The sequence below is a fragment of the Plecotus auritus genome, assembly GCF_963455305.1.
Source record: "Plecotus auritus genome assembly, chromosome: 11".
Lineage (NCBI taxonomy): Eukaryota > Metazoa > Chordata > Mammalia > Chiroptera > Vespertilionidae > Plecotus > Plecotus auritus.
The window spans coordinates 2,929,913-3,002,001 of NC_137777.1; positions in this window are offsets into that span (position 1 = coordinate 2,929,913).

Genomic DNA, 72,089 nt, shown 5'->3' on the forward strand with positions numbered 1-72,089 from the left:
CTTGTGTGTTGGAGTGATGGTCAATTTGCATATTACTCTTTTATTAGATAGGATTTTCCACACAAACAACTGCAAATGCATATGAAACTTCCACACACAGTGTGCTCTAGGCGGCCCAAGCACTCCAATTCAGGAAACAATGCTGCCCTGCGCAGAGGACACACAGTTGGCCTCTGAGACTTATTTTTGGCCCCGCTGCAATTCTAGCTCAGTAAGTGCAAGCGATGGGCTCCCCGCTGGCGGCACGTTCTCATGTGTATATGTGCACGCGTGTATTTGTGCCTCACGGAAAAGCCTTCGCATCGAACCTCTCTCCTTTGAACCATTGCCATTCCAGAAAACAAACTGCAGGAACAAGCAGTGTGTCCCAGGCTTTCAAGATTCAATGCAGACTCCACCTTCAGTACCTCACGTGTCCCAGGTGTGCCAGACATTTATTGGAGCTCAATCACTTCCTCTCTTCCGTGACATTAATTTTCTGATACATTTACAACGTAAGTGAGGCCGTGGGAGGGAAGCGGCCGTCCTCCCGTCAGAAAGGAAGAGGGTTGCAGAGATGCACGGCCGCAGCCGAGTCGGAGCCAGGCGTTTGCTACCATAAACAGGTTATTTCAGCCGCTATTTATCGTAAGAGACAGATAAACACAGGTCAACTTTAACAACTATATTTAAAGTCTACCTTTCCTAGTTCCTGTGCTTGACATTGGAGACTCTAAGGCACATAAAAAAACAGGCCTGCTTTTCAAAATAGTGATGGTAGGAATAATAGCTATTTAACAATAAATATTAATAACAATCTTACTTTTAAAATAGTGATAAGTAAGGTTTTGAGTTATTATCACTGTCTTTCTTTAACATATTTTTATTGATTTCAAAGAGGAACGGAGAGGGGGGGAGAGAGAGAGAAACATCAATGATGAGAGAAAATCATTGATCGGCTGCCTTCTGCACGGCCCCTACTGGGGATCAAACCCGCAACCCAGGCATGTGCCCTTGACCGAAATCGAACCGAGGACCCTTCAGTCTGCAGGCCAACGTTCTATCCACTGAGCCAAACCAGCTAGGGCTCACTGTTTTTCTTTTTTTTTTTTATATTTTATTGATATTTTACAGAGAGGAAGGGAGAGGGATAGAGAGCTAGAAACATCGATGAGAGAGAAACATCGATCAGCTGCCTCCTGCACACCCCCTACTGGGGATGTGCCCGCAACCAAGGTACATGCCCTTGACCGGGATCGAACCCGGGACCCTTCAGTCCGCAGACCGACGCTCTATCCACTGAGCCAAACCGGTTTTGGCAACACTGTTTTTCTTTTAAAGCATTGGCAGATAAAGGAAAGGACTGAGGGCTCGCATTCTGAAGATACTATAGTCATAAAAAAGAAATCAAAGGACTATGTAAACTCTTTATATCCCAGACAGATACTAAAATTGCATTTCTCATACCCCCTGTGGTGGAGAATGGGGGAGCTGATCTTAAATATGTTCCTTTATAAGTCCTCCTTCCAGACGTCCATCCCCTTATTTTAAAACCTATCAGCATCTGCCATGATCCCCAGTAGGAGGCAGACTATGGATGTTTCTCTCTCATCTGTTTCTCTCTCTGTCTGTTTCTAAAATCAGTAACAACATATTTAAAAATATTTAACACTATCAGCGTCTTTCCATGTAGATGACCCATATGAGCACGCCGCCTTCTCTAAAGGTTGCCTGAGGCTGATGGCATTCTCCCAACACCACAGCCTCGTGGGAGGAGTTAGACCACTTCGATGCTGAAGGGCAACTGACGTGCTACCAGTAAATGCCGTAACGGAATTACATAATCCCATACGAGTTGGGGAGAGGAGTGATTCTAGAGTTGGCATACCTTTGTGTGGGGTGGTCTAGATAGATCATAATGTAAATATCTGTGTTTTCCGATGGTCGCGACCCACAGGTTGAGAACCGCTAGCAGGGTCGCCTAAGACCATCGGAAAACACAGATATGTACATTATGATTCATAACAGTAGCAAAATTACAGTTATGAAGTAGCAACAAAAATAATTTTATGGTTGGGGGTCACCACAGCATGAGGAGCTGTATTAAAGGGTGGCGGCATTAGAAAGGTTGAGAACCACTGCTCTAGAGCCATTCAGCCACCGATCTGTACCTCCAGGGCACACCCCTCTCTGTCAGCCAGGTTCTAAACCCGACTGCCTAAGCGACTCTCTTATTCTAAGTTATACTGGAATCAAGTCACACTGGATGCAAAGTTAAACTTTTGGATCAAGTTAAAATCAACAATATGGCCACATTTTTCAGGGGCCTCATGTCTGTGCCTAAACCTCCAGCCCATTTTGCAGCACTGCTGCCCCCACTGTCCCCCTTGCCCCCAATCACAGTGACCAGCTATGGTTGACCGGATGTTTGCTTGTTTTTCCTTAAACAAATCAACTGGGATGCACTCAGCTAACAACCTTCTTCTGTTCTGTATGCCGTTAAACCACACGTGAGATCCTGGAAAATATGAGAGCACTTCAGCTCCTCTTTCATCTCATTCTCTCCTAAATAATCTTTGAGCATTTGGTTCCATAAAGTTTTATGGAGCCCTGGATTAATTGCCTAAACTTGGTTAGCTAACCCCTTCACTAATATCCTCAGAGTACATTAGTTTTAGCCTTTGTCAAATTTTAATCGTGTGTGTGTGTGTTAAATTGTAAGCTCCATAAAAGCAGAGACAATGTATGTTTTTGAGTTCCCAAGTTTTAGCAAAATAACTAATACTTAATATGTATTGAATAAATATTTGTTGAATGATAAAGAGCCCATAAATTTTATGATCTTAGATCTAAAAAATTGATATTATCAAATCGTATCTAGCAGTAGAGTAAAAGAATTATTCACCATAACAAAAAACATATAAATATTAATGCACACCCTAAGTTGAAAAGCCTTTATAAATTATATAAGCAGGAAGAAGAAATGTATTTATGTGTGATAGTTATGTACAAAAAGTAACAGAACACAGAATTAAGTAGTAAAATAATAAAGCCTTTGATTACTGGGGGGAAAATGTCAAGAAAATGTGTACTATCACGACTTAATTCAACATTGTCTGGGAGGCTCTAGCTAGTACTAGGAGATAAGAAAATAAAGTTTGCAATATAAATAATGTAAAAGAAGAGACAAACATAACCTTTGTTTGCAGTTGATATGATTGTATCTGTAGAAAGTTCAGAAACCTTAATGAAAATAACTTAAAGCAAAGGAGAATTTGGTAAAGCAAATAAAACATGTAAAAACAATCTAAATTGTAAATATATTAACCTCACATCCTATCCTAGTGTGTTAGGAGGTCCACCCTGTGTGACCTGAATTTAGGATGCATTTTCAGGGCTGTAGGAGATGAGCTTAAATAAAGCATTGTTACGAATGGCACTTTTTGGGTGCTGATCATGAGACATGAATATTGCTAATGGTTTTATCACTATTAGCTCAGCTTGCTCAATCAACACTACACTTTCCGACAGGAATTAGCTATCTTTCCAAATAAAGACACCATGCCCTGAAACGTTTAAACTATCCCACCGAGATCACAAACTGTCTGAGAGCAGGAACGCAGGGGCGTCGTCTTGAATGCACTGCTTGTCGTGAAATGAGATCCCGTAGGCAGGGGCAGAGCAGGAGGGAAATATTGGCTTTGAGGGTTGTCGGGTTCCCAGCTTGGAGGCGGGCCCACGGGGTTCCGATCACTTCCACTGGAAATGAATCTCACCCAACTGGCTTCCCCTGAAGCCCCATCAATGCTTGGCAGGGAAACCCCAGGGCAGTGGTGAAAAGACAGTGTCTTGCAGAGGCGTGTTATTAAGCAAACGAATGTGCTGGCTGGGATTTCAGCCCGTGAAATAGACACTCACCATCAGCCCGCTGGCGAGGGACGGGCATAAAGAGCAGCAACACGGTTTTCTTGTCTTAGTGTCTCGTATTCTTCTTTTCTCCGAAGCCCCTTTTGGTCACAGAAGTGTCCTGGACTTAGCCATGTGTCATCACTGACAGTTAGTGGATCTGCTGCTCTCGGATGGGCTGGGCTTTGAGTCAGGTCACATCAGCACCACAGAGCTGCATCACTCTGGGGACATCAGGGACTTGGTTCAGGTTCTTCTCGTGGTAGAAAGGCTAATGTGCCAGGAGCCCAAGCCAAACCACATTGGTAAACACGCCATTAGCAGAAGCAAGTCACTTGGAAAAGCTCCAAATCATTGAGAGGAGGTCATGTACCCCACGTGGAGGCATTATGAGGCCACGAGGCAGAGGAAGGGACTGAAGAACCAAGAACAGCAATCCAACCTGCCCCTCCTGATTCAGATCAATGCTATGGACGTGCAAAGCTGCCCTACAGCCGAAACCGGTGTGGCTCAGTGGATAGAGCGTCGGCCTGCAGACTGAAAGGTCCCAGGTTCGATTCCGGTCAAGGGCACGTACCTTCGTTGCGGGCACATCCCCAGTAGGAGGTGTGCAGGAGGCAGCTGATTGATGTTTCTTTCTCATCGATGTTTCTAACTCTCTATCCCTCTCCTTTCCTCTCTGTAAAAAATCAATAAAATATTAAAAAAATAAAATAAAAAAAAAAAAAGCTGCCCTACAGGGGGTCCTTCCGAAAATTCAGCCACGTCCACTTTACCCACAAGGTATTTCCCATACCCCTATACCACCCGCATGATTACGTGCATTCTGCTTTTCTTTTCATTGATTGTTTTGCAAATTTAGACGTCTATACTAAAAAGGGACTTGAACCATCTTAAATAAAAAGAAAAACCTTTTACTCATCACTAAGGCAAGATCATTATAAAAATAAATAATTTTAAATTACAGCAAGACACAGTGGTTCCCAGAGGTGCTGAACTTCTCTGTGTTAAGTATGTAATTAGCAAGTGGGCAGAGAAGCATGCGTGATCAATCTTTCTCCATGAAGTGACCAGAATGGAAAAGAAATGCACAGTGGTGATCTTGTCATGGTTTATCTAATAGTGTCTTAGCAGCACCTACACCAACCCCTCCACTGGTGAGTTATCTTAGGCCAGTGGTCGGCAAACTCATTAGTCAACAGAGCGGCAAACCGCGGCTCACGAGCCGCATGTGGCTCACGAGCAGCAGTTTGCCGACCACTGTCTTAGGCGTTACCCAGGGGGAGGCACGTCCCTAGCACAGCCCCTTCTCTCCCGTTCCATACATGGAGAAAACGGCTCAAACACTTGGATGGACAAGGCCAAGTTCCCGCAAACAGTGTCGCACCGACTAAAGCAAAATCCTGTCCCAATGACCAGGGCCCCTTGTGGCAGATTGGCTCATAGTACTTGCGGGCTGAGATAACACTACTTGGTGAGCCGAGGTTTAGAAAGAAAAGGAGAAACAAGAGCAGAGCTGATGTGGGGGAAGTCCATGAGCCCAGGCTTTGCGTATGGTGCTGGCACCGATTCACTGTTCATCCGTGAGACGCTGTTGTGTGTCCAGGACCTTAAGAAAAGCCAAAAAGGGAATACCGGTGAAATCAACTCCAGGAGGAAACGCAAGGAAGACATATTGCCAGGCACGAGGAAATCACTTTCCTTTCTTCCGACTGTAACGCAGACTCCTCACCACCATGCAGGGAAAACAGTGCCTTTTGAACCCTAGAGAAAACCAGTCTTTGTCAATCCGCGGTCAGAAAAAACCTCTCATTCAAACAAGGCGGGCAGATTTATTAGTGCCTCTCTCTCCGCCCCTCTTCATCTTTTCTTTCCCTTCTTATATGAAAACTAGAGGCCTGGTGCACGAAATTCGTGCTCTGGGGAGGGTCCCTCAGTCCGGCCTGTGCCCTCTCACAGTAAGACGTCCTTAGCGCTGCTGCGGAGGCAGGAGAGGCTCCCGCCATTGCCGCTGCACTTGCCAGCCGTGAGCCGGGCTTCTGGCTGAGCAGTGCTCCCCGTGAGGGAGCGCACTGACCACTGGAGGCAGCTCCTGCATTGAGCGTCTGACCCCTGGTGTTCAGTGCGAGTCATAGCAACTGGTCATTCTGCCATTCGGTCAATTTGCATATTAGGCTTATTATATAGGATTGGATTTTTTACCTTTCTGAAATGGATGTATTTTTAATGAAGATATTTTAATAGCACCAGAAACCAGTGCATTAGGAACCTATGGAAATCAAAAGGGAAGAAAAGAGAGAGGAGGAAAGAACTCAGTTGTTGCTCGTAAAGATGACGCTCTCTTTGTGGAATGGAACGGCATGTTTGGCCTTGGTTCAAAGCAGATCCTCTCAAAGAGTTCACTGACACAGATGTTACCATTCAGTTTCCAGGGCTGGCCCTCTTCTTCCTATTCACCCATAAAGTTTGCATCGTTGTTTTTTTTTTTGTTTTTTTTTTAATAACTGCTTTGGGCTTTTAATGGGCAGTTATACAAAACGGTGCAAGCTTTATGGGTGGATCTTCCTTCTTCACTACAGACAGTTCACAGTTCTGGAGACAAGGTCCCTTTGTACCGGGTACTGACTCGCCCCCACATCAGGTGCACATCTGGAGCTCTCCCTGTGGTGCAGCCCTGCCCTGAGCTCAGGCCTCCTGGGAAGTAGGACTCTCCCTCCTACCTACTGACAGGTGACACCTGTTACCTGGTGCTGGCGTTCACATCCTGCCAGCCCCTCAGCGAACACTAGCCTTCAACTTCCGCTGCCCTCCTCAACTGCCCTCCTCAGCTGCCCTCCTCAGCTGCGTGTGGCCACCACTGGGGCACCTGGGCTATCAATTTCTCAATCCTCACCCCAATCCCAGCTACTTGCTGTGATTATACACTGTCTATCTTTCTATACTTTAGTATTGTGGGTTTTTCCCTGCCAAACAGCCTAAAGACCCCGGAGAAATTGTGGGTCATGAAGGTATGCAGCTTGGACAGCCCTTCAAGAGCGAACAAGTCCTTCAACAGTGGGGGTGCACGTAGCTGATAGCCTCCAGCAGCAAAGATGTGTGGGTTACCCTACAACATTGGAGCTGAGGCTAGAATATCAGAAGGGAGAGGGGAGGGTTCCTGGACTTGGGGACACTCCCGTAGGCTATCTCCCTTGACCCACTGGCAAGGCCCATGGTGAGTGCACTTGAAATCCCTGAATTTCCAAAGGAGATGGTCCAGGAAAAGAGTAAATGGCTGAGGAAACTGGCCGTTCTCAAGTGGCCATTGTGTGATCAGTGACACATCGCCCGCTTCCCTTCCAGGAGGAAGCCCAGAGGACTGACCCAGCATCACTGGTGAGAGGCCCTGAGTCGCTGAGAATGGCGGGGGTGGCCACCTCTGCAGGCAGAGCTGACAGGCGGGCAGTCACAGAGCTGGGTTCACTGATAGCAGAAAGAATGATGAGACCAGGAGCTACAGCGGTCAGGTGAGAGCAGTCAACCACAGCCTTACAGGAAGGTGATTACTCTAAGAACCAGGACATGGGGCAGCCCATGGGCTTGGCCTGCCCAGTGTGTAGAGATCATTAATAACGGTGGTATCCTTCTACAGGTGGACACCAACACAGCCCATGGAACTATCTAGAAACGCGCAGTGGCCCATGCCAACACCCCTCTAGGGGACATGAGACCAGCCTCTAAAGATAGGCTTTTGGCGGCCCACCTCGGCTCTGCTGGCCCAGACCTCCAGGGTTCTGATAAACCGAGTGGCACCTGCGGGACCAATGCCTGGCGCCCTGAGCAGGCCCTGGAGCAAGGCATGCGCTCTGGCTCTGAAATCCTGCAAGGCGCTCCCAGGATGGCCTCCAAGGCGGGAGGGAGGGGCACAGCCCACGGGGTCCCTGCTGCTGGGCGGCGCCCCTGTGGACCTCCCTGGGGCCCAGGGACCCTCCAGGTCCGGGAACCCGTGGCGCCCTGAGTCAGCAGAGGGAGCAGACATGGCCAAGGGTGGCTGGGCAGGCTGCACTGCAAGCTGGGATGGGGCTCCTCTGACCTGCCGCCCCCGCCAAGGGCTGCAGGAGAGGCCTGGCTTCAACCTCCTCAAGGAGCCCCAGGCGGGAGCCCCAGCCTCACACACTGCAGGACCCAACCTTCCACCCCAGGGGTGCAGGGAGCGCGCCCACAGCGCCTGCACTAGACTCACCTGGGAGCCCACATGGCGCTTCCGGTCCAGGGCCTAGCTGCAGCGTGTGGGGGGAACGCGGGGGACGCTGGGAACGCGGGGGACGCTGGGAACGCGGGGGACGCTGGGAACGCGGTCAGCTGGAGTGGTTCTCAGATGCTCCAGCTCCACCGGAAGTCCGGGCCTCCTGCTGCAGCTCCAGGCTTCTGGCCTCGCGCTCCCGCCTCGCCCTGCACCCCAGCAGCCCAGCCCTGAGCTGGGGGCGTTTGCAGGCCACGCTGAGAACCCCGGCCCACGGAGGGGATCCCCTGTGCAGTGCAGGGTCCTGCTGGAGTCGCAGTGAGGAAGCCCGCCAGGACACTTTCTGCCCCTGGGACCGGAAGGACTCCGCTCCCAGCACTTGGAACCCCAGGGACCTGGTGCACGTGATCACATGATCCTTGGAGCTTTGCTAGCAGCACAGCGGCGTGTGTGCTCGGTGCAGCCACAGGACCAGGGTCGGGGGCGCCACTGTGGGGGCCGGTACCCTCGCTGCGCGGTGTGCCAGCCATTGCAGGGTCCCGGGAGAAAGAGCAGCTGAGAAACAGCTGGATGCCCACTGAGCATCCAGGACAAAACTGAAAGGCTGGTCAAAGCCGCGTGTGAAAGCCACAGGGTCCCCACCTTGTGGAAGACAATAGGCTCCTAGCTTCCGCGTTGAAAATTTAGAGAGAGCCCAAGACGAGGGCGGACAGCCAGGTGCCCAGGAATGGGGTGTTGCGGATCCAGGCGTCTCTGCTGTGCCCAGGTCAGGACCCTGCGAGAGAGCAAGGGACTCTGACATTGGAGGCGGGGCATAGAGATGTGAGGTCTTGAGGATCTGGAACCCTGAGACTCGCCAGAAGCCTTGACCCCTCCGAAGTGGCCCGCCAGGTCTATGGAGGGAGCACCCCACTCCTCCATAAAGCTGAGGCGTTTGCAGATGCAGCCCTCTGCTCAGGAGCCACGGTCACTACAGGATACTGAGTCACTGAGGTACCCAGCTGGAACGTCCAGGCTTTGTTCCAAGAATGAATGGACCGTACATACCCCCTCGGAGCTGCAGCGCGTGAGCGGCATGAACTAACAGCCAGTGGAAGGCATGTGCGTGATTCTGGATTCAGAGGGTACTTAGGACAGGGGGCGGGAATATTGGATAACAGAGTTTTTTATTTTTATTTTGGAGCATTCTTCCAAAATGGTATTTTCATGCCCTGGCAAGGACCCTAGGAAACGGTTCTGTTCACACTTAAGAGGATACTTCCTAGAGCAGTGGTCGGCAAACTCATGAGTCAATAGAGCCACATATCAACAGGACAACGATGGAATTTTCTTTTGAGAGCCAAATTTTTTAAACTTAAACTTCTTCTAACGCCACTTCTTCAAAATAGACTCGCCCGGGCCGTGATATTTTGTGGAAGAGCCACACTCAAGGGGCCAAAGAGCCGCGTGTGGCTCACAAGCCGCAGTTTGCCGACCACGGTCCTAGAGCATTTGTGAAACCATGGTCTGTGCTGTGTGCAGTTTAAGTATCTGATTGCCCTAGGAGAGAGTAGAGAAAGGATGTGTGAGTCCCAGGGAGGTGGTCGTACCCTACCCGTGGTGCCCGGCCCGGCATCTTGGGATGGATGCATGGAAATTTTCAGCCTTGTTGGCTCAATCTGGGAGCCATCTGGTTTAGTGATTTTATTCTAGAGCTCCTCGTTGTTAGCCAGTGCTGTTATGGAACCTAATGCAAGCTAAAGTTTTCCCTTTGTCTATCCTAATTCCTTCCTTTCCTTCCCATAGGGATTCAACCCAATTGTGCTTCGTCATAAACCTCCCACCTGCTCATCTCCACCTCACTGTATGCTCCCGAAGAAGCCAATTTGTGACGATGATTACAAGCATCTGGAGTCAAATTTATGGGTGAGTTGCTGAGCACCAACTGCTCGCCGATCACCATACCAACACGCATTCCATGGAATTATCATCCTCCCCATCTCACAAATGAAAAGATTGGGTTTCAGATTACATGGCTTGTTCAAGATTAGCTAATAAATTACACGGTTAAGTCTCAGGTTTCCATTACAGGAGCTTTTTTTTTCTGCCACACTGTTCGCTGTGTGATGGTTTCTCCCAAGGAGATCTTCAGAAACCTAGCAGTTACACAAATTTATTGGATTCCTATCGTATTTTGCCACTCCGTACATGTTTTTACAGATTTATTTCTTGCCTCCATTTATTCATTTGAAAACTTGATTGCTTTCAATATTAATGGCCCTGTGTATGATTCCGAGGATACAAAAAAAAAAGAGTGGCCAGATGTCTTATCCCTTATGCTTCTGTTCCTGCAGTTCTTTCTGTGGGAACCATTTCACTTCTCTCAGATAAGCGAACACCCACTTTTCTTTCAGGACTCAAATATCACTATGGGATTGTGGGATTGGATATTTCTTATGTACTCTAAGTACATCAGGGCAGTATCCTTGTGTGATTTATTTTCTATTCCCACCACTAAGAAAATGATCTGAAACCAAATGATTATAAAGAAAAATTACTTGAATGATGTATTTTGAAAAATGCATGGCAAGAGTGGTAGATGCTGTTGAGGTGGTTAATTGCTTAGCATAGAAGGAACTGAATCCATCATAGTGTGATGTGGGCTCAGATTCATAAGAAAGAATAAACAGATAAGCACAAATCAGTATGCTGAAAGGGGCAGTTGCTTCAAGTAGAGAGGTTAGGAAAACTCAGAGGAGCTTATTTTGGCCGTGTGATGTGATGGATAATTAGGAGTTTACTGGAGATATAAGGAGAAAGGGATAATTTAGCAGAAAAATAGCCTTTAAGGGTTTTTTTGCTAACATATTTGGGACTCCAGGACTTCTGTGACCATAAGTCTGCTTTTCCATGCTGTTCCTCTGCTGCGCCTCCCTCACTTCCAAGCCTGGATTACACAGAATAGCTACACTTATTGAGAGCTTCAATTATATGCCAGATAGGCCGACGTACGTATATAGAGGTTATACAGGCAAGGAACGGACAGATGATAGATGATTAGATACATACGTGGATTCTAGATACATGGACAATCTGTTTTAGTCCATATGCCAGTTTTACATTTAGGGGCCATAGCTTTCAGTGTGCCTGTATCCATCCTTTCGTTTGTTGTTTTATCTATCTACTAGAGCACTGGTTCTCAACCTTTCTAACGCCACGACCCTTTAATACAGTTCCTCATGTTGTGGTGACCCCCAACCATAAAATTATTTTTGTTGCTACTTCATAACTGCAATTTTGCTACTGTTATGAATCGTAATGTAAATATCTGTGTTTTCTGATGGTCTTAGGTGACCCTGCTAGCGGTTCTTGACCTGTGGGTCGTGACCCACAGGTTGAGAACTGCTGCTCTAGAGGCCCAGTGCACAAATTCGTGCACCAGTGGGGTCCCTTGGCCTGGTCTGCGGGATCAGGCCAAAACCGGCTCTCTGACATCCTCTGAGGGGTCCTGGATTGAAAGAGGGTGCAGGCCAGGCCGAGGGACCACACCGGTGCATGATCAAGGCCAGGGAGGGATGTGGGAGGTTGGCCAGCCAGGGAGGGACCATGGGAGAGCTCCAGGGCATACCCAGCCTACCTTGCTCAGTCCCAATTGGCCGGACCCCAGCAGCAAGCTAACATACTGGTTGGAGTGTCTTCCCCCTGGTGATCAGTGCATGTCATAGAGACTGGTCGACTGGTCGAGTGTCTGCACCCTGGTGGTCAGTGCATGTCATAGCGAGCGGTTGAGTGGCCTTAGCATTTCATTAGCATATTACACTTTGATTGGTTGAATGGCTGACCAGACACTTAGCCTATTAGGCTTTTATTATATCTACACTAATAAAAGAGAAAGATGCAAATTGACCGTACCTTCGCGACATCCACCCGCCAATCAGGAGTGAGTATGCAGATTAACCCAACAAAGATGGCGACTTAATTTGCATGCGCAGGTGCCAAGTGGGATGCTTGCATCGCTGCCATGGCGATGACGCAGGCATTCTGCACCGCCCCAGCCGCTCGGGGCCTCTGGGCAGCGTGGGAAGGTGGAAAGGCGGCACTGGCTGGAGTGAAGGTGGTGCCAGCAGCCAGGGGAAGGAAGGCCCATTCTTGCTCAAATCTTCATGCATCAGGCCTCAAGTAGAATATATAATGGGCTATCTATTATATGGAACTGTGAATCGATGATTTCTTTTATTCTAAATCCTACTTATGTGAATATAATACTTTCGTCACTAATGGCCATCTGAGCTGTTTCTGCTTTGGACCTAATGTGGGTAATGTTGCCATGAGCACTTCCAGAGCTTGTGTTCTGGGAACATGTACATCTTTCCTATGGGTTATATGGAAGCATTGGAATGTCAGAACCACTGGATAGGACCGTGGTCGGCAAACTGCAGCTCGCGAGCCACATGCGGCTCTTTGGCCCCTTGAGTGTGGCTCTTCTACAAAATACCACGGCCTGGGCGAGTCTATTTTGAAGAAGTGGCGTTAAAAGAAGTTTAAGTTTAAAAAATTTGGCTCTCCAAAGAAATTTCAATCGTTGTACTGTTGATATTTGGCTCTGTTGACAAATGAGTTTGCCGACCACTGGGATAGGATATCAGCAGGTTTATGAGGTGGTTCCACATTTTTCTAAAACATTACATGAATTTTCCCTTTTATCAGCAGCCTCTGAGCAGTGTGTCATTACTCCGCATCGTGGCAGCTCTTGGCATTGACGGGTTTACTCTGCAGTCATGAATTTTAGCAGTTTGTTGAGTGTGTGGTGTTATCTAGTTGTATGTCTGTGGTTGCTAATGGGATCAACCACTTTTTCTCACAGGTTTATTTGATATTTGCATTTCCCATTTTGTGAAGGGCCCTTTTTTCTGATAGGTTGTCTATTGTTTTATGATAGCACATGTTGCCTGTTGTGACATGTCTCCCTTTCCTGATGTCATAAACACCTTGCCTTGAGGTTGCACCGAGAGACAGTGGCCAAGCCACAGGCAAATCTGAGTTTGAGGAGTTCCAAAGGGTAACCTTTCACTGCCAGCAAGATGCTGGTCCCATCTAAAAATATAGGCCCCCGCCCCCCCCAAAAAATCCACCAACCCAAAATGTATGCCCTGGAAATACGGAGTGGTCATTCTTAGAGTGGTACAATATATAGAGCAGTGGTTCTCAACCTCTCTAATGCCGCGACCCTTTAATACAGTTCCTCATGTTGTGGTGACCCCAAACCATAAAATTATTTTCGTTGCTACTTCATAACTGTAATTTTGCTACTGTTAATGAATCATAATGTAAATATCTGTGTTTTCCAATGGTCTTAGGCTCTATAGCAGCGGTTCTCAACCTGTGGGTCACCAGGCATCGGAAAACACAGATATTTACATTACGATTCATAACAGTAGCAAAATTACAGTTATGAAGTAGCAACGAAAATAATTTTATGGTTGGGGGTCACCACAACATGAGGAACTGTATTAAAGGGTCGCGGCATTAGAGAGGTTGAGAACCACTGATATAGAGTGTGAATTAAATCTTTGTCGTTTCTTATTAATGAGTGAGACGTGGCCTCGGGTGAACCGGGAGGAATAAACAAGTACTTCAGAGCAGCAGTCTGCTTAGCCAAATGGGACGGATCTGCAGCCTCGGGCACTGGGTAGTGTTCAGTAAATTATCTTTGCCGGTGAACTAAATGGCACCTTAACGAGCTCATTCACCTCACATGGATGAGCGGTTCACATCAGATAACAGATTCTTCACCCCCACGATCCGCCTGCTGCTATCATCTCAGAGATTTGTCACTGTCCTCTCGCTTGTGCTCTGGATCAGGTGGGGAATTGGAAGGCTGTGAAAGCAGAGACAGATGTCCCTTTGCCAAGCTCCCAGACATGGGTGTGCATATGGTGAACTGCTTCCTGGGAGAATAAAAAGGGTAGCTGAGGAATGCTTGGAGGGATGGACGGACACGTCATGCTCTTACTTCATGTAGCCTGGCACCATGCTGTCCTGTGGTTGGGGGTTGCTGAAAAAACAAACAAAACATATTTAGAGTTCGTATATTAAAAGGAGTAAGTTAAATTCAGTGACGTGTTTTAAATATCTGTATGTAATAGGGTGCTTTACATTTAAAGTGCTCTGCTTTTATATATCAAACACACACACATTGTCTAGATATGTTAATTTGTTTACTTTCCAGTGAACAGATGGTAGATATCATTAGCCCCATGTTAAGTATGTAGAAACTGAGGTTTTAAGAAGTTAATCATGCTTGAATTTATACAACTGAAAAATGGTAGAAATGGGCTCAAACCCACATTGATAAAGTCCATGCTCTAACGCTACGCTGGGGCACTAGACCTGAGGACTTAGTGGACTAAGAACAGAAATGTAGCAGATTAAAGAAATTCAGAAAATGGAGGTCGATTTGATGCTTAGAAAACACATTGCTAATGAATTCCAAAAATAACAGCGAAGTGAGAACAAATGTTAATAAACCCGTTCCAACAAATGAAAAATGGGACACATACATTGAATAAGTTGAACTGGTCACAGACCAACTTAAAATTAAGGCAAATGATCAGTGAAGTAGTTTCTGTGGACGATAGCATTTTACGAGTCGTTTAGATTTGGTCTTTACAGCAACACCAGCAAGTTAGTAACCTTATTCCCCAATTTACATCTGGGTAAACTGAGGCAGAAAGAAGCTAAGTTAAGGCCGCAGGTTATAAAGTCAGCATGTGGTGAAGCCAGCATCTGAAACCAGGTCCGCTGGGTGTGAGTTCAGTGCTTTCCCGTCCGCACTTCGCTGTGTGTAGCTTGGTCAAGGTGCGGAAATGCTGGAGAGTTCACTGTGAGACTGTGAAAGGCGTGTCCACAGCGGAGCTCGGAAGTGAGGGTGGGCAGGACGGCGCCTCCACAGGCTGTGCTTTGGCGAGGAAATGCTGGACTTGATATTTTCATTTGTTTCAAATTGACTGACGTGTTGGTTTCACATGGACAGGGAGGTGTGTAAGCAGAAGTCAGTGCTGGGCTATGCAACGCTCAGAATTACATCCAGAATCACCCTATAGCGTACCTGTTTATTTGGTTTCAAGTCCTCGTCATTCTACAAATGTTGATTGCGTCCCTTTGTTTTTGCAGTCCAATCTGAACTTGCCAGGGAAAGCAGGTTTTCGAAGTCCTTTTACAAGAAAAACTCCACTTTGTCTTTTCTGAGAGACGTTTGAATCTTTTCTGGACTAGATAAAACAGCTTTCCCTTGTGGGAATGGAGACCTGGCCCTCGTATTTCTGAAGAAAAGTCCTCTCTGACCTTGAACAAGAGGCAAAGAACTCAGCTTGTGTGGTTGAAATGACTGGCAGTCCAGCTTTTGAATGTAATTAAAAATTGTCCTGACAGATAGTCAGGGCTATTATGGAAGAAAAGAAGAAGATAGGGATTTTTTTAAAGGAGAATTTTGGTTCTAAAGTTTGGGAGCTGGGGGAGGAGGGAACGCAGAGAAAGGTGGAGGCCAGGAGGCAGAGCTGGATCTGTGCCCGAGGGTGTGAGTGCCAGTGGCAGGTGCTTTGTGGTGGGTTGGCAAAAGGGCCTGGGGCAGAGCCTCACTCGGGCTCCGCGCTATGATGGATTAGTCATTAAGGGGACGGGACGAGAGCTTTCCGTTCACCGGAGCCCAGGTCTGTGGTAGCTTTCCGGGTGGTAGAGACACTGATCCTACTGACAGTGCAGCCACAGACCAGTCCCTTCAGGAGGGGGAGTGGGTGATGCCTCCCATAGACCCGTCTGGGCTCTTTCTGAGAATGCTTCTGGCCTCTCGGCCCCGCCCAACGTTCCAGATGCTTGCTGGAATGAAAGGAGACCCGCAGCCCTCTGAGAGGGAAGGAACGGTTCTCTCACTCGACGTGGCATTGACGTGGGCATGCACGAGCCCCCAGAGCGGGGACGGCGCAGTTGGATTACAGGATCCATGACGCATGTGCTGTAATTATCACCGACTGCTCGTTGTAAGGATGGAAAAGGGGCAGGTGGCATTACTGTAAAACTACCACATGCCAGGATTGCCACAGTAACTCTGTTTTATGCGTTTAATTCTTCTCCTGTTTTAAATTATCGGGATTACAGTGAGGTAGATATTTGCATCTCCATTTTTAAAATAGAGTGAGTTGATGCTTATAAAGGTTACAAAACCTGCTTCTGAGCCCTTGCACAGCAAGGCACACGCCAGGATCAAACACTGTTGGTCTCCCATCAAAGCCCGCCTCCTCTTTTATGATGTCACCCTGGTTTTTTGTGCTCATTCTCTGAGTGTCTTAAGGCAAATCATGTAACTGCTTTGGACTGCAAACCACACATCTGGGCACAGAGAATGCAATTATTGCCCCTTACCGCTTCTTGTAGGCTTGCATTTCAGTGTGGAGGCAAAGGGGGGGGGGGCTGCCTTTGCACATGCTTTCCCCAGGAATAGCAGACGCTCTCACATTGAAACGGTCACCTAAGACCATGGAAACGTTTAACCTCTCTCTCTCCTTCCTGCTTCGCTGGGTACTTTCTTGGAGATTCTGGAAGGAGGTGGGAGGAGCAGGGTTCTTCCAGTAAGCGCCGCTCCTGGGATTAAGGGGAACTTGCTGTGTAGGTAATGGAGCTGCGGTCCTTTGAAGCCTGTTCTTCTTCCCCATCCTTAGCCAGAAACAGACAAGCTCGCAATGTATGTGGGCGACGCCCGATGGCTTCCTCTCTGTTCTGAATGAGTTGGCTGAAGGGCCACGGCTGACATGGGAGCGACAGAAGGAGGGAGCTTCTCCGAGGCGCCTCGCAGTGACTCATGCCCACGCTCCGTCACCCCCGGGTTGTCTAGCTGGATGGATCCCGGAGGCTTGATGAGGAAGGAAAAGGAAACCAAAGATACATTGCGCACATTGGTAACGAGGCAGGAGAGGATGGAAAGCCCACCAACTCCAGGGCCATTCCACAACCCTTCAGCCGAGTCGGCTCCTGGGCTGAAAGTCGCTCTGTGGGCAGGGCAAAGGGATATCAGGCTCGGAGGAAGAGTGGCCCGTAGCTGTGCCTGGGAGAGAGGAAAGAAGAGTGTGCGATGTGCAAACACCCTCACCGCCCCAAACCCCTCTCCTCCACGTGTCCCTGACCCCGTCCAGCTGTCTCTCTGAGAGGCAGAGGTGGGCCCTTTGAAGGAAGTGTGGCGGCATTCGGTGCAGACGCCCCTAGAGGATGCCGTTTGTGTAACCCTGTGACCTCCCCCTCTGGCACCACCTGGCCACGCGCCTCCCAAGTGAGAAGGTCAGACCAAAACAGCAAAAGCCAGATCAGAGCCTTAGCTCAGCACAGCTCCATGTTGGGTGCCTACACACATCTTTGAAAGCATTCTTGTTTTTGTTTTGTTTTTTAATTTTCAAGGATAAATGTTAAGATTACGTTTATTACAACATTTATGTTGACTTTGCAAAAAAATGTATAGTGTAATATGTAGGTTTGAAAATGCTGCCATTGTGACATCAAGTACAAAATATAATTTAGACATTCCTGTTGACATTAAAATAAAAGGTAGAGTGAACATTTGCATGTTTATTTTTTACTTTTTTGTTTTTCAGACTTTTCCCCTTTGTTTTAGATAACTTTTATTTATTTTTAATTAAACATATTGGGGTGGCATCCTCCTATATAATAAAAGGCTAATATGCAAATCAAACAGCAGAACAACTGGTCGCTATGACATGCACTGACCACCAGGGGGCAGATGCTCAATGCAGGAGCTGCCCCCGGTGGTCAGTGTGCTCCCACAGGGCGAGCTCCGCTCAGCCAGAGCCGGGCTCATCATGGCTGGCAAGTGCAGTGGTGGTGGCGGGAGCTCGTGGGAAATGGGCCTAAGCCGGGAGGTGGACATCTCCCAAGGGGTCCTGGACTGCGAGAGGGTGCAGGCTGGGCCGAGGGACCCTTCCCCCCCGCCCCCCACCAGTGCACTAATGTCGTGCACCGGGCCTCTAGTTGGTTAATAAAATTACATAGTTTCCAGTGTACAAGTCTGTAATACATCATCTGCATATTGCATTGTTTCCATCACCCAGGGTCAAATGTTCTTTTGTCACCATGTATGTGACCCCCTTTACCCTTTCCTGCCTCTCACCCCCTTCCCCTCTGTTTAACCACCAAACAGTTGTGTGGGTCTATGAGTTTTTGTTTGTTTGTTCCTTTGCTGTTTTCAGTTTTATGTCTCACACTAGAGGCCTGGTGCATGAAATTCTTGAACAGGGGTGGGTGTCCCTCAGCCCAGCCTGCACCCTCTCAAATCTGGGATCCCTTGAGGTATGTCCGACTGCCCATTTTGGCCCAATCCCACCAGCTCCCAACCACTCGCCTGCCTCTGTCTGATTGCCCCTAACCGCTTCTGCCTGCCAGCCTGATCACCCCCTAACCACTCCCCTGCCAGCCTGTTTGCCCCTAACTGCCCTCCCCTGCAGGCCTGGTCACCCCTAACTGCCTTCCCCTGCTGGCCTGGTCACCCCTAACTGCCCTTTTCTGCTGGCCTGGTCACCCCTAACTTCCCTCCCTGCTGGCCTGATCACCCACAACTGCCCTCCCTTGCAGACCTGATCTCCCCCAACTGCCCTCCCTGCTGGCCTTATCACCCCCAGCTGCCCTCCCCTGCTGGCATGGTCCCCCCAACTGCCCTCCCCTGCAGGCCTAGTCCCCCTCCAACTGACCTCCCCTGCAGGCCTGGTCACCCCTAACTGCCCTCCCTGCAGGCCTGGTCCCCCTCCAACTGACCACCCCTGCAGGCCTGGTCCCCCCCAAACACCCTCCCTGCAGGCCTGGGTCCCCCCCAACTGCCCTCCCTTGCTGGCCTGGTCACCTCCAACTGCCCTCCTCTGCTGGCCTGGTCACCCCTAACTGCCCACAACTGCCCTCTCCTGCAGACTACCTTGTGGCGGCCATCTTGTGTCTTGGAGTGATGGTCAATTTGCATATTACTCTTTTATTAGATAGGATGACATCATGTAACTTAATAGCTGACCATGTGCTGACATGGTGCTGGTGTTCGCATGGTGCCCCTGTGCTGCCTGTGAGCCACCAGCTTTCCTTCGGGTCTGCCTGTCCCACAGTGGGTCCTGGAATGGTGAAGAATAAGCTGCCAAAGGGTGGAGTGGAACATAACAGTGGTCAAGTCTTACCACGTCCGTTCCTAATTGTGAGGTGCAAACCTCTAAGGTGGCTGTGCACTAGCTAGGCTGGGTTCTTCCCTGTGACTGACAGGTGGAATCCAGGGGCACATCGAGCCATGTTTGTGGGAGAAGAGACAAAAGGAAGTTGTGTCTTGAGGTACAGGTGTTGCCTAGAACAGTGGTCGGCAAACTGCGGCTGTGGCTCGCGAGCCGCAGTTTACCGCTCTGTTGACTAATGAGTTTGCCGACCACTGACCTAGACTCTCGATTCCAATAATTACAGGCTATTGTTGTTCCTTGTGATTAAGCCCCTATCCCAGTGGTCGGCAAACTCATTAGGCAACAGAGCGGCAAACCGCGGCTCTCAAGCTGCATGTGGCTCGCGAGCCGCAGTTTGCTGACCACTGGCCTAGAAGACTGGGTGTTAATTCATGGGCTGAGGTGTCTGAGGACCCATGGGCAGCAGAGGCCAAAGCTAAGAGCTGGAGATGTAGACCATGATCCATCAAAGTGGGGTGTGAAGAGTCTGGTCCAACTTGGAGCCTCCACTCTCTCTCCATGGCGACCTGAGCTCCAGGCTAGGCTGTGGGTGTTCTGGCGGGAGGACTCGGCCAGGAACGCTGGAGGGGGTTGGAAGGGCACGGGGCAGACGGAAATGGAAGGTCCCGCCCTGAGGAGAGCGGGGCATGGTGATGACAGGAGCTGCCCACAGTGTCCGCTGCGAGGAGCCAGTGTAGGGAGGTCTAACCTGGCATGAAGCAAAGAGCATCAAAAAGGGTGGCATCCAAATAAGAGGCAGAGAGCTGCCCAAGAGGCCCATGGGAGAAGGGAAATGTAAGAACACGGGGCTTGTATGGACCTTGGGCACTGGGCTTGTTGTTCCAGCTTATCCCAACTGTTTAAACTGGGGCGGGGGCGGGGGAGGGAACCTTTCACTGCCCAGGGCCACTTGGGTAGTTATCACATCATTCGTGGGCCATACAGAATTATCAGCTTAAAAATTAGCCTGCTGGATTTGGTCAAACATTTAATTAACTCACCCCTAATGCCTACGTGGGGCCAGACCACATGATGTCATGGGCCGAGGCCCAGACGTTCCCTATCCCTAGCTTAAAGACAAAGAGAGAATATAGACCCTGCATTACTATTGGGAAACAATTTAGTTCCCTGAACCACAGTTTTCTTACGCAGAAAATGAAAACACATTATACTCTCTAAATTGTAAGAATCAAACTAAGGGATGTAAACAATTAATCGCATTACTAGTTTTTAAAAGTAAGTTAATATTATTTTATTGTGTGCCAAGCAGTGTGTTACCTCGTCTGTTTTCCCCAGAGCATAGTGTTAGCATATCCTTGCTATAGGCCTGGGAGATGCAAATGCTTTTGATCCCCAGAGAGTGAGCTCGGGAGAACCTGGCCATGTGTCACTCACACAGCCCGGAGTAGGAGAGCCAGCGTTTGAATCCAGGAACTCGTGCCCGAGCTCAAGGTCATGGCTCCTAAGCTGTGTGTCCACTCGAGTTCTCACCCTGGGACAGTCTGGCAGGAAGGTCTGTGCAGGAGGGCTGTTAGCATTCAAATGCCTGTGGCCACACAAGGTTTTGTTAAAAAACCTTGAGTAGAGATGAGGTAGGTTAGCAGATCCATGAAGAGGCAGTATGAAAGGCGTTTGCAGTGTGAGTGGGATCTTAGGTTTGTAAGCCAGGACACGGACCGAAGAAAGGGGCAGTTGAATATGAAGGGAGGAAAAGGAGACAGGGTCTCCGAGGAGCCGAAGAGGAGCGGGTTCCCAGTCTCAGCAGGGGAGGCGGTTCCGCTCCCAGCAGCTGGACGAGAGGGAATACAGGTGCGCATTGTTGTGGCTGCGTTCGGGGCTAAGGGGCAGAAAGACAGGGAGAGTAAGCGATTGGCATCTCCTTCGTCTCTGAAAATGATCGGGAGTGCAGAGCCTGCGTCCTGGAGGCACACTTCTCAGGTGGGGATGCCCTCTCTGTCACCGGATTGTTTATGCGACAAGGGTTCAGCCTCTCTGTCTTGTGGCTCCTCGTCTCTAAAACGGAAAGATGGTGCTTCCTTGGAGGCCTAGCAGAGCTGATGTGAGGCTGTGAGGTGATATGGAGTAACATTCTCCTACTATTTTAGTACTTAGTGTTGATGTATGTGTTTATATGCACGTAATTATTACAGTGCTAAGCATCGTGTTGAGTGACTCATGACCCCCCTTAACTCCATGCTCACCGTTGACTCTGAACTCCGAACGCGCCATCTGTGACTTGTCTCGCGACAGTTGTGCTTCCTGTGTCATCAGCGTGAGTTCCGCCCATGGCTCCACCCGCAAGGCTGAGGTCCCTGCAACCAGAGCAAGCTGTGTTCCTGGCATTACTAGGCTACCCAATTACTACGGATACCCAATTCACAGTACCCGTCTGGTTTGATTTTTGGCAACTCGCTATTTCCTGTGGTACAAATAATCATAAAATTAAACAGCATCCACTTACCATTTTATAGCAGTTGCGCACATAGCCTTTGCCAGGTTTCCCAAAATAATTTCACATATAATTAGTGTGTAATCTCCAGGCATAAATAACACTCTAATTAGCCTGTAACCTGCAATTATAATACACTTACAGGCCAGGTGTATATATGTGAGAGTGTAGGTATGAGTAAGCTGAGGCGATCTGAAAAACAGTGTTTTTTAGTAAAGAAAATGAAAGGGATTATGTGGATTTAATTTGTAAACTATTTTCAGTGCTATTAAAGAATAAGTGAAATTAGATCAAACCTGTTCATTGAATTCCTATATCCATCTATTCTACACAGCAATAGCTGTATTTACAAAAAGACAATAACAAATACATGTGACAAATATATTACTCATCACGAGTGAACAAGCATGTAACACCAGATATGCAAACAAGATATGGCCTCTGGGTGGAAAACACTCACAATCTGTTTGGAGGATAGAAATGAGATCATTATGTAATTTAAGGATTGTGATAAAATCTCTCTCCTAGATAGAAATTTGGAGGCTAGTCAGTGAATTAATCAAAAGTCATAAAAGCTGAGCTTGAATTTCAATTCAAAATTTCCAAATTAAAAACGTATATTCTTACAATAACACCATTTAAAAATATGAATCAAAATATTTGGAAAAGAAATGATTAGTAAATACTTCCCCATGCAATCAAGAAGTTCACCTTTGATGTCCACGGTCAAGTCTACAAGACGAGGAAGGAACTGCAGCTTAGCAAGAGAAAGGAGGGAAGAAGCAGTGAGGGTGAATACAAAGCCATGTGCATTTTAAGGTGCTTACTAGAAACATTAATGAAGGAAATACAGGAAAAGCCAATTTTTCCCTTTTTATTAAGAAAAGTCATCCTGCTGTCAATGAACAAAAACAGATAGGAGAGGCGACAGACACAAAGGGTTACGTAGGAATTAATGTGCCTGAGCACAGCTCAGCTTCCCTGGAAGAGCCGGAGAATGACATCCAAGGAGGACAGTGGCTCAGGCTGAGAGTATTAGGTGAATTCTAGACGGTGTGTCATTCCTCGTAGGATTTGGTCGGAAAGACATTTCTATTCCAAAACCAAAATCTGTTCAATCCAAAGGCTGGTTGTCAGGGAGGATATATCCCCTTCCACTTCTTCCTGGTTTGCCTTTCATTTGCTTGTGGCCATAATTGGGTGGAATCATTTATTTGTTTGCAATTTCCTGGTTGTTGCGATCACTTGTGACCATATAATATGAGCTCTTGTTTATTAGGAAGCTTAAATTTCAGCAATAGCTTTATCTGTACAAGTCATGAATTCAGGCAGTGGGTAATTCATTTTAATAGAATTCACATCCGGAAAGTTTAGCACCAAAGACACCTGGTGTTCTTGGTGTATTATCATATGAATATGTCAAATGTAAGTAAAAATAGATGTTTCCTCTTCAGGCTGATTGAAATATGCCACAATAAGGGTAAAATTAATGCGTGCCGTCATTCAGTGAATAAGATATTCCGGGTACCTTTTGCATGCTTGTTAAAGCCAACAATGACACTGACCTCCCGTCCTGGCCCTTGACAGGGCCTCCACTCATGGCACATGAGTGCCCTGGTGAGTAGGCATGGCTCGGGACGATTGGCCAGTCCTGCACAGTGAGTGGATTTAAAGAGCGTGGAATGTTGACAGTCAGGCACCATTGGTGAGAATTTTTAAGTAGAGTCAGACAACTCAGATCAAAGAAGGTGGAGTAGGAACCAAAAGCAAGGATTCAGCAGGGGCCAGGGTCATGGTCACCTGGGACACGCAGGATGGACTTACAGCCACTGGATAGACCTTGACAAAGGAAATGGAAAGAGTAACAGGAGGCAGAGGGGATGGGTGAGGCGCCCGGTGCAGGAAAGTGGTTCTATCAGAACCAGCAGGCCTGTGGAGAGAGAGCCAGCAGCTAGACTCAAGCATACCAGACAGTGTTTGATGGCAAGTGACAGTTCATGTCACCAACTTAAATAAGAGTCCCCATGACCGAAAAGACCATGTCTAGGATGTGTTCCTGTCTCAGAATCAAGAAACTCCAGTGCTGTCTCTCCGTTTTTCTTTTACTGTCCTCAGGAAAAAAATGGCACAGAGTTACAGACTGTGAAGGAGATCATTAAACTCTCTGTTATGTATGCACGCACACACACACGCGCCCACACACATGTGCATGTGTGAGCACAACTCTGAGTATAAATATAATTGCAAAGTCTCTACATATGCGCAAGAAAAAAAAATAGGACTCAAATAGGCAAGTGGTGAAGGATTAGTGCAGAGAAGAAAAATACAAATGCTTAGTTGCATATGGAAAAAAATGTGCTCAAAGGAATGAAAATTAGAACAATAATGAGGTACCATGTTCTAGCCGAATCTAGCAATTGTTCTGTGAAATGAATAGCTGCCGTAAGAGTAAATTATCACTAGTTACTTTGGAGCAGTTTACTCTTAAACCTATCTCAATAGATTTTAAAAAGTACATTTATATATGTGTGTGTATGTATATATATACATATTGATTTAGTAGTATTGGTTTTTGCAAGCTAACCTAAGGAAATGTGAAAGAAGGAAAAAAAATAACCCAGTGTGTGAAGATTATTTCCGTGTTACATATAGCAGTGAAAAATGCAGAGCATATGAAATTGAGCATCTGGAAGAATTGGTTTATTTTATGGTACAAAATTATCAAGTTATCTCGAACAAGCTATTCAATCTCTGAAGCCTTATTTTCTGATTTGTAAAACAAGAAAAATGTCACCTGTTTAATAGTATTTGTTAAGTAAGCACAAATTGATAATATGTATAAAACACCAAGTGCAGTGAATATGCTAGTAGTTGGTTGAGAAATTGTAGCTTTTGTTATAACTAGAATCATAATTAAAATTAAGTTTATGTAGTACCAAAAAGGAATTCCATTATATAATGTTAAATAAAAATAAATCAATAGAATAAATGCACATGAATAAAAAAAATAGGAATTCTTCATTATCACCACTGCTGTATTTGGGTAGCTGTTTTTACACCTATTTTCCAAATTCCCTGCGGCATTATCCATCACAGGGCGCTTGAGACTCTTCGGATAACTAATGCCTGTGAAAGCAGTTTACACAATGAACAGTGTCATACCCAAATCAGGACTGATGGTAGCGATTATTTCAATGGAGTGGGGAAGACAGGGGACTTGCAGTACTAAATCAGCGTGCCCTAGCACAACACAGAGTGTTTGATTCATGAACTGAACGTTTAAGAGTTGGGCTTCCTCCCCCGATCCCTCCCTGGGGGAGGAGGTTCCTGTTTCATCAGTGCCTGTCTGAGGCCGATTCCTAAGTCTGAACAATGACCACGTGAGATCTTGCTGAGTCATAAATCTGAATATTTGGGGGACCAAATGAAGACGGTTTGTGAGCAAGTTCAAAATGCATAGAAGGAGAAGTGGGAATCTATAATAATAAAAGCGTAATAAGCTAATTAGACCAGATGTCCTTCCGGATGACCTTCCGGACGAAGCTGGGGCTGCGAGGGAAGCCCGGGTCCTGGGTGCCAGAGGGAAGCCTGTGCCGGCAGCCGGGGGAAGGAAGACCTACTCTTGCACGAATTTCATGCATCGGGCCTCTGGTTTGCTTATAGGGGCTCGAGCTGCCACTGGCTTTGTTTGAGGCTCCTGTGGCCATGAACGTGGGCTGCCTCAGGTCACTAAAGGGTCAGAGCAGAGAGAGTCCTGAGCAGACAGAGGCTGGCCATTGGGAAGAACCTGCACTCAGGAGACCTGGGTTCCGACCGGGACTGGGAGTGGTTAGCAACATGGCCTCAGGTGAAAACTTGAGGTCTCTCCACCTTAATGTTCTTAGACATAATATGTGGCACAAATGCCTGCCTTCCATGCATCCGTGTGCAGTACAGGCGATGGAGGTGGAATGCCAGCTGTCACCATGAGAGTTTTCCCCACATAATCCGTGGAAATAAAGGTAAATTCTAAATAACCCGAGTCCTTACCTCCCTTTTCCATATATATATTTCTCAAACTCCAAGAAGGGCATCCATAGTCCCCTAAACATTTCTTTTTTTTTTTTTTTAATATATTTTATTGTGATTTTTACAGAGAGGAAGGGAGAGGGATAGAGAGCTAGAAACATTGATGAGAGAGGAACATCCATCAGCTGCCTCCTGCACACCTCCCGCTGGGGATGTGCCCGCAACCAAGGTACATGCCCTTGACCGGAATCGAACCCGGGACCCTTGAGTCCGCAGGCCGACGCTCTATCCACTGAGCCAAACCGGTCAGGGCCCCTAAACATTTCTTAAAACCTTTCTTCCCCCTTTGGTAACTACTGCGCTAATACTTGATGTACACTGGAGCTTCAATAAATAGCAAATTTTTCTTCTTGTTATTATTTTTCTTGACCTTTGGCAAGTCCATCGATCTCTCTCTCACTCTCCTTCTCATTTCAGTATCTTGAGTATATCTTGAAACTGTCTCTTGTTTACCATTATCAATGCAAAGAGCTCAATCAATACCTCTCATATTGATAATAATGATACATTTATTGAACATTTTCGTGGAACCAGATGCTGTGATGAATTATATCATTTGGGTCTCAAGATGATTTCTTAGGGGACTCATGCTTACATACACTTTACCGACGAGGCTGAAGGCAGAATGAAGCTCATCCAGGGCAGCCTTTGTAGGAGGTGAGCAGGCATTTGAGCCCATGTGTTTGCTTCTAAAACCCCTGTCATTCTTGTGGTCACCACCTCCCAAGGGAGTCACTTCCGTTTCCGGCCTGAGCATTCATGAGACTCTCCCCTGTGGCTTCTCTGCCTCCACTTCGTCCTGTACCTTGTGAGTGAATGAAAGCAAATCCAACCAGGCTGCCCCCAGGCGTCACAGCCTTGGCGGAGTAGATTGACAGGCTAACCAGGCCTGGACTCTGGTACGTGAGCTGATAAATCCTCATGTCTGGCCCTGGCCTGTCGTGCATGCCCATCGCGCCCCCCACCTCTAGCACTTCTGGAACATTCCCGTGTGCTTCCTCCCGCTGTGTCGCCATGTATTTGGTCATCTTCGTCGGGTTTGCTCTCCCGCCTCCCTGACTCCCTTTCCCACCTGGAAAATTCTACTGACACGTTGAGGTTCAGCTCCTCCTGAACCTCTGGGTGACCCTCCCTAGATGCACCCTCCACTTCCTCATCAGAGCCTCCAGAGCTGCGTTTCTTCTTCTACAAAACCCGGCAGCGTGTCCTCCCCTCTCCTGATAGCACAGCGTGTGGCACATGGCGAATGTTGAATGAACGCTGCCTTGTTGAATGATGCAGATGTCGCAGGACGGGCTGAAACGGTCCCTGGGGTTCTCCGGGGCTGACAGGCCGTGCGGGCCTCAGAAGCAAACTGTTCGGACACAGCCCCGTTAACACCAGGTACCCGGGGACAGGAGCCACACGCCATCGTCAGGGTTATCACTTGTGAGAAAGGATGTCGGTCAGTGTGGCAGGAAGTCTACAGATCCTCTACACGGACGGCATGGAAGCTTCTCCTGCGGTTAAATTCCGTTTCTAAACGACTTTTCTCACTTGTTTCTTCATCAGAAAACGGGGTATTACGTTCCACTCTTGCTCGTGGGGCTGCTGTGAGAATTAAAGGGATTGGTGGCAGTGTTAGTGGTATGCCACATCCTAAGTGCTTGATAAATCAGAGGTAAGAAGGAGTGGTGTGGCCAAAACCGGTTTGGCTCAGTGGATAGAGCATCGGCCTGCGGACTGAAGGGTCCCGGGTTCGATTCCGGTCAAGGGCATGTACATTGGTTGTGGGCACATCCCCAGTGGGAGGTGTGCAAGAGGCAGCTGATCGATGTTTCTCTCTCATCGATGTTTCTAGCTCTCTATCCCTCTCCCTTCCTCTCTGTAAAATATCAATAAAATATATTTTAAAAAAAAAAGGAGTGGTGTACACTCAAATAATCCTCCTTTCCTGGACTGTCCGTGTCCTGACATGCTCCGCTGTCGTGAATTACCCCTCAGCCTCTGACTTAACCGTCCTCCCCTCCAGCCCGCAGGGTCCTGAAACCTAGCCCGGGTCCCCGAGTCCTGGGGCCCCTTTGCTTCCCTGTTGGGCATGGTTGGCAGTAGCAGGGTGCTATTAAAATGCAAGAAGGAAAGTGGAAGACATAAAAAGGCAACAAACGAAGCTGCCTCTAATTTTAGTTCGCCTGCTCGTTAGCACGGGAATTTAAACCCACCCGGGCCAAGCTGGCAGATGGGTGCAGGGCGGGCGTTCTGAGGGCGTCCTCGGGCGGAGAGGAAGGGGAGGTGGACCGGCTCTCCCCTCCCTGTGTTTTGCAAGCACCGAGCCCCTCCGGGCTTCGGCAGAGGCGGTGTTGGTTCTCCCCTGGCAAATGCACAAAGCTCAGCTCCCGCCCTGAGAATGCCAGCCATGGCGGAATGCTTACTGCTCGTTGAATAATTTGCAGCCCAGGAAGGCATTCCGATGTACAAATCCGACTCGCCCACAGCCTTGGAAGATGGGCAGGAAGTGTTTCCCCATTTTGCAGATGAGGAAAGTGTGTTTTGTTCCCCGTGGACAGTGACCTACTTGAGAGAGGAGCGCATATCGTATTGGTGATGAGTTCTCAGATACAGACAGACCTCGGTTCTCGAACGTCTCCCATCTCTAACAAGTCACTTCTGAACCCCACAGCCCTTTCCTGCTGACGCCTGGATGATCAGTCCTGAGCCGTGCCCATGCCCATGCGGCCACAAGGCAGAGAGTGCGAGTCAGCTTACTGCTAAGCCTCGTGCATTAACATCTCAGGAAACGGTGCTGTGAATATCTGCTGCTGTCTTTGCGTTGGTTGCTGCTTATTATCATTACATTTTCACTTTTACTGTATGTTTTTTCCTTTTTGTTAAATTTGCATTTACATTTCATGTCCTTTTTGTCTTTGAAGTATTTATGAATAGTACATTAGACACGTACTGTATATAAGAAAGGTTAAAACAGAATCATTTGGGGTCTGGAATGGATTAATTCAATTTATATTATTTCTAATGAAAAAAGAAAGATTCCGTTTTTGAACAGCCTGCTGGCACGAACTGAGGCAGAGAACCAAGTTTCTACTGTATAGGGACCCACCCTGAGCAATGCATGCGTGAATTAGCCAGTGCCAGCGTGCGCGAGGCACACCGAGGTCATGTGCCGGTGCGTGGCAGTTCTGCGTGTCCAGTAGCGGCTGGTGTTACTGACTCTGCCACTTACCGGCTTCACGACCTTCAGCAAATCAGTTGCTGTGTCTGAGACTTTCATGGAGATTTAGTATAAAACTGTTAGTGCCTGCCACATAGCAGCAGCTCATTAATGACCGCAGCCTTTATCTTCTCCCCGTTCTACCTGCTTTCAGGACTTACTGCTTTAACCAGAACCATGGCAGTTTGTCTGGTTCAGAACATGATTAACTATGATTGTGAACGGTGGAAATAAAGAAAAGAATTTTGATTTATTAACTCACTGTGGGATATATAGTCCATAATCTGTAAACTACCTCATTTAAATTAAAATAAAGTATTATACACCAGGTCCTAATTTGGCATCAGTATATATAAAAGCCTCAGAGACTGTCCAACCATTCAACCGTTTGACCAGTAGCTATGACGCGCACTGACTACCAGGGGGCAAACGCTCAGTGCGCAGGCATGGAAACATGGAACAGACTGATGGATCTCAGAGGGAAGAGGGGAGAGGGGAGGGCAGGAAGAGATTAACCAAAGATCTTATATGCATACTAGAGACTCGTTGCATGGATTCGTGCACCGGTGGGGTCCCTCTGCCTGGCCTGTGGGGATCGGGCCCAAACCGGCAGTCCAACATCCCCCAAGGGGTCCCAGATTACGCGAGGGTGTAGGCCAGGCCAAGGGACCCCAGCGGTGCACGAATGTGTGCATGGAGCCTCTAGTAAAAAATAAAAGTACACGTATGCAGCACCTACTGAGAGCGAGCAATACAGTCGTTTCCACATATGTGCTGGCATGAAACTACCCCAGCCTGGAAACAGGCATCGCCGAATCTCATTTGACAAACATGGGTGAATTTCCCAAGACAAATAGGTAGGAGATGGGGTTGATATTAATCAAGAGTATCTTTACTTCTCAAGCCAACATGCACACATACAAAAACATATACTATGGTGTGCTTATTGTCACATGTAAATACGTGACAGTGCTTATTTGTAACTTTTTATCATCTCTGACTGCATCAGTCATGGCCATAGGAATAATCTTAGATGTTTTGTTAGTTTTGCTCACTGGGTTCCATGCCTCATTTGGTCTAAGAACGCTGTCTGCATTCCTGCCGTGAGCGAGCATGTGAGAATATGTCAGTATAGCTGCGTTCTGTAAAGGACGTATGGCGTGGTCACCAGTATGGCTCCTACATCGCCTTGTGGCGGGGGGCCCACCTGGATTTCTCTTCACCCAGATTCTGCGGAACTTTCACCCTGTGTTCCCCTGAGTCCGCGTCTGCACAACATGATCAGGTTAGTGCAGGACTGGGCCCTGAGGACAGTGAGTCCAGGAGCTAGTGCAGCCAGAGGCAGCACGTGCGCCCTGGGAGCTGGCCAGAGGCCGGGACGTGCCCGTCAGCAGGGAGGTGGGAGAGGGATCCCGGGCCAGTGCAGTCCTCTGGAGGCAGCTCCTCTTCCCTGTGGGGTGCTGTGTGGTGCGGGCATCATTTCAGCCCTGCCACTTGCTGCTACGCACCCTAAGGAGAGGTACTTACCCCTGTTTGCGCCACAATTTCCTTATCCAAGAAAGAGGTAAGTAAAATGACAGGCATGTGTTGTTTTGAGGATTATACAGGGTGGGGCAAATGTATGTTTACAGTTGTGAGTACACGAAACAGTTTATTTTTGTATTATTATTAATTATTGTATTATTTCCCATATGAACAGCTATAAACCTACTTTTACCCTACCCTTTATATGCCCGATGCACAAAATTAGAGCTCAGTGATGTTATGTTTTCACTATTTTAATTATCAAAAAAATTAAATATTTACATTTTATTGCTGAGGGCAATAGAATAAAAAGAAGGGGGATGAGTTGCTTGAATTTACAAAGCTAGGAAAAGGTAGGGCTTCCCTGATTCGTGAGCTCTGCGTGTGGCCTCAATGCCTGTTCCATCGGGGCCACTTCAGTCATGTAATCTTGTCTTCCACGTGCTCTTGATTTCGGCAATCCACTTCCTTCCCTGTTTCATTTTCTTGTCACCTGACATCCTGCAGATGCTGGTTATGGTTGTTTTCACCTTCTCTCTCTCCAAAGAAGAATTGGAAGCCCTAAGAGGGCAGACATCTTTTCCTCCTTTTTTTAAATTGTCTTACCATTAGTGTCTGGAAAAGTGTTAAGCAAGTAGTAGATGCCTAATACATATTTGTTAATTTAGTAAGAGACAGATGTACAATTAATGAATGGTAGAAAAATAAAGACAAGTTCATTTTTGCTTAGGATAATCAAGGTTGAATTTTATAAAGAAATGTAGGTTAAAGAGCAAAAAGGCATTTCTGGCAAAGACTAGAGCAGGTACAGAAAAGTAAGAGCTCATGCATGGATTTGTACATGGGTGAAATATAGTTTCCATTAGGGAAGATGAAAAAGAACTAAGTTTAGTGAACAAGGTAGGAGTTTTCAAATTTGAACTTTCAAAAAATTGACTTTCATAAATGACTCTAATAGATCTGAAACTAACCCATTTCCTAAGATTATTCCTCTAAAGTGGAATATGTATCTTCCCCATTTAGGATGAAGCAGGAAAGTGACATAGTCTTATGTCAATCAATCTATATATATAAAAGCCTAAGCAACTGTCTGAGTGTTTGCTATGATGCACAATGACCACTAGGGGGCAGACGCTCCAACCAGTAGAGGAGGGAGCCCGATTCCTCGCGGAATCAGCCAGGGGTTAGGTTGCTGCTGGGGCATTGTCACCCCGAATTTGATTCACCTGCACCCCGGACCCAGAGAGGAGGGAGCCCAATTCCGGGGTACGTCACCCAAGAACTGCCCTCTCACAATTCGGGACCCCTTGGGGGATGTCGGAGTGCTGGTTTTGGCCCAATCCCCACAGGCCAGGCCAAGGGAACCCACTGGTGCACGAATCCGTGCACCGGGCCTCTAGTAGTTTTATGAAACAAGATGGTGCAGCATATCCAGGCCCAGATTCAGGGAGAGACGGTATTTCCCTAGGCAAGCAGCTGGTGCAGAACTGCCTCTCGCCACGCCAACTCTCCACCTGTCCCTGCGCCCTTCCTGCCCCTGCAAGAGCCTCGCTCTGCTCATTAGACATGCAACACAGAGCTAGCCTGTGAAGCACCAACTCATATTCATAACGCACATCTGCTAGAAATTTTACATTTTCTTCCTGAGAAGTCATGGTAACAAGGACCAAAGATCCAAGCAGTACAAGTGGGACTGGACCGATGTGTGGGTCCTTGATCCCGCCTTCCCCAGCTCTGTCTCCACAGGGCTGCCTGGCGGTCTTATTAGCAAGGTAATGCTAGGACTATGTCACGTCCCTACTGAAACTCCTTCCAATGGTCTATGTCCTCTAGAGAATAGGGATCAATTTAAGAAATCATTATGTGAAGATTTGAATTATCTAACTCTCTGGATTCAGGGTTTCTTTTTTCTTTGTATTTCCATAGGCACATTATTAACAGATTTATTGTGGTATAATTATATACGATGTGCTGCACATACATAAGGCATACATTTTGATAAGATTGTGTATATTCTGGAAGCATTAGGACAGTCAGCATAACGAACATACCTCATCACTCCCAAAAGTGTACTCATGCTCCATTGTTATCACACCTCCTTCGTCCTCATGAAACCACTGAGCAGCTTTCTTTCACTAAAGTTTAGTTCGTACTTTCTAGACATTGGTGTCTTTACTTTTTTTCTCCCTTTCCCCCAGTTCTCTCTTCCTTTTTCTTGGTTGACAAATATACTGGAAAAATTATGTGATTAAAAGCAATTGAGTAGATGTGTGTCAACGTCACTTCAATAGAAAGTGGCAAAACCAGTAAAATCATCTAAGAAGTAGTCATGTGAACTAATCAATAATAAACCCTAATATTCACTGTTATTTACTAACACAGAGAATTTCATATTTATTGTGTCATTAAACTTCCATGCGCACTGGTGAGATTGTTAATGTTAGCATTGGGACATAACAAGTCAGGTCATCTAAGATTGGACTAATTATCATTTAAAATCATTCAAAAATATATATGGAGACTGTTACGCTCCAGAAGCCACGCTGCACATTTTCACTTACTCTTTTCACTCAATGCTCACGGAGAACTAGGGAAGTCAGGTTAGGTTTTTCATTTTTCTGAGTTTGAGAATGTCAGGATTCTCGTGGTTTACTCATATCGCTCAGCGATAGCATAGCATAGTCCCGATTTGCAAACTCCGAGTTCTTCTCTTGGGATTGTGTAGAGGCACCATTTCTCATCCGAGAATTCTCAGCCCCAGAGATTCAGAAGGACAGAGGAAATTTAAAGAATGCCAGTATGCGAGAGTGGAGTTGGCACCCAGATGGTTGAGGGGGCACATCAAGCTGCCACCCCCATGGAGAGGTGCAGAGATGGACTGAGTTTACCGTTTGGGGGACCTGTGCAGCCCAGGGTGGTGACACTGGAGGTGGTGACACTGGAGGTGGTGACACTGGAGTAGATATCTGTTCATGAACCAACGAGTGTGAGAGATGGTACAAATTCTGGGGTACCACTCAGACCTGGGAAAACAGAGCTGCCCGAGGACCTGGGGATGACAGAAGGAATGCTGGCGCTACAGTTGGCTATTTTCTGGTACCTTCCCATAAGGCATCTGTGACGGGGTGTCTTGTATATACATATTTTCTGTCATTGAACTTTTCTCGTGATTCACTTCCTGCTAATTATTTTAAGGATTATTTTTATTTTATTTTAATAAAAGCAAGTTTTATCATATTGCATTTATCATATTGCATTCTTATTATAGAAGCTCAGGAAATATTTTTAAAGAATAAACAAAGAAAACAAGCAATACCCCATGAGCCCGGCAATCAGAGATCATCGCCAGCAGCATTTTCGACTTTTTCCTGTGCATTTTTGTTGACAGCAGGCATCATCTTCCCCTCACTCCCTGTGGCTTCCTTCATTTCAAAATAACTGCAAAATCCCCATCTGGCCAGACAACCCAGCCCAGAGTCCCGGCGTGGAATACTTACTGCCGGAACCACGAAGCCGCACTTCAGGCCTCTGCCAGGGGTTGCTGCTGCTGGAGCAGAAACACTCCCGCTGAGCAGAGTCCCAGGGGCCTGCAGGGCTGTAGGTGCAACTGAAACCAGTAAGGAGTGGGGAGAGCCTTGCGGAAGCAGCCTCTGTGTGCCAGGCCACGTCCTGGTCCTCCCCTAGGACCAGGCGGGATGTGCAGTGGCCATGGTCCCAGCACCCCGGGTATACCGTCTCCTCCCGTTACATCCATCGTTGAGTGGCTAAAGGTCACGGGGAGAAGACGGTCTGTGGATTGTTAATAGTATGTCTAATTTGCTGAAATATTTAGCATTTTTCTCTACATGATTTTGTCTAGAAATATTTTGATATAAAATTTTGGTTAATTTGCTTAAATATATGACAGTTAACCAAAGTAAATGATCTTCCCTATTAAAAAAAAAAAGAAGAAGAAAATTGGATTAAGCAACATGTCCTTGAAAAATGAAAACATGTGCAGATGAATATAGCTAGATGACAAGCCCTCAGCAGAATAATTAAGAGAATGGGTAAATGAAATTACAGATCCATTTAAATGTACTCGGAAAGTGTGTAGTATAGCTAGACTCTGCCAAATAAAAAGGAGAGTGAGAATAAGTGTACTAAATAGCATGTGTGTGTAGGTGCCTGCATACACACACATCCTTCTTTAGTTCTTTACAAGATAGGGGATGCCCTTAAATGGTAAGTTAGTTTTTCTTTATTATACACGTTTTGCTCTTATCAAAATTATAAATCAGTATATCTTCAATTATTATGTGGATGAATTTAAATCTCTTAAAAACAATTGTTCTTGAGATTAAATTAAAATTTTTATTCATCTTTTCAAGTTTGAAGCAGAACTTATTGACCTCAATATTGAATTTCCGTTCTTTGCATTTATGAAGTGAAACATTTTTCTGAGCTTCTGTTTAATAAGTCACTTACTAGAATGTGACATGATTATTAAAGTTTTTTTCTTCCCTTTTATAATCTCAATCCATCATATATGATGACTTTTTTTAGTGTGGGGAAGTCTGACAAGTAGGAGAAAGGAAGGGCAGGAGAGGTACAGGAGCAAGTGAATGAGAGCAAAGGATGGGGGAGAGGCAGGGTCCATTATAGGTGAAAAACAAGCCAGCCGTCCTCAGCCTTTTCTCTCTTTGTGTGCAGCACACGTCAGTAATGGGCTCAGGATGCGAGTACCATCATTCCCATTTCACAGATGAGTAAACTGATTTCAGAGAGATAAGACCATTTTTTCATACAGTAACAGTGATAGTCAAAATCTGAAATCAGATATGCCACTTTCAGTCTTCCCTGTCAGCCTGCTTTTTAACAAAATTTAACAATAGGAGTAGGATATAAAGATTCCATGTCTCCTACCTATCGCTTCTATGAGATTGCATGTCCTGATCTGCAAAATGAAAGGCTTTGAACACTAGAATGTTGTGGTATGTGGCTAGAGATTTTGTAGGGAAAAAACCTGGACATTGTTTTGTGTACCTCGTAGATCTATAGGAATCCTGGTGGATTTTTGCCCCCAGGATATACTTTTAAAAACTTTATTCATCAGTAAATATGTTCCAGACTATCTGCCAGTGGCTGGGGATATGATGATAAAAGACATTAGCACTGTCTTTCAGGAGGCATAGGTCTGTGGTCGGCAAACTGCAGCTCGCGAGCCACATGCGGCTCTTTGGCCTCTTGAGTGTGGCTCTTCCACAAAATACCACGGCCTGGGCGAGTCTATTTTGAAGGAGTGGCGTTAGAAGAAGTTTTAAGTTTAAAAAATTTGGCTCTCAAAAGAAATTTCAGTCGTACTGTTGATATTTGGCTCTGTTGACTAATGAGTTTGCCGACCACTGGCCTAGGTCTACATTGGTAAGAGTTATAACGAGGAGACGAAAGAGAAAGAAAAGAAACAAGTGTGATTTTAGATTGCCATGGGAGCTCAGGGAGAGTGACAATATCTCTCTCCAGCCAGCTTCAGGTTGCCATAGAAAGTAAATATTTAAAATATTTAAATATTTCATCATAGCAAGTCTTTGACATCCAGTGTGTGATTTACACTTATAACATTTCCATTCAGACTGGCCATGTTTCAGATGCTCAGTGGCCATATGGTCTACCAGATTGAACAGCACAGCTCTAGAAATTTGGAATTTTATTCACCATGGAGTGATAGAGCAGTTCTAATAGGAAGATGTAATCATTATTCCATAGTGATAAACAAACTATGGCGCATCCCCACTTGTTTCTTGGGCCAGAATTACATTTTTCTCCTAATTGAATAGTAGCGAGGTGAGCATTGCTGGGAATGTATTTCCAAGCCCGTGTATGAACAGGGAGAGACTAGATTCTGGTCAGAGTTCATGAAAGCCTAGTTTTAGGAGTTACCAATATATCTAACATGTTGCCTCTGAATCCTATTCCAACAGACACGTGATAAAAATCCGACGACCAGCGGATGGAGCAGATTAAAAATAAAGATCACCCGTAATTGTCCCCCCTGCCTCCTTCCCCACTGATCGTCTGTGGTGTCTCAGTGTCTCTGTTGCGCCATGGAGTTTCCATGTGGCCATCTCCTCAGTCTCAGTCTCTGCTTGGAACCGAGTGCCAGTGCCATGAAGGCGGCATGACCGCTGATCGTGCCACGGATTGAAGAGCTGCCGCCGCACCATGGGGAGTGTTCTGGCCGCGCCTTGTTCTGGAAGCTGAGTTAGCATCCCAGGGGCCGTGGGCACATCGCAGAGATTCCACACGGGCCGTTCATCCGCAGAGGCTGTCAGCACACCTGGGTCAGAAGCAGCCAGCACTGATAGCCCCGTGTGACCTTGGTCACATCACTTAGCCTCTCTGGACTTGGGCGGGAAAAGCTGCTAAACTGTGTTCACAGGTGCTCTTATCTTACAAGCCTGATGTTAAAAAAAAAAAAGGGAAAGAAAAGAAAAGAAAAAGGAAATTCCACCAAAGCCCTAGCGATCCATTTACTTCACGGCGAGGCCCCGGAACAGCGTTCCATGGCCAGGACGAGGGGAGGTCGGCAGTGGCCCATGCCCTGGGGAGAGCTCAGAAGCCAAGGTCAGTGCACCCACATCCAAGGCAGGGTTTTCTAAGCGCTGCTGCCTCATCCATCCGCTTCACTCACCTAGCGTTGGGAATTGTTCTGGGCGCTGAGGATACAATGTGCAAACCACAGTGCGCTGGTCCTCGTGGAGAGCAGACAGAACGAGAGAAACGCGTCGATGTTCTCTGCAGTCAGACGTAGTGAGTGCTACGAAGGAAGCCGGATAAAGCAGTGACGAGAACGCGTAAATGATGGGCGAGAAGGAACCTGGCTGGATCGGAGCAAAGCATTCTAAGAAAGGAAAGGCCGGTGCAGAAGCCCACACGGGACGGGTGCCATGTTTATGGAGAACAGGAAGCGGAGGTGGAGCAGAAAGTGTGAGGGGGACCTGCCGGGAAGTAAGAGGGAGAGCAGTGGGAGCAAGTCCATCAGACAGGGCACCGTACATTTTAAACACCCTGCTGCTGGGTCTCATATGTTCTTCCTAGAGGACCGGGGTTTGTCAGGATAGCATGAAGTACTTACTGTATGTGACGGCACAATGCACCGTAAAAACATAAGAAATCCTTTAAAGGGTAAGCAATCAACTGAACGTGCTTCCTGGATCCAGTCCCATTCTTTATGATGAACAACCCACCATCTACTCCTCTGCTACCATCGGTCTTTCCGGTGCACTGTAAGAGTTATTAATATTCTCTGCATTAACCCAAACATCTGTCCTTAATTCTTAAGTGAGAGAACAGACACAGCTTTTAGAAGAGTACCAAGAACATTAATGTTAGCCACTGTTATTATTTTCCCATTTGCCTTGTGAGCTGATCAAAATAAGAATGAATGAAATTTGCAAGACCCTTGCTTTGGCTGTCTGTCCCTACAGAGATGAGTGGGGACTGGGCTAAATGTCTTTGTACTTTTTCTCCTTGGTGATAGGTGACAATCAGAAAGAAAAGAGACTCTTAAATCCATTATGATTATACTAGAGGCCCAGTGCACAAAATTCATGCACTTGAGGAAGGGGCGGGTGGGAGGGGTGTGTCCCTCAGCCTGGCCTGCACCCTCTCCCAATCTGGGATCCCTGTGGGATCGGGCCTAAACGAGCAGTCGGACATCCCTCTTGCAACCCTGGACTGCTGGCTCCTAACCGCTCGCCTGCCTGCCTGCCTGCCTGATTGCCCCTAACCACTCCGCCTGCCTGCCTGATTGCCCCTAACCACTCCGCCTGCCTGTCTCATTGCCCCTAATCACTCTGCCTTCCTGCTTGATTGCCCCAACTCTTCTGCCTGCCTGCCTGATTGCCCTTAACAACTCACCTGCTGCCCGATCACCCCTAACTGCTCGCCTGCCTGCTGATCACCCTTGATCCCTCTGTCTGCCTGCCTGATCGCCCCTAACCACCTCTGCCTGCCTGCCTGATTGCCCCTAACCACTCTGCCTACCTGCCTGATCACCCCTAACTGCTTGCTTGCCTGCCTAATTGCCCCTAACTGCCTCTGCCTTGGCCCCGCTGCTGTGGCTTCATCTGGAAGGACATCTGGAAGGTCGGTTGGCTGTCCAGTCTAATTAGCATATTACACTTTTATTATTATAGATGTCTAATGAAGGATGTGATCTTCAAGGAAGTGGATTCTATGGAGTCTCAATATTTCTCAATGTCTTTGAGCAAATTGGGTTCTTAAATTGAGAGTGAGAAGTAAATGAGAATGATGGGGGCACTAGGTAGTAGATATATATGTCTGTATAGCCATAATAATCATTAATATTCTTGCTCAGTTGGGTTTTGACATGAGAATAAACTATGTTTCTCTTACAGCAATATCATCCTACCCGTGTCTGAATTTTTACCATCAGTATGTGGTTTTGATGTATATGAAAGTACATTTCATGCCCAAAAAGGAAATTGAAAGGTTAATTTGGCTTTAAAAAATAATACTTAATGCACTATATTGTAAAATCAAAATCCTGTTCTTGTGCTTTTGAATTTAATTTACAGATTATATTATTTTCTATTTATAAGTCCAGGAAACACAAAACTTTTAGGTTGACCTTTACAACTTAATTAATTAAAGTCCATTACATGGTTTAAACTTTATTTATAAATGTAATCTTAGTACTTCAATGCTCTAATAAGCTAATCTTCCCAAGCACTTAAGCAACTTCCATAAATCTAATAAATCAAATTATAAGATGTTCTAATACTTTCCACAGATGTAAAATTTTCTTAGACTATTCAACGTAGAATGTCAAGCAAAATCAAATTTTCAATTCCACATTTTAAATTGGAATCTGTTAGCTATGCTGTGATTTCAAATTATACGTTAATATGCCAAATTCTCCTAAGTTACAAGTGATTAAAATGTCAAATGAGCCCAGATTATTTCCAAACTGAACATAAAAATATGAACACCATGAATTATAATTCCCGTCATCACGTTCAGAATTAAGTTTATCTTCTCCGTGGTTGAACCGCTCACTCATGCATGCAACTTCAGTGCCCACCGTGTGCCAGGCGCCATGTAAGATGCTGGCTCTAAAACAGTGAGGAAAGAAGATCTATACCCCAATCTCGTGAAACGCAAATGCAGGGGGAGAGACTAAACAGATCATTAAGCCTCGTGTTATTTCAGATTACCATGGCGAAAGGGCATTGGCCAGGGCGTGTTAGGAGGGTGTCACTGTTCAACAGCGTAGTCAGGAAAGACCCTGCCTGGAACAGGTGCAGCGGGAAAACACCGGGAGGAGAAAAGGACGTTTTCCTTTTGGAACCTGGAGCGGGACACTCCGGGCACAGGGAACCCGGAGCAGGGGCGCTCCAGGCGCGGGGAACCTGGAGCAGGGGCGCTCCGGGGGCGGGGAACCCGGAGCAGGGGCGCTCCGGGCGCGGGGAACCTGGAGCAGGGGCGCTCGGGGCGCAGGGAACCTGGAGCAGGGGCGCTCCAGGCAAACCCCCTGAAAAGCGAAGTGCCTGGATGCAGAGGAATGGCCACAGGCCAGGGCGGCGGCTGCAGGGGAGGCCAGGGAAGGAGGGAGGCCCCTGGTGAGGGGGTCAGGCCTCCGGGTCCTTCATCCTGAATGCGGAGGACACCGAGGGCAGTGCTCTGGGAGTAGGAGTGTCTTGTCTTGTTGTGAGGTGATGTCATGTAACCTTGAGCAAGGTGACTCTGGCTTCGGGGCGGAGATGAGACCCTGCATGTCCGGGGTGGGGAGTGCGAGGGCAGAGCTGGGAGACACATGGAGGCTACTGCACCCCCAGCTCTTTGGGAGGTACAGTCTCACTCTTAAAAACATTCCTGCAGCCGAAACCGGTTTGGCTCAGTGGATAGAGCGATGGCCTGCGGACTGAAGGGTCCCGGGTTCGATTCCGGTCAAGGGCATGTACCTTGGTTGCGGGCACATCCCCAGTGGGAGGTGTGCAGGAGGCAGCTGATCGATGTTTCTCTCTCATCGATGTTTCTAGCTCTATCCCTCTCCCTTCCTCTCTGTAAAATATCAATAAAATATACTTTTAAAAAAAACAAACATTCCTGCAAAAGTCATCTCTGTTGATTTTCCTTTTTTTGTTTTTTGTTTTAATTGTATAAGTTTTGCCCTCTTTAGGCTTCTGTTTGAAGATGCAAACATTGAGAGGAGGGACATATATGAAGATCAATCACACTTCATTTTTTTTTCTTTATTTATTTATTTTTTTGTCTGAAAGAGCTAAGGAGGAGAGAAAATGCCTTGGCTTTCCAAAATGTTAGCAACAGTTTTCTATATGAATAAGCAGAGGGTTCAAAGACTAACTTTGCCTCCTTGATCGTGGAGCGGTTGGGCGTATTAGAAAGAAACTTTTCCAGGCTGTACCTGTAGCGCAATAGGAGCAAGCGTTCTCCGTGGGAGCTCATTTTCCCAGTGAGGCATCCACCGCCCGGGGATCCACACTCCCCAGGGGGAAGGAAGAGCTCCCAGAGGAGTCTGGCGGTGCTATGGAAACGCCCCTGGGAAAACCTGCTCACCGCCGTCCCGGCCTCCTTCAGGCGGCCTCTGCGCGAGCTTGACGCCCGGGTGATGGCCAGGGAGAGGGACCAGCTCCTGAGCGGCTGCTGGGTCTGGAGGTGGACTCTGAGCACAGGCGGAAAGAGAGACACTTCAGCACAAGATTGCCTCCGGGACCACGATCGGACGGCACGGATGCCTCAGGAAAACGCAGTTTTATGAAGGGTGAACCGGTATTGAGTGTGAGTTACATAAGAAGACAGAAACAGGTTCAACTAAGAACAAATCTAGTAAAAATGGTGAATGAAGAGTTTTAGCATTAAAATGAGTACATTTACAACCATTTGGAAACTGGTTTCTGAGGATTCCAAATAATCAGAGGTTTCCTGTGGAATCACACACTATTAGAATATCTAAAAGGAAACTTCACATCCGTTTAGTTACGGGGAAACTGGCTCGGGAAGGTTAGGTGATTTTTGCAATATCACAGCATGTTACTACGAGGACCTCAATTTAAAAGATGTTGCCGAAACCGGTTTGGCTCAGTGGATAGAGCATCGGCCTGCGGACTGAAAGGTCCCAGGTTCGATTACGGTCAAGGGCACGTACCTTGGTTGTGGGCACATCCCCAGTAGGGGGTGTGCAGGAGGCAGCTGATCGATGTTTCTCTCTCATCGATGTTTCTAGCTCTCTATCCCTCTCCTCTCTCTTCCTCTCTGTAAAATAATTAATAAAATATATTAAAAAATAAATAAAAGGCATGAAATACAGATGTCCAGGATGAAGTGTTACTCCATCAGGTTTGGGTGGAGACCTAACTTCCTGTTCTTTCGTTTTTCTACACCGTGGTGACTGTGCTGTGATCCTTGGAAATGAGAACTGTTTTTCTTAGTTACTCCCCCCAGCGCTTTATTTTCATGTGTTTGTGATCATCTGGATGTAGTTTTAGCTTTCAAGGACCACATGACCTCAAGGCAATTTTGGATTTGGCTATTTTTGTACATCTTTCGTGTTCCCTAATTAGCCAGCTTGCTTTATTTTCATTTTTCTTACGGCCTGACTTCCAAAAGCGTTCTGTATGCAGCGTGGTGCATTACTCCATTCTGTACGTTTGTCTTCTCCCTGGTTTCCTGTGGTCACTCTAATTTCTCTTTAAGTGAAGAGCTTAAAAGCTTTATTTCATTTGGCAACACACTGTGTGTCTTCGTGGGTGTGTATTTTGCTTCATTTACACTCCGACTCTTATTCTTAGTATGAACTTCTCTAACCTACAGATAATTTTAGGTAATAAAAAAAAATAAATAGCAAAGAATTTACATAGTAGTATACAGAGTTCTTGTGTTTAACTTCTGCATCAGTTTTTTTCTTTTCCCATGTAGATACGCTGTTTGCCAGTGAAATATTTAATTACTGTAAAGCTAACATTTCTCAAATCTTTTTTGGGAATTTAGGAGGCATCTTTATAGAAGGTTCTCATGTTCCATCTTGCAATGACCTAAAGCAGGCATCCTCAAACTACGGCCCGCGGGCCACATGTGGCCCGCCGAAGACATTCATCCGGCCCGCCGAGTGTCGCTGCCTGTCCTGCTTAGCAGCCGACGCGTCCCGGGCCCGCAGTGCACATAGGAATCTGTTCATAGTTGTTTTGTTAAACTATAGTCCGGCCCTCCAACGGTCTGAGGGACAGTGAACTGGCCCCCTGTTTAAAAAGTTTGAGGACCCCTGAAGGAATAAGCATCATTAGTATGACCGGGAAGTCCAGGCACCAACGCTAAGTGGCAGGACTAGAGACACCCTCCTCATTCCTGCGTCCACCGTACCCCGCGCTCTGCACGGACTGGTGGTCATTTCTGTCTCGGGTCTTCCCAGAGGCTGTGGTGATGATTCGGAACCAACAGAGAACACATTCTTCCTTACTGGATACTATCTAACCACCAAAAGCCAATTGCTTGATAAGACACATGTTCTTCTCATTTTTAGTATTTGTGACATAAGTATTCCAGAAGCATATGAGGCAGTTTTGAGTATTCTTTTTTTTTTTTAAATATATTTTATTGATATTTTACAGAGAGGAAGGGAGAGGGATAGAGAGCTAGAAACATCGATGAGAGAGAAACATCGATCAGCTGCCTCCTGCACACCTCCCACTGGGGATGTGCCCGCAACCCAGGTACATGCCCTTGACCGGAATCGAACCCGGGACCCTTCAGTCCGCAGGCCGACGCTCTATCCACTGAGCCAAACCGGTTTTGGCGAGTATTCTTTTCTTGTTCTGTTGTTAAATCTTTATTGTTCAGATTATTACAGTTGTTCCTCTTTTTTCCCCCCTATAGCTCCCCTCCACCCTCTGCATCCTTATAGCTTTTTCATGATGTCTCCAGGTCAGGGTCATGAGCAGTCCTGATAAGACGATTCCGCCCAGCCCATATGCCATCTGAGTTTCCTGTCATTTCCGCGCCAGGGGAGGTCAGTGGAAACTCCATCCCACACGTTGGTGAGGCTTGGTGTCCCAGCAGAGATGTACGCAGAGTCAGAGCTGCAGGCTCCTCCTGCGGACAGTTCCGTGGCGCTGTCTTCTCTCCGTGCTCCTCCACCTCATTCTCATCAGGAGTTGCAGGGGCCGGTGGGAGGTGCGTGTGAGAGCCGCGGGGAGGGCTGGGTCCCCGCAGAAGGAAGGCAGCCGAGAGGAGTGCGGGAGCCCTCCACCCGCTGGCGCTCGGAGAGCAGACAGCCATGCTTTCCCACCGCCCCTGTGGCCGCTCGTGGCAGCATTCGTGGATTCTAGCACCTCCCAGGAAGCAAAAGAAAAAGAAAACCTCTGGTCACCAGCCTACTTTCCTTCAGTTTCTGAGTTTTCTTGTCTACGGAGTCTTCTTCTGTGCGACCCTGACTTCTAGACTTTGTGATACGGAACTTCAGTTGGGGACACAAGGGCAAGACCAGATATCTTGTTTTAATTATGTTATTTGCACGTTCGTGGATTTTGTCTTTTTTTTCCCCTATGAGTGCAGACACCCATCTGTTTCGTTCATTTTTTCTGTTCCCTGCGCCTAGGCAGCCGTGGGCAAACTATGGCCCGCGGGCCGGATCCGGCTGTTCTATCCGGTTCTCTTGCTCTCCCCTCCGCTCCTTTACTTTGAATTTATATTAGTTCACACAAACACTCCATCCATGCCTTTGTTCCGGCCCTCCGGTCCAGTTTAAGAACCCATGGTGGCCCTCGAGTAAAAAAGTTTGCCCACCCCTGGCCTAGAGGGTGCCCAGCATATAGAAAGCATTTAATAATGCGTATTTTCAACTCTTTGTATAAAGCGATTACATTTATGTGGTCTCCTAACCATGAGTGCATAGAAAATGTATTTGTCCGGAGAAGGAAAACAAGATGGCAGGAGGACCTGTTAATTTATTTTGTGCCCCTTAAATCCCAGGCACTGTGTTGCCATATTTATCTACGGTGTGTAATTTAATTCTCCTACCTGCCCAATAGAGTGATCACATTGAGAAATAGGAAAGCATTAGCTTAGCTGTGTTCGGTAGGTACTCCAAAGTCTCACAGATTATAAACGGCAGAGTAGGGTAAGAATACAAAATCATTTGTCCTGGTTTGTAAAGGTTTGCTGTACTGAATTTCTAATTTGATCAACATAATATCCCTGCCACACCAGCTATCAGTTTGCTGTCAGAGACACCGAGAGCAGGAGAGGAGCAGTAGCCTCTGCAGGCCACATGGCCAGGGTAGGTGTGAACAGTGATTCTTAACCGAGACCTTCAGTGACAGCCTGGAGCCCCGTTCCTCAGGTGGCAGACTGTTCGCATTACCGCATGTCGTGGCTTATCGGAAATGCTGTGTCTGAGCCCCACTCTCGGGAAAGTGGGAATTTTCCTCATAATTTATCTCTCAAGAACCAGATGAGGTACCTGAGTGGTGTGTTTCCAGTGGAAGCTGACATGGAACCCAGATCATAAATGAAAGAACCCCAAGACACCTGCCCGAAACCTGTGTACTGCAACCGGTGTGCTGATGCCTTAGGCCTTTATTAATCCGGACTTCAGAGACGCAGCGAAGAGACTCAACGCATTAGAATTTAAGGCGTGGACCATCTTTGCACACGGCTCCAGGACAGGGCAACGTATCACAGGGATTATAACTTCCCTTCATTTCTCTTCCATCCAACGAGAGAGAAAAGACTCATGGAAGATGCTCTTAGCACTCTGCCGACGGATGCTAATTAAAGTCTTGCCTGGACAAAAGGAGACAACTGAAGAAGGTAAAACACAATAGCACCAGGCAGATGGCTTCTGGAACAGTCCAGGTGGGCGGGCCGGGCTTGGTGATGAAGACACGACACCAGGGAACTTCAGCAGCTGAAGCTCTTCCGGTCTCACATAGACACAGAGAAGAGCAATTACTCATATGGAAACGGGGTGACTCTTCTCCATCCTAAAAAATGGCCTTATTCACTGTAAATACAAGTTCTTACAAATAAATCCAAGGGGACATTAGTCTGTAGATTCTTTATTTTTCCCTTTTTTTCTGTTCGTAATGGCACCCTCCTTATAGATGTTACTTTGTAAAAAAAAAAAAAAAAAAAAATCATGTAACATCTGGAGCGGCTTAAAATCAATTTCTTTTCTCCTTTATTTTTCTGCTCTAGAACTAAAAATGGACTTTCCAATTTGCATCCTGCTCCCCCCTGCCTCCCTTTCCTTTATAAAATAAATAAATAAATGCCATCTGGCCTAACGGCTCAGTTGCCAGCGATCAGCCCGAGGCAATCAAACCTGCCAGAGAGTCAATGCAGGAAATACGGTTTCCAGGAGAAACGCTCACAGAGCCCTCGCGGTAGTGTGGCTGGACTTCCTGCCAAATCCCTGCCCCGTGCAGACACTCTCCATCTCCAAGGGCCGTGTGAGAAACTTTTGCCATCTGCATTATGGCGTATTGGCACCTTGACTCACCTTAATGAAGATGTCTTCAAATGCAATTGTTCTTTCATAGTTAATGCAACATGCTGACGTCTCAGAAAATCAGATCAGCACTCTTCTGTTGGACTCTGGAGTTCCCAAGTGACTGAGTTTTCAACACGTTCTTGTTCCTGGGATCACGGTGCCATTTTGGCCATCGCCCTGGGAAACAGACACTCTCCCTGTGGCACCAAACTGAACCGAGGCGATCGGGTCCCCAGATGGTATTGATTCACTGAGAGTCAGTCTCAGCAGGAAAGGATACTTGGTCTGCTTGACTTGGGTACTATTTATTTTAAAAATATATATATTTTTTTGATTTCAGAGAGAAAGGGAGTGGGGGGAGAGAGAAAAATATCAATGATGAGAGAGAATCATTGATCGGCTGCCTCCTGCACGTCCCCTACTGGGGATCGAGCCCGCAACCTGGGCATGTGCCCTGCCAGGAATCGAACCATGATCACCTGGTTCATAGGTCGATGCTCAATCGCTGAGCCACATCAGCCAGGTGACTTGGGTACTATTTAAATTACAGCAATGGGAGGTTTAGAGCACCATGGAACCCTCATTTCCCTTTATCCTGAAGCCAATATGGCCTGATATTTCTATTCCCAGTACTGGCCCACTCCCATCTTCACCACCACTCTCCAGGTCCTACCCACTCCTATCCTTTGTCTGATTCCCATCCAAACCATCTCTGCGGTCTTTTATAGCCTGCGCTCCTTCTGTAGCCAGTTTGGTCTTCTGAAAAGATACATCATACCAGCCCTAACGGGTTTGGCTCAGTGGATAGAGCATCGGCCTATGGACTGAAGGGTCCCAGGTTCGATTCCGGTCAAGGGCATGTACCTTGGTTGCGGGCACATCCCCAGTAGAGGGTGTTCAGGAGGCAGCTGATGGATGTTTCTCTCTAATTGATGTTTCTAACTCTCTATCCCTCTCCCTTCCTCTCTGTAAAAATTCAATAAAAAATTTTTTTTAAAAAGATGCATCATACCATGTTATTCCTCAGCTTAAAACAAGGCAGCTTATAGATGGTCTCTACCTTGTCCTTAAGGATAGAATCCAAAATCCTAAAGGTTCTTTATGAACTGGCCTGCCTCTCTTAGACCATCTTGGTCCTTTCTGTTTCTGTCATTGGATCCAACAGAGCAAACACCAAGTCTATTCTGTTCAACATTCTTAACTCAGACACTAACAGAGCCTGGTATGGAGTGATCATTCAGCAAATGTTCTTTAAATTAATTCAGATCGAATGTTGATTCTTTCTACCTTTATAATTTCAGGCAGTCTGATCATTCTTAGCCTCAACTTCTTTATCTATAAGATGAGACAACTTGTTGCTTCTCAGAGTTTTCTTGGGAGGATTGAAAGAGAATGTGTTTGTAAAGCTCAGTTGGTTGCACACACAAGCACAAAATGTTGAATAAATTATTATTATGCAAATATTTTAATACTAGTTCTTCCACCTCCTACCCTTATGACTTTAGACAAATTCCCTAAGCTTTTCAAGCTTCATATCCTGATCTGTAGAGTGAGGTAATAATATCTCCTGAAGAGACTTGTTAGGGAGGCTTTGGTGAAAAAAATACCGGCAGAAAGCAGAGAATTGCTCAGAGCCTTCAGGCATAGACCCAATTACCCTTATTATCTTACTTTGCATAGATAAAACTGTTGAGCTTGCTCATGAAATTAAATGACATCTTTATCAATCTGTTGACATTGATTGGCTTGATGACTTGAAATAATTTTAAGGATAACTGGAAATATGAGAGAACTGAGATGAACTCTAGACAGTGATTTTCATAGTCAGGAGTGGCATTTTCACACTCCAGGTGTTTAGATAAGGGCTTTTGAACCCGATAGAAGTATGAAAGGGGGTGGTAATTATAGTTGGGGGACTTGTATTATATTTATTAAATTATTTGGTTATCATAAATGTTACAACTAACTGAAACCTAAATTATTTGTTTCTGTAAGCAATGTTGTCATAGTACTGGGACAGTACCTTTTTTTAAGGCAACTGTATACAGCATATAGAACTTCCTTGTTTATTAAGATGTAAGTGGAGAGAACTTCAGTTAGAATTGTAGAAATTTTGAATGCAGAATTAGATAATCCATTATTTGTCAACATAGTATTCGCGTTCATATTACAACCTGAACTAACAGACTACTATTACTTAAATTCATTTCATGGACCTTCTTTACTGATGAGAAGAATGTGAATTCAGTAACTCATTTATTCAGAACATTTTTATGTACCTGCTGTGTCCCCAACACAGTTGTAGTGGCTGAGGATTGCCAGAGATGAGTAAGTCATTTTCTTAACAACAGTCATGCGGTTATTGGGGCTACCATTTAATTGATAATGATAATCAGATATGGTATTTTCTGTTGTAGAAGTATTACATAAGAACAGGGAAAGGTCATCAACATATAAGAGGGGTCCAGAGATCTGGAGTGGGTGCTTGAGGAAGGGACGTTTTACAAAGAACAAAGAAGAATCTCGATAAATGAATAGAAATATCAGGGCTGGCCATGGAAAGGCAAGGAAGGAGAAGAAAGCAGATTTTAAGGAATAATAATTTGGGAGACACAGACATATGGAGATGGTGTTTTCTGGGAATTTAGAGCCACTTCTCCAGGTAGAATGATGCATATGAAGTAGAGGATGGTGGAAGGTGTTACCTGCTGTAATTCAGAACAAATCATACAGATTTTGAAGGGCTTCTCACACTAAGATAGGGAGGGAGTTGGCATTTTCCTCCAGGAAGCTATAAATCACTGAAGGATTTCCAACACAGAAGAGATGGTATTGGGTATTTGTTTGAAATTATTAATTTTGACAAATATACAGAGAGCGAAGTGGGGAAATCCAGGTAAAGAGGCAGTGACCGGATGGAGAGGATATTATAGTAACTCGGGTGAGAGATGATATCTTTCAATAGAGGAATTGGCGCCTTAAGGAAATAGGCTTGATGTGGTTTGAACATTAGTCATTTGTGGTGGTATTTGTCAAGGCTTGGAATCGGACAACTAGATGGATGCTGCTACCATAGTGAAATATAGTAGGAGGTATATTTAGGTCACTGAAATGGGGAGATTAAATATTTTACCCGAAGACGTGCTTTATGTTACTAACTATAGTTATTCATATAGTTAACTTGTGCATTCGTTGAGTTAAATCACACCATACTCACACAGTCATTGGGTTCTAAATCACTGATGTTTTGCCTTTGTTATATAAAGGAATTACTGATTTAAAGGGAAATTAGCCATCATGTATTTCATCAGCCTCATTTTACGATAAGCAAAGGAAGGCTCAAGGAGAGAAAAATGTGTTCAGCTTATAGAACTCCCAAGACTGAATACTGAGCCCTATCTGCTAGACCAGCGTCAACTGGACATTGGGGGGTGGTGATTTCACACCTGGACTTCCACACTGAGCCGCTGATGACCATGGAGCCGTTACGCTGTGTCCTGAAAATCATCCCCACGCCGTCGTTACCCTTAGCTATCGGCCGTGAGAGTCCTTTAAGACGGCCTGCTTTCTAGCTTCTGTGAGGCCTGCCGTCTGGGCCTTCATATGCTTGTCCAGGTCATGGTTCGCTATAACCTGTCATGTGCTTGTCAGGTCACGGTTTGCTACTGTGTCTGTCATTGCTGTGTCTGTCATTCTAGTCTCCAGGGAGTCCAGGCCCAGGAGGCACCACGGCAGCTGGCCACATCGCCATCCTTATATCCCTAGCCCACCGACACTCACCGCCTTACACACTGCGCTTTCTTCATCAGGGATTCCCTGAGCTCTGTCTAAATTTTCTGCCCTCTCTGCTCACTGCCTAGCACCCGCCCCCTTTCCATTGTCAAGATTATCATTGGCCGTAGCAGCCTCAGAGTCTCTGAACCTCAGGGAGATTCTTGGCTTTGGGACCAGACAGATGAGCTGGGTTCAAATCCCTACTCGGCTCCTGTAACAGATGTTGATTGGGAATTTTTCTTAAGAGACTAAGTCCCTCTGAGCCCGTTTCCTCGGAGCTGCAGTGGCAGCATCATGCTGTCTCATCAGGTTGCCGTGAGCACAGCCTGTGGAGCTCTAAGGAGCACCCCTGAGTTTGTTGCCATGGGTACTGTTACAGCCCTAGGTCAGACCACCATCACTGTCATGCGATGCCTGCAGAGTAGTCCTGACTGCTCTCTCTGGTGTGGCAAGTGTACCGTTACAGTCCAGTTCAAACCATCCTGTCATGGCAAGGTAGTCCTGACTGGTCTCTCTGGCCAGCACTCTTTACAAATGTTAATCGGGTTACTCCTTAGACCAGCCGTGGGCAAACTATGGCCCGTGGGCCAAATCTGGCCCGTTCGGCTGTTCTATCTGGCCCGCAGAGCCGAAAGAGCGGAGGGTTCTCTTGCTCTCCCCTCCGCTCCTTTACTTTGAATTTATATTAGTTCACACAAACACTCCATCCATGCTTTTGTTCCAGCCCTCCGGTCCAGTTTAAGAACCCATTGTGGCCTTCGAGTCAAAAAGTTTGCCCACCCCTGCCTTAGACCATCTGCTGTCTTTCCACCACACTCGGAGTCCAAACCCCTCACCAGGCAGGCCCCTTGCTCTCGCCTCTCCTCCAGCCTTGTGTCTGAGACGCCCCACCTTGCTGCTTGTGTCTGAGACGCCCCGGCTTTCTTCCCATCCTGGAGCCTGTCATAGTCCCGAGAGCCTCGGCGGCATGGGGCCTGCTGCTTCCTCTAGCAGGAACGTGGCGCAGGTACGTGCGCCTCACCGCCACCCCAGCCTCCGTGCCCAGCCTCCACTGCCCGTCACTCGCTGATTGATCACCCCCGCTAGTCTCTGCAAAGAGCCTTTCTCTCTCTGAATTATTACATTTTCTGTAATGCCTGCCTTATTTATGGGCTTATCACTTATTTATTTACACCATCTATTTCTTTTTCCTCGTGTGCACGTCAGCTTCATGTGAAAAGGAGCTCTGAGCCGCTTCAGGAAAAGAGAGGCGTTAAAAACACATATCCTGGGCCAGACCCCCCTCCCCGCAACAACCCCCGGCGCTGATGCCTGGGGTCACCTCCTAATAGTTGTGTGGCTCTGGTTAGATTATTTAACCTAAAAATGAATTAATTAGAAAGTGCCGCATTTAGAACAATACCAGCACATAGAAATTCTCTGTAAATGGTGTGATTAGGGTTTTTACTATCATGGCCTCACCTGTACGAGTGATAGGCACACAGCATGTGCTCCACAAAGATAAACATGCACCAGCTTCGTGCTTGGACCCCAGTCCGTGGTCAGCAGGTAGACTCCACATGTCACTGTCAATGATACTGTTGCCCATAAAAAATACAGAGTGCTACCATTGTTCATCAGCAGCCATAGCAGCAGTTCTGAGTGTCCGAAAAGATGCACAGGAGCCAAGAGCTGCCCTGTCTCTTGCTGCATTTCTCCGACCTCCTTTTCTCCATACACAGACACACTCACAGCCAAACAGCCGGAGACACAGGCCAATACACCAGAGGCCTTGTCCACAGCTCAAGCTCCAGGGCAGATACAGGCGCGTGAGGCAGTCGCCTGATCTTACAGAGACGTGGGAAAGTGCTCGGGAATCTCAGGGAAGTGGTCCCCATTCTTCCTAAGTGGGGCAGACTGTTCTCACAGAGTAGACACCCAGTGAGTGGCAGTCGGAATAAGAATGAGGAACTGAAGAAAAGGAGATAGGAAGGCGATTCCAAGAGGAGAGAAGAGGTTGTGATGGTTTTGAAAAATCACGATTCAGGGCAGTGTGAGGGGTTAGGATGAGCTGCCACGGTTACAGGGAGTCGGAGCCAGGCCGTGGGAATTGCACTCCATGTTGAGGGCAGGTTAGCAATTGGAACGGTCCTGGGATTGAGTTTTATAATTAAGTCAATGGGGAATAACCAGGGGTTTTTAAAATATGGGAGTCAAATGATCATATTTGAATTAATTACCTTAAATTAAATTATTCTAATTAACTCATTCTAATTAAATAAGAATAATGCTTTTTTTGCATGATCAGTAAGAGAAGTAAAAATAGCACTTTGAAAGCTTTCATGATATTCACAATTGGAAAGGGGTAAGGCCACATCGGTGAGGAAGTTGGACAGGGCGCGAAGTAAGAGTATTGAGAGAGACAAACTCGGCAGTTCTGAGGATGTGGCTTTAAGAGAGGGAGAAAGTTGAGCCTGAGTTGCACTGATCTGTCTATTTTGGGGGATAGACTCTTTATGCAAGCCATGTATACAACAAATACAAGGTTAGAAGTAGATCAGTGTACACAAGTCTGAATTTGGAAATGCTACTTTTGCTCTGTGAGGCATTGATCTGTAATTTTTAGTGTACCAGTAATTGATTAACTGTTTCCTATGTCAATGTTAGTGCAAGCGTCTATAGGTAGGGTAACCATATCAATTTGATTAAACCGATGATGGTTTTTGACTTACCATCTTGGAGCAATTATCAATATCACCCCCTTTTCTTCACTAAACTATGCTAGTCTGCATCATAAGTATATGGGTCCTACGTTGTAAGGAAATCCAAAGCCAACGAGTTGAGAAATCTCTGCTCTCATAGGAATGTATAACCTCATCTATGATGCAAACATATTTGAATGGAATTTTTTAAATGTTGCCAGAATGAAAAAAAAAAAAAAAAGGAATAAAAATGGTCAGGATTCCAAAGTCAAGATCTAATTTTAATTCTTCTCCTGGCACCAAGGGCAATACTGCTGTGCTGTTGAGTCAGTAGATGACACTTTTCCCAAGGGCTCATGATTCATGTCATTCCAGAAGGATGGCCTCCAGTGAGGACTAGTCTGATATACTAGGTCCGTGGTCGGCAAACCGCGGCTCACGAGCCACATGAGGCTCTTTGGCCCCTTGAGTGTGGCTCTTCCACAAAATACCAGGGCCTGGGCGAGTCTATTTTGAAGAAGTGGCATTAGAAGAAGTTTAAGTTTAAAAAATTTGGCTCTCCAAAGAAATTTCAATCGTTGTCCTGTTGCTATTTGGCTCTGTGGACTAATGAGTTTGCCGACCACTGTACTAGGTAGTCTTGGAATCTGCACACACACCGTGCGTGGTGCATCATCGTCTCCACTTAGAGATGACCAACCCAAGGCCTGAGGTGAAGTGACTTGTCACATGGACCCAGAACTCGAGCCTCAGCCTGAGCTCAAAGACTGCTCTCCCCCCTCACCCACTGCCTCCTGTTAGAGGGCTGCGGCCGGCCCGGGAGCCTGGGTGGAGGTGCCTGGAGCCGGCCTCCCGCATGCCAGCCCAGGAGAAGGAAAGGAGCCTCTCACTGGGAAAGGAGATCGCTGTTGAGCAAACGGGAGTGAACCCCACTCAACGTCAGCTCAGCTAAGCCGACATACCACTCGAAGCGATCCAGGAGGATGTTACAGTCAGCAGTGTCCAAAGCTGCATGCAGATCAAGCAAAATTAAAATACTCCAAGTGTCAGATGCGACTGCGTTAATAAATCATTAAAAGGACAACCTCAGCCAGGGCTGCCTCTGTGTGTGTGAAGTGATAGAAAGCCGGGTTCGGATTTCGCCGGGAGACTCTGTCCCTTCCTTAAAGAGAGCTTGTTCCTTCTGGCTGCGGATGTTCTGATCCAAAGAAGCACAGTTAGTCCCTGATCGAACGCCTACCTGAGCACAGCCGTTCCCTTCCGGAGATGTAACTGTGCCCTCAGATGAGTGAAGAGGAAAAGCCATCGCCAGAGCAACCATGTATTGATTTTCGACTCAGACAAATACGACAGCAAGTGCTGTGTGCATGGAAGTGACTGGGACAGCCCTGGCTCCGGGGCTCTGGCCCGAAGACTCGGAACCTCTCCATCAAACTTAGTGAACAACCCCGTGTTCTGTGTCAGGAGAGTAGGGTATTGGGGCAACCCAGGCAAGAGCTGGAGATGGCCACTGACAGGCCCTTACGCTTCCTCCGCGGAGAGAAGGAAACGGCTCTGCCCACGTGTTAATACGGCTCCAGCGATCCGCGAGCTTGGCTGCCGCACAACATATCACACACCGGGGGTGCGGGTGGGTATCAACAACAGACGTTTCTTTCTCTCGGTTCTGGAGGCTGCAAGTTGGAGGTTGCAGGGCCAGCAAGGTCCGGTTTGGGTGCGGGTCTGCTTCCTGCTTTGCAGATGGCCGTCTTTTCATTGTGTTCTTTCCTGGCAGAGGACAGAGACGGCGAGAGTTCTCACCTGCCTCTTCTTGTCAAAGCCCCAATCCCATTCATGAGGCTCCACTCTGCCTCCCATATGCCATCACGTGGAGGTGTTCAGATTGCATCGTGGAAATCTGGGGGGAGACACAGACACACTGAGTCCAGAGCACCGTCCAAAGGAAGAAGACACTGATGATCACAGTGGGACCGCCGATGTGACCTGGCACTGCCCGCGTAAGGAGGGGTGCATGACCACCTGTGAGCCATCGGGTTCGGACGCGTGCCCCTCGTTCTCTAGCAGCCCGGGAGCGATGTCTCTGGGTTTGCTAGGTAGACAACGTCGGTGCCACACACTTGACTCCGATTGTCTTTTTTCTTTCTCTCTGTCCCTACTGTTTTGCTCAGGTGAAGGGTGAATACTTTCTTTTCAGAGTAATATTCTTGCTACCCGCTTCTTCCTGTGATAGGATAAAGGAAAGGACTGTGCTGGCCGCTTGCATTAAACCCTTGACCCAGAAGTCGCTCTCACTGAGTCAGTCACTGGCCTGCCCGGGAGGATTTGGGACCCTCATCCAAAGAGATCAGGTCCCCTGGCCAGACCAGGAACGTTCTAGTAAATTCACTGCATTGTTTTAATTCATGTACCGCTTCAAGATATTTCACAGTGTGCATTCCCCGCTCCCAGGCTCCCTCCACATTAGTGCCTTGAGTGGTACCCAACAGTAATGAAGTGTGCTTGTGTATTGGGGTGATATGTTTCTGTTGTCGGTGTCACAGTGGTGTAATTAGTCATGGCTTCTCTTCTCTGTTAGACGGTCAGGGAGATCTGTATGAGGCCCTAGAGCTGGACTCAACAGTAAGCTTCCTATGTGGGATGCAGGTTAACACCCCAGGTGGTCCCTCTTCACTGAAGCCAAGTGAACTCTGGGGTGTGACGCGTGTAACCTCCGGTGACAAGAATATTTTAGGAGTAGCACTGCTAACCATCTCATTCTTATTTTGAAGGTTAAAAATTTTCTTTCCTGAGATGTAAAGATTTAATAGCTCCTGTAACTACTAACTAACCCCTCTCCGAACAACTTATTTCAAAAATGCAAATGGATCCACTAAAAGGGCCTGAAAAATTTTGCATATCCTATGGGTTTTGGGTTCATCATCCCAAGTGAAATGGCTTCCATAGTGATACAGTAATCCACGTAACACCCACGTCACTTCAACTCTGCACTTCTGTTCCTTGAAAGGTGGCTTCTCACCTGGATACGCCCCCTGTGGGGGTTTTAAATGTGGACTTAAACGTCCCTGGATAACAGTCCCTGAGCAGTTTCATCTGTCCTAGAATTGACTTCAGGCTGAAATCACGCACTCAGGCCTGATGCTACCAGGAGGTGAGACTTCTGCGGTCCTTGGTGGGAGAGCACTGATTTTGTCTTCTGTGTGTTTCATGTATAATGTGCAGGGGTTTTTGTTGTCCTCAGGCTGGGGGGCGGGGGAAGGGGGAGGGAAAGTGCATGTGTCCGTCTTCGCGGAAGTAGAAGACCCAGACATTTCTTACTCAGTAGGTGTTGGGCAGAGCCCAGAAAACCTCAGTTAGATATTGATCATTGATTCAAGATAGGTTAGGAACTCCTTTGATTCTTACAATGTACAGATAATATTCCACTTGATCTGAAAATTAACACAGGTTTTAAAAAACATGCAAAATGTGTCCCCATCAAGACCAGGCCACATCACTTCACATACAATTGTTTTATTTTTCAAATGGCACTCTAACTTCCCAAAGAAGGACCTTACGTTAATTCTACATGTATGTTCACCTGCCCTGTCCACGTTAGCGTGCGTGTATACAGAGGCACTTAGATGTTCAATTACTAACCTCCCAATCGCTGTTGTCTTCACACTACATGTGCATTGCACTCAAGTCTGATCCCTGACAGCACAGTGCCTGTCTCAAGGCCCTCGCAGTCGCCTTGCCAACCAAAAATAGCCAGAGAAAAGGAGCGATGTCCCCAACTGGCAAGGACAGCACCATTAATCCCAACCGCCAAGCTCCTGGAGAAACGGACGTTCGCTCTGCAGCCGAGGGAGGCTGAGCCCAGCTTGAAGCCCAGGGCACCCCAGGTGCTCCCTTCGCAGTCCTCGGGCTCCACACGGCCGGCAAAGGAAGAACTGCATTTCCCTCCTCTGCTCCCACCCATCGTCCCAGGCAGGCAGGACGTGCAGCGCTGGAAGGGTGTGGGCGGCCGAGGAGGCTTCCTGACGATGCAGCGTGGGGTGCGGCACGCCCCGTTCTCACCACAGGGGGCTCATAGCGCTTCACAAGCTTCAGGGCTGGGCGCCAGGGTTCAGGTCTCTGCTCCCCCGTCTCCTGTTTTTGAGACAAAGCCAAGTTACTTGCCTCTGTGATCCTAAATGTCCTTATTTATACTGAGCTAATCATCATTGCTTCTATATCACGTGGTTGTTTGGAGCATTGAATTCAGGAAAACGTGTTAACACGTGGGCCACTACTCAGTAAACATAAAAGAATTATTTCCATGAAGATCTTACATTAACCTACAGTTCTTTAGAAACATGTAAATAAAATCATATTTAGGCTTATCTAGACAAAGGAAGCCAGTCCCCTTGCATAAATACAAACCCTTCTTTCCAGTGATACAATTTCGTAAATGTCCGTCTACTATAATGTAATCATTTCAAGCTAACACTGATCTAGCCCCACGGCAGACAGCCTGGACGTGGTACTGAGATTCAGGCTCAGTGCGTGTGGGCCGTGGGCATGAAGTGGCCCCGTAACATTGCAAGGACAGTGGCTAAAGGGCACCTGTTTGACCAGGGGACAGGAAGGACCTGTGCGTTCCGCCCCGCCGTGTGAACGGGGCCCTTGGCCAGCCTGTGCAGGAGCGGAAGGCTGAGGGGGAAATGAGACTCGCATCCTCTCACAAGTTCCAGCCAAGACTCCATGGTATTTGCCGAGTCACTCTCGGGAGAGTCAGGTCACTCTGGGGCTCAGTGTCGTCCTCTGTCAACTGCAGGTGGTTTTACCTGGTTCAGGTGTGAAAGTTAGATACAAGATCATCTCTGGGAAAGAGTTTTCAACCAGTGCGTTCCTAAACTTTCCTGTTTCAAGGCTGAAACTAGACGTTCCAGGGCCAGATCACACAACTGATCAGGGTGGACGTGGACTGGGGAGGTGACAGCTCACCCTGTGGGGAGGAGAGCAGCTGCTGCGGGGCCTGTCTTAGGAGGGGAGGGGAGATAAGGGAAGGGAACGGCAGGTTCCAGGGTAGGAGCTGCGCCCCAGTTCCAGGACGGCTCCCCGATATCAGCAGAAGCTTAGCGTCCTACGGCCTCTGAGAGTCTGCTGAGGCCCCTGTGCAGGCACTGGGCCCTGGGAGAGCTGAGCGGGGAGGAGCTGTGGCCTGGATGCTGCCGCCAGTGACTAAACCCGCGCCCGCCTGCTTCCTGTCTTGGGGGTGTGGCCTTGGTTCCGAAAAAGGCAGGCAGTCCTCATCTCAGACTGCATGACCCACTGCCGTGGTCGGTAGGGGCTCAGATGTAATTGGATTGAAAACCAATGGAGTAACTAAGGTTCCATGGATCTCATAACGATTATAAGGTGAATTTTCATCATCTACTCAAAGAAACACAAGACGTTTTTCTGGACCACAAATGTTCTTAGAGAATAGCAGAAAGACACATACAGCCAAATGCCACCTACGGTTAAATAAGATTTGACCATGGGTCAGAGGGAGGGGAGAGCTGCAGCAGGAACCACAGCTGTGAATTGTCAGGTAGAAAGCCGGGCAGAGCAACCCGACATGGGCTCCGATGGTAATGCCCGGGACAGAGGACTGCTCAGGCCAGGCAGGGAGGGGAGAGGGGAGAGGGGAGGAACCGCTCCGAAGAAATAAACAGAGACACATGGAAACAACAGTCCACTCTTGCTAATCTGTCCCCTTCACGCAGAAGGCCCTACTAGGGTAAGGGCCCGTTCAACTTGTAAGCGACACTTGGCAATGTGTTTATTAGTCCTTCATTCATGAGGAATGAAGATCAACTGCAGACTCCTGACAGGGTCAGAGGGGAGGGGGTTGCTGGGCTGGGTTAAAAGGTGAAGGGATTAAGCAAAACAAAAAGAATAACAACAAAAACTCACAGACACAAACAGCAGCGTGGTGATTACCGGAGGGAGAAGGGTGGGGGTGGGACATGAGAGGACAAAGGGAGGCTAAATGGTGATGGAAGGAGACTTGACTTGAGATGGTGAACACGCACTACAATATGCAAATGATGCGTTATAGAACTGCACACCTGGACTCGATCGTTTTACTAACTCTTGTAACCCCAATAAATTCAATTAAAAAGAAAAAAAATGTCAGAAAAGTCACTTTGTTCTAAATGGGCTACCTTTAACCACATTTGTTACAATCTATTGCTAATTCCAGGGCAAGTATAAAAATCACCCTTAATTGGCAGTGGCGAAGTATTCTCCCCAGGAAAGCTCCTTCTAAGGAAAATGGAAGATTCTGTTAGTGAAAATGACAGCACAGAGCTGAGAGGAGGTAGAGCTGGTCTGATCTTTTGTCTAAAATAGAATAATTGATGAGAGAGAGAGAGAGAGCGACCATTACGTGAATGATTGATAATGGAATGTTCCTAATTACATCAGCCCTTTCCCGAGGAGAGAGGTCATGGCACCCATAGATCCACAGCTACAAGTTTAAGAGTTTTTGACAAATAGCTGTAATTTAAAATACAATTATTAAAAGATAAGACAGATGTGAACAGCTTGTTTTTCTGTCCATGTAGAAGTCAGACAGGGACAGAGGCTTTGCTGCCCTGGTGGAACTAGGAATTACAACTTCAGTGAGGATGGTTTGAAGTTGGTAAAGTTAGATTACAAGGTACCAAACCAGGGAAATTGAGGTTACCTTTAACTCTACCATAGGGGGGGTGGGAGGGGGAATGTATGTCCTCTTACTTCCATCCTCTAGAGATGACTTATTTTAAAATAGTATTTTATTTTCTGATTGTAAATGGCATATGCTTCCCTTGAAGAAGTTTAAATGAAATAAAGGGAAATAGCATAAAATAATAATAATATATAAAATATTATCCACAATCAATTCTCTAAAGTAACTACTGCCATAGCTTTTTCCTATGAATAGCTGTATATATTGAGATTTTATGTAATTCATGTAGTAATCTGTTTTGTTATTTTATTATTAGTATTAAAAGTTTTTACAATGCCATTAAAAAACTTTCTACATTTAATTTTAGTATCTCCAGAGTATCCTATTACAACTTTTGAATTTGTCAGTCTGTTTTGAATTTTGTAAAATATAAAGGTAAGCTAACAAAATATATTTCCTAAGATTGCTATGCAGAATTTCATTTATTTACAATTGTAAAAATTTTTCTGAGAAATCAATTTTATTGGATAACATTAGTTTTGCCAAATTGCTTTCCAAACCTTTGTGTTTATTCTATGCCTTCCTCATATCCCATCATGCAAGAATTAATTTTATGTTGGAGAAGTCAAGCTTTGAACCTTACAAAATCACAGACTGCTTTCTCAATCCAAGTTCCTGGATACATTCAATGCAAAAGTGAACTACTAATTAGCAACGGCAGATTCTGGTTTGGAAAAATGCATCTCATTCCGTTCAATTCAGTTTAGTTTATCAGGTTTCCTATTTTAATCCCATCATGGAAATTCCCTTTTCCCTTGCCAGTTTTTCCACATCACTTGTAGGAGAAAGACAGCTCTTAGCCTCACCTTAAACGATCGGAGCTTGTGTGACAAATCTAGCGTTAGAGGGTTTTATTGTTTTTATTCCTGGGGGGTGGGGGGGTTGTTGTTGATATTGTTTTATTTGCTTTTAGTAATTGTTATTTACTATGGGAAAAATTTTAAGTGCTGATTTATAAATCATACATTTTACTGCTATTTTTCTTGTTAATATAACTACAAATAATACCTAGTTCGTATTGAGTGTTGACTATATCCAGGCACCAGACTAAGGAATATCTATATAATTTCCACATTTAATTCCCACAGTACAGTGTCATTTCTGTCTTATGAATGAAGAAAGTATGGCTCAGAGGTTGAATGCCTTCTCACAGTCACAGCCACAGAACTGGGTGGGACTTAAGCCAGGCGTTACGACAGCAGAGTTCACCCTCTTTCCGCATGTGGAGTCTAAAACACAGATTCAGCCATGTCTCATCAGTGATGCTCTGGATGTATGTATATAAGACCCACCACGGGGTTTCTTGGACTTTTATCTTCAAAATGCCCATGGCCATGACTGGGAACAATGGATGGGGATTCGTTTTTCTCTACTAGGTCTTAGATGTCAGTTCTCTTGGAAACAGGAATTTGAATATTTGGGGGATTATATCCACTTATACAAATCCTCATGTTCCTATTACCCATCGGTGTGAACTCTTTAAAGGGTGAGTCCTTGGGAATCTGGTTGTTTCCTCAGTGAAATACTCATTTTCAGAAAATAGTCTCTATTAGCGGAGATATGATATCGTGTAAAGGCTTGTAAAGCTCGTTTGTCCAGTGTTAACTGCAGGTCGATAACTACGTAACTCTCCAAACCTCTCTGCACCTCCGTGTCATGGTCTGGAAAATGGGGGCAACAGTAGCTTTCCCGTGAATTACGAGTATTTTATGAAACAGTGGAAACGAGCAGGTTTTATAAAGCACAGTGTGGCATGTAAATACTTGTCAAAAGAAGAAAAATTGTTCAGTTTTGTCATTTTGCGGATAAAGAAGGAAAGTAAGTCCTAACATTGGCTGTTACATATGCTCACTACACATGCTATACACATGCTATGTCAGTTAAGCCCCACAGCACTATTTTTTTTAAATATTTTATTGATATTTCACAGAGAGGAAGGGAGAGGGATAGAGAGCCAGAAACATCGATGAGAGAGAAACATCGATCAGCTGCCTCCTGCACACCTCCCACTGGGGATGTGCCCGCAACCAAGGTACATGCCCTTGACCGGAATCAAACCCGGGACCCTTGAGTCCGCAGGCCGACGCTCTATCCACTGAGCCAAACCGGTTTCGGCCCCACAGCACTATTTTTATTTTTGCATAGATGGGTAAACTGAGGCTGAGAGAGATGAAGTCATATGCCCTTGTTGATACATGCAATATAACTTATTTAGCATTTGAAGCCAGTTCCTCTCTAGAAGACCCAGGCCCCGTGTCTGTCCCCTTTTTATAGCCTGGAGGCACTTTCTTCCATGCATTTCTTTCCACTCCTAGCGAGGCCAGTTCCTTTGATTTATATTGGATGGCAGTGGGACCAGCACATGAAAGAGTCATCTCCCACAGTGTGTACCGCCCTCCCTGGACCTGGGCTCTGTCCTTACGTGCTCCAGTTGTAGAAACACCTCCTTGTTCAACCCTCTTCTCCTTTCTGCACAGAACCTCGCTGCATATTGGAAAGTCACCGGAGTTAAAGGTCCCGTGATGTGTGGGCTCTGTCTCCAACCACAAACCGCCTGGGGTCATTAACGCGTAATGAAACGCCACAGTCAGTCAGGCCTACCCCCCACCACCACCAATGCAGGTGGGGCCTTTAGGAGGTAAAGGGGGTCTTTCCTACAATACTTACCTCCTTCGTGATTTCTCTAACCAGACATCTGCCCGTAGCCCAGTTTCGTATGTTAAATAAAATTGATTGTTTTTAATATATAGTTTATATTTGGGGTTTAAGTAGGTAGTTGCTGTGGGTGAAGGGTGTCAAGAAAAGAGAACTGAGAGAAAATCCATCCTTTCCCCAATAATATTAATCACTTACTTAGAATATCTGTCCAGGCCCCTAGGATATAATTTGTTCTCATTAGTGTCCTTCAAACATTGCCTGACTGACAGTCAGCAACAGCAACCTGAAGGACAACATTCACTCATTTGCTCACCCTGTCGGGAAATGAATCCTGACACCGCTCATGCCAGGCATTCATTCTCCTAAGTACTCAGGATAAATCTGTGAGCCGAATAGACACAGCCTTTTCTCTTAGGACACAAGTTTCTCGCAGCAGAGGTGGACAGTCCATGATCAATGAGCATGATTGATGTGTGGATTACCTACCATATTGGAACCATTGTGTGGCTCAGGGTAAGAAACATCAGGGAGGTCATGGGAGTCTAACTGAGGGTGGGACTTGAGCAAAGTCTTAAAGGTGACGGACCGAGAAGGAGTTCAGGGGATCAGAGCTAGGAGGAGTGGTTCTGGCCGAGGAAGGCCAAGGTCAAAGGCTTAGAGTGTCCAGGAATCCACCAGGAAGCCCCTGTGGCCAGATGGAGGGCACACAGGGCTTGGTGAAGATTGGCCTTCGCTCTGATAGAATGGGTGGGCATTACAGGCTTCTGATAGAGGACTGATGTGAGATAGCATTTTACCATGAGAACTCGTCGCTGTGGGGTTGCTGTGGACAATATTTGTGTCCCCCAAATTTACATTTTGAGGCTCTACCCCTCCCCCCCCACCACCAATGGAGGTAGGGCCTTTAGGAGGCAATTCGTTTTATGTGAAGTAATGGGATTGGGGACCCCGGGATGGAATTAGCGCCCTTGAAAGAAGAGACTAGAGCTCTCTCTGCCGTGTGAGGAAATAGTAGGAAAGCATCCATCCGCAGAGAGGAAGTGGCTCCCCCAGGAACTGAGCTGGCCAGCACTTTGATCTTGGACTCCGCAGCATCCAGAATGTGAGAAATAAGATTCTGTTGTTTTAGCCACCCCGTCTTGATGGGATTTTGATATAAAAGCCTGGCCGGACTCAGGCACAGCCTTTGAACTAAGACGTTTATAATTCATGCTCAGCGAGCCCGTGAGTCAGCAGTCGCAGCTCCATTGCGCAGGTGCACACACACACGTTCTGAGAGGTGAAATGCCCCAGGACTCACATTCAGGAAGCTGGGAAGTGGAAGGTGAGCCTCAGAGGAACCTGGCACGCACGTCATAGCATCCCTGTAACCTGCCACACAGGTCCCTAGTCACCCCAGTGCTACCTTCTTCAGCCGTGGGCAAACTACGGCCCGCGGGCCGGATCCGGCTGTTCTATCGGGTTCTCTTGCTCTCCCCTCCGCTCCTTTACTTTGAATTTATATTAGTTCACACAAACACTCCATCCATGCTTTTGTTCCGGCCCTCCGGTCCAGTTTAAGAACCCATGGTGGCCCTCGAGTCAAAAAGTTTGCCCACCCCTGTATCTAGATGCTCCTGGCATCTCCTTCTTGTCCAGAGCTGAGCTTAAACTGAACCGCCCAATAGCAGTGGTCCTGAGCGCCCTGCTCAGCACTGCAGCTCGCACCCGCACAGGCGCATCGCAGCCTCCCGGGTGGAGCCAGTCCCTCCCTTCGTGGCTCTTCTCACCGCCTGTCTCCAGCCATTTACTCCCTCCGCATGCTGCCTCTGCACACCACACGGCAGCTCGCTTACTGCACGTGACTGCGAAGATTACAAATCCAACACGCCACGGCGCTTGTTGTTTTTTGGGTGTTAGATAAATATTTATGAAAAGAGAGCGTAATTAACACTTAAACAATAGAATGAGAAAACCCAAAACTCACTTTTACAGATGGAACAAACATGATTGCTTACTGCCTGCAGAGCCTAAAGCTCCTTCAGATTGTGGCCAGTTTGCCGTCACAGGCTGATGTCCCACCAAACCCTTAGTCTGCTCTCTAGAAGCTCTCTGTGTGTTTGTACCATTGTTCCTCACTAGTGACCAACCCCCCCTGCTCCCCCTGTGCTGCTTCTCTCCCCAGACATACGCTTCTCGGGGGTAGAATCTACGGATTCGTTCATAACCCTAAGTTTTGTTTTTTTTTAAATATTTTTATGGATTTCAGAGAGGAAGGGAGAGGGATAGAGAGATAGAAACATCAATGATGAGAGAGAATCATTGATTGGCTGCCTCCTGCACGCCCCCCACTGGAGGGATCGAGTCCACAACCCCAGCATGTGCCCTTGGCTGGAATCAAACCCGGGACCCTTTATTCCACAGGCCGACGCTCTATCCACTGAGCCAAACCAGCTAGGGCCATAACCTTAAGTTTTACTAACTCAATGAACACTGCAAAGCACTGAATGCACAAATATAGATGAAGTTCTAAACTGAAATGTTTAAAGTGCTGAGACATAGTTCCTGTTGGTTAGTTATTCTTCCCTGAACTCGGCACTTGGGCCATGACGTCATGTGCTGTGTAAGTCCCACCCTTTCACCCGCAGCCTCTGCAGCAGCTGCGTGGTGCCCTGTGGCGGCCGTGGGCAGCGATGCACAGGGCGGGGAAGGCACTGCCTGGGGAGACCTGCTCGTCAGTAGGTGGCCGAGTGGAGCTGCGACCCACGTCCGATTGTCCTTGGAGCCCGTGCACTTGAACCCGATGGAACAGTGACGTTGAAGGCGTCATCTGCTCCTGTGTTCGTGACGTGGAGCCACTGGGGGTGGTAGACAGTGCCAGAGCCCACACTCTCGCTGTCAAATAAACTTTCTCGCCCCGGGCTTGACTTGACTGCTTTCTCCAGGGTTCTAGAATTCCCAAGAGTAGTCACCTGACGTTTCGCCACAGTTCCAGCAGGAGGAAATGCAGGGAGCCCCATTCAGGATGTGCCAGAGCAAAAAGCCCACGGATCCTATTGCTTGAGAGTTCTTGGGAGGATGGAGAACTGCTGAGCTAAATGAGGCCATTTGTTTATTGTTTGTTTTAATGGGGACAGGGAGACGCAGAGAAAGTCAGCCATTTATTGCACATCCCTTTCCCTGCCCACTCCAGAAACCCAGCCCGCCCTCGCCCTGCCTCCCGCCCCTCCTGAGGGACTCAGGCCGATTCAGAACCATTCGTTCTGCACCGGGACAGAGCGCGTCATCCTCTAACATGACGCTAACGACACGGACACATGCGAACCGTCAGCGGCAGAGCGGGCTGCTCCGATGGCGGGATAATGTGACAGTTGTGGTAACCCGGCCGCAAAACAGACGCCGCTCTCCCGTCGGAATGGGGTAATGTAGCGGGCGTTTCTGACATTCTGCCCCGCGTACTGGAAACAGCATGCGGGAGCCCAAACGTACCTCATTATGTGGGTCTGGCAGGGGGATCACCGCAGGTGTGCCGAACTGAACAGGCCTGGGGGCCGATGTTAGGCCTTAAAGGGCCTGAGAGGCGGGAGGGTCTGGAAGCCTCTGTAACTGCCAGTGTGAGGAGTCGCAGGCCGGAGCTCAGTCCTCCGTGCTAAGAACACGCCCCGTGTCCCCCCTGCCCGTGGCTCGGGCTGTTCCGGGGACACGTGCTGTGCTAGAAGACACCTCAGAGCTGCGGTTGGAGGCCGGCGGAGGGGAAGCCGTGCCCCAGGGAGGGGGGCCCTGATGGACATGGTGGGAATATGTGGGCCACACCTATGGTCCACGAGGAAACACTGAAGGTGCTGACGGTCGCTCTGGGGTAGACAGCAGCTCTAGGAACACTGTGAACACACAACAGCTTATGAGGAGCGTGGCGTAGAAGTTAGAACTGGCCTGCAGGGGTCCTCAAACTACGGCCCGCGGGCCACATGCGGCCCGCCGAGGACTTGTATCCGGCCCGCCGGGTGCCGCTGCCTGTCCTGCTTAGCAGCCGACGCGTCCCGGGCCCGCAGTGCGCATAGGAATTTGTTCATAGTTTTTTTTTAAACTATAGTCCGGCCCTCCAACGGTCTGAGGGACAGTGAACTGGCCCCCTGTTTAAAAAGTTTGAGGACCCCTGCTCCAGAGAATATGATTCCTCAGCCATTTTTCATCGCAGGGCCCAGCATCGACTTCCTATAAAGCCCTCTCCTAGGAGACCCAAAATAGGAAGAACAGAAGGTCCCTGCCTCTAAGGCCATCACGGTGAAGCTGGCAGGGAGGAGCCTCAGCACATGTTTGTCATGTAATGTCACTTTTTCAGCACAAGACAGTGCGCTGTGGGCTCAGAGGAGGCGCTCCGTTCCTCCTGTGGACGCGGCAAAGGTCCCCCCGGAGAAAAGGTGCCGGTGTACCCTAAGCTGAATCTAAGAATAAGTCAGATAAGAGCATTCTGAGTGTGACAAAGCATTGCCAGTGGAGGCAGCAGGCCACAAAAGACTTGCTGGTGTAGCAGCATAAATTAGGGAGGCATGGGGGGTCACTGGGCAGAAGAGAACCCTGGGAGAGGCAGGGCTGCCGGGGGTGGCGGGGGGGGTGGCGTTTATGTGGTCACAGAAAGAACCGAAAATGCTCAGGAGAGATTCCAGAGGGGAGGTTGAAGGACACAGAATACATTTAAGACAAACAAATTAATGTTTATGGAATGTGTGTTTTAGTAAGTTCAAGTGTGAAGATAGGGACTTTTTTACAGATGACAATTTTTATCTTGGGGGGCAACAAAATAACACCATGATAGGAATATTTCCAAACATAGCATACGGCATGCTCTTTTTATTGAATGAGTTTATCATGAAAAACAGATACTAATTCCTAAGTGCATTTTCCCTAAAGGGAGACAGAAATGGATGTGGATGTAGAGAGGGATAACGATACAAAAATATAGACAGTCAAAGATATGTGAGTATATTGATATAGATATATTTACCCATTAATCTATATACAGATCTGCCTATAAGTACATATCCTACGTAATAAAGATCTGATATGCTAATTAGACCGAACAGCAGAACGACAGTCGTCCGGACGACCTTCCGGACGAAGCCAGGGCTGTGAGGGCCGGCCGAGGCTGCGAGGGGCTGCGAGGGCTAAGCCCCTTGAACGAATTTTGTGCATCGGGCCTCTAGTAGGTACTTAATGTTAGGTATAGGTAGAGACAGAGAGATAAGGATATATAAAGATAGATAGATGATAGGTAGATGATAGATAGATAGATGAGAGATAGATAGATGAGAGATAGATAGATAGATGATAGATAGATGATAGATAGATAGATGATAGATAGATGATAGATGATAGATAGATAGATGATAGATAGATGATAGATAGATAGATAGATAGATAGATGATAGATAGATGATAGATAGATAGGTTTATCCCTACATATAGACATATACTCTATCGGTCCAGGTTCTCCAGAGAGACAGAACCAATAACGCCCCCCAACCCTCCACCCCTGGCTTTGCATTTTGGAATTGCAAACCGGCCACAAAGTGTATGCAGGGGGCTGAGCGGGTGGGGTGGGGGTAACAGCAGGCTACTGAGGTGACCCAGGCAGGTAGGCGGCAGGCCCTAGAGTGAGGTCCAGACAGGTGGCCTTGCAGACCCAGGAAGCGTTGGGCTGCACTTGCCTTGTGTCTGGTAAACTCTGCTGCTGCTCCCACTGACAGGGCGATAGATCCACTACCTGCTGACGTGCTGATGGTGCCACAGCACTCTTTCCCAGCCACTCAGCACGGGGAGCTTGCTCAGAAGTGTCCCTACACGAGGGCACACCAGAGCCTCCCCATCAGGAGAGGCCAGGCGCCGTGTAAAGCCTGGGCTGTGGTCTCTGCAGGGCCTCCCCCCCACCCCCCCAGAACAGCGACTGCTACACTGTGGAGCTCTCATGGGGCAGCCCGCTCTGGGTGTGCCGTTTGCCAGCTGATCTGAGTGGTCTTAGGCTTCTGGCCCTGTGGTCTCACCTGACATCGGTTTCAAAGGGCAGGGGGCTTAAATGGGCCAGTGGGGGGGGGGGGTGGTAACAACACTAGCTCCCCACACCCAGCTGCATGTGCATGCCCCCCCCCCCGACTGTTGCTCAGAGAGTATCGATGACCTACCCTATTAAAATATCGATGCACCCAGAGAACAGAAATACCAGCATTGCACACACTGCACATGGAGCAGAAAATTGCTGGAGAGGCTCTAAGGCCGCCAATCTCCATCTTAATTAAAGGAAAATTGTCCCGTTTCTGCAAACCTAGCAGTGGACTTCGGCTGACCCCCATCGCCGCAGCCAGGAGCACAGTAAGCAGATACCTCCTGACAGGGTTTCTTGTAATTGAGACAAAGCTCCCCCGTTAGCTGCTCAGGGTGACCGATGCTCCGAATATTAAATATATAGTCAAACCGTATACCATTGCCATCGTAGCTCCAAGTGGTCTGCTATTGACAATATCAGTGATATCATGTGGCTAACCCTAAACCGCCTTTGTGGTACATGCTGACATTCCTGTTGAAACTAACAAACTAAGTGAATGCATGCAAAGTGTCTGTTCCCATCGCCGACGTTCAGTCAGTTCAGCAGATATTCAGCGCTGCCTCTGCTCCAGCTCTGGGTGTTTCCAAACAGGAACAGAGGAACCGAGGTGGGCAGTAAGCACCGGCCACCAGGTCTGGGCTGGGCTCTCCAAGGCCTCACGCTCAGGGCATTCTTCCTGCTGAGCAGCGGGCACAGGACAAGGGCAGTTCCAGCTCCAGGCAGCCGGGGGCGGGGCGGGGCGGGTGGGACGGGGAGGGGGGAGGTGCTGGCAGCGGGTCAGGAGCGGCTGTGCTGTAGAGAAGCAGTGGCGATGGCATCTCTGCCAGCTTCCGGGATGAGCATCCGGGGGTGCCCTCCTTGGCTGTCCTTGATGCCAAATGCTGTTCCCACTTCTGGAGCAGCCTGGCTCTCAGCCTTCCCGTGGTTCTGCCAGCCACCAGGAGCCCTTCTGCCAGATTGCTTTTCTACTTCCGGCAGCACAGTTACTTCCTGCTACTTGACACAGGCCACTGTTGAATGTCATTGGAATGTGGCAGCCAGTGTGCCAGGACCTTTACAAACTGGTTTTTGTGGGGTTTTTGCACTTAGTTAAAAAAAATATATATATATGCTCCTCTGACAGCAATTCTGTGATTTGCATCTTGCTACCATTTCTAGAGTCCATCACGCCCTCATGAACCCTAAAAGAATGTGGGGTATCAGTGTCAGGAAGTTGTTGCCACAATAGTGTTCCACAATACAGTGGACCACACTCAGAAGCATAAAACAGAAGTTATTCTTTTTTAAAAAAAATATATTTTATTGATTTTTTACAGAGAGGAAGGGAGAGGGAGAGAGAGTCAGAAACATCAATGAGAGAGAAACACCCATCAGCTGCCTCCTGCACACCTCCTACTGGGGATGTGCCCGCAACCAAGGTACATGCCCTTGGCCGGAATCGAACCTGGGACCCTTGAGTCTGCAGGCCGACGCTCCATCCACTGAGCCACACCGGTGAGGGCCAGAAGTTATTCTTGACCTTGTATTTGGTGGTCGGCTGGATGCCCGACTTCAGACTCAGCCCAGGGCTACTTACTCCACAGCCCTCTGGCCCGCAGCTGCCCGAGGCGGTGTTCGCAGGGCCACGAGGGGCAGGAGACATGAGCGGAAGCACCAGGTGCTTCCTCGGGCCCAATCGTGAAACTTGTGACCACAACCGTCTGCCAGCCCCACATCGACAAGGGACCTCTAGTAAGAGGAACTGCCGAGTCCCATGGCACAGAGCCAGGACCGGAGCCTGAAGTTCTGGAAACTAAAGCCCGTCCACCGGGGGTGGGACTCGGGTCTTCCCAGCGGCCGGTGAGCAGGCCACGCAGTAAGGCCACACCCCACCCCTTTCCCAGGTCAGGTGCCAGGTGAGTGTAAATGCTGTCATTCTTAGCCTGGTAGGAAGGTGGGTAGATGAAAAAGCTACAGTGAAAACCTTACTGCCTCTTCATTAGACTTTCATTAAGGGAAGAGCGGGCCTCACTGCCGCAGCCTGCGTGCTTGACTTACGTATTTGTTGAGAAAACAAATTAAAAACCAATTTACTAAAGAGTTTCAATCTTGTCCTAAGCAGCTTTTCTTTTCAAGTGGCTAATGAGCAACATTATTGGATAAAACTAAACCATAAAATTTTTTTCCAGCTGATACAGGTGCTAATTGGTAATAAAATAAAGAGAAACCTCCAGTGACTTTGACTAGCATGAGAAGGCGTCTGAATAATGCATCGCCTGGATCATCAGAAGCATCGGAAGCGGCATGGACACTGTTACATGAAAACTTCATAAAGGAAAATGAGGCCTCTTCTGATGCGCTGGCGAGGGACCTGGAAACGGTTAGAGGGAAAGTGATGCCTTTGCAGAAATCTGAGTTTCTACAGCAGTCCCAGGACCCTGCACCCTCTTTCCCTGGTCACTGCGTGACCCTCCGTGGGAGATGGCAGCTCAGCACTGCTTTCCCACCCGGGCCAGTCCCTGCGCTGCAGTCAGGACCGGCCGTGACGATGCAGAAGACGCACCGGTCAAGTTGATGCTGCAGCGAGCATGAATGAAACGGGGAGGGGGTGGCGACAGCCTGGCCGAACCGTGACCAGCACCTTCCAGGTGGTCAAGGGCCTCCACGCCAGCTGCTCCCCAGGCTGAGCTTTGCCTCTCCCTCCCTTCCCCGCTCAGTGGCTCCCTCTCATTTCCTTGGAGCCGTGGTCGGCAAACTGCGGCTCGCGAGCCACATGTGGCTCTTTGGCCCCTTGAGTGTGGCTCTTTCACCAAATACCACGGCCTGGGCAAGTCTATGTTGAAGAAGTGGGGTTAGAAGAAGTTTAAGTTTAAAAAATTTGGCTCTCAAAACTAATGTCAATCGTTGTCCTGTTGATATTTGGCTCTGTTGACTCATGAGTTTGCCGACCACTGCCCTAGAGCATCCTTTCCGGCTCTGAAGAACAGGGAGGGGATCGGAGCTTTCTGAACCTGCATGGAACTATGGCACCAGGCTCTGAGTAAAGTGTGTGTGTAACCCCATAATTGATTCCTCCTCCCATCCTGGGAAGAAAAACGATCTCCCATTCCCAAAGGGGCAGTTTAGACTCCAAGTTGAGCAACTTGGTAGAGATCACAGAGATGGTAAGAAGCTGAGTCAGGATTTCCACCAGGTGCCCGGGCTCCGAGGCCAGCGCCTCCCCGGTGCCCACGTGGGAAGGCGTCGTCCAGGGTAATTGCTTCTTCGAATACTCAGCAGTTTTCGCTCCACCTCCGCTTGCCTCCCCAGGGACCCCAGCTTCATCGGGATGCCGCACCCCAGCTTCAGGTGCCTCGGTAGACATTCCATTGCCATGCTTTCTATTTGTCAGCAATTCCGGTTAGCTTACTCTTTCTAGTCAAATCCTTTCAGCAAAATTCTTTCCTCTTGCACAAATTCAATAAAAGCTGAAAGGCAGGGGAGGGGGGTGGGGAGCGGGGAGCAAGATTAGAAAGGTTGAAAAAGGAAACGAGATAACCAAGGAAGAACAGCCCCCCGAAGCCCTAATTTCTCTCTCATGGGAGATCTTGTGAAAGGGCCGGATTGGCAGGAGTGAAGAGGAAGATCCTTTTTATTAAGCTCACCTGTATAACATTATCCCTTCAGAGGTGTTTGTGAACACATCCGCACACAGTGAAACTGGTCTCCGTGGACCCACTGTTACGGAGTTTCCTCAGCTCTGCATCAGGTTATGAAATCCCTGCCTGATCCTCCATCACCGCTTCAGGCAGGCCCCACGCCCATCAGGCGCCAGGGCAGACGTGGTGCTCCCCGGGAAGGGGATAGGCAGTGTGTGTCACGTGAGAAGGCACCAGAGTCCTGGGCTCCCAGGTCACACGGGACACAGAGGCGGAAGGGAACCAGGATCCAGAGGAAGAAGGAAAAAGGCAATTGGCAGTTCCATTACCACAGACCCTCAGTTATTGAGGGAGCACTGACCCACCCTCTGAGTCAACACCCTCGCCATCCTGCTGTCTGTACTCAGAGCCTGCCCTGGGCGCCCACACCCCGCGGGGAAAGGGAGCCAGCACAC